The 72089-nt window shown below is 33.6% G+C and overlaps 2 protein-coding genes and 1 pseudogene across 3 annotated transcripts; 2 read left to right on the top strand and 1 right to left on the bottom strand.

The window, feature by feature from the left end:
• Positions 1–13927: 13927 nt before the first annotated feature.
• On the bottom strand, positions 13928–32375 carry LOC133180704 (centrosomal protein of 57 kDa-like). 2 transcript variants are annotated; one of them, XM_061315172.1, is made up of 9 exons: positions 32253–32375; positions 20309–20489; positions 19961–20137; positions 18675–18937; positions 16404–16481; positions 15712–15903; positions 15256–15461; positions 14786–14930; positions 13928–14257 (listed from the first exon to the last, which is right to left on the bottom strand). In XM_061315172.1, the coding sequence occupies exons 1-9, from the start codon at positions 32271–32273 to the stop codon at positions 14015–14017; spliced, it is 1506 nt and encodes a 501-aa protein (XP_061171156.1). In that variant the 5' UTR covers positions 32274–32375; the 3' UTR covers positions 13928–14014. The 2 variants fall into 2 exon arrangements, with proteins under 2 accessions (XP_061171156.1, XP_061171155.1); XM_061315171.1 differs by lacking the exon at positions 32253–32375 and adding an exon at positions 27260–27349.
• A 238-nt stretch (positions 32376–32613) lies between these two features.
• LOC133180703 (protein FAM76B-like) lies at positions 32614–40845 on the top strand. Its single transcript, XM_061315169.1, has 9 exons — positions 32614–32723; positions 33276–33340; positions 34275–34335; positions 34783–34938; positions 35973–36367; positions 37039–37134; positions 37391–37568; positions 37955–38056; positions 38662–40845. Exons 1-9 carry the CDS (start codon positions 32643–32645, stop codon positions 38752–38754), a joined length of 1227 nt encoding a protein of 408 aa, XP_061171153.1. The 5' UTR covers positions 32614–32642; the 3' UTR covers positions 38755–40845.
• A 14674-nt stretch (positions 40846–55519) lies between these two features.
• On the top strand, positions 55520–58717 carry LOC133180808 (uncharacterized; annotated as a pseudogene).
• Positions 58718–72089: the final 13372 nt, after the last annotated feature.

Below are 72089 nucleotides of genomic sequence, written 5' to 3'. Positions count from 1 at the left end.
TTTTTACTTTTGCATACTTGTTAAGAATGTCATTAAATAAATCATAAAAACTGTTCAATATTTCGTTTGGATCATCAAGTTGGAGAAGAGTGCTTAAATTTGCGTTTGCTAAATCTGTAAGAAAATTATTTTCATTAAAATTTTTAAAGTCTCGGTATTGACACTTTTTTAGTAATATCTAAAAATTTAGATCATAGACCCCCACTTTTGTTTTTCTTTTCTGAATATATATGATAACTTTGATCAATCTGCTTAAATTCAGCAAAAGTTTAAGACTTTAAAATAATTTTCTTGCTTTTTAAATTTTTAATGCCAGAAAAATCACATTTTGTGAGTGCAGAAAGGTCAAATAATTCATTATGCAAAGCAATTTGAAACTTTTTTTTCGTCACAATTTTAATGCGTCTTTTTTAAATAGACTAATAGTTTATTTTGTCCCCTGATTTATTTGGATAAAAACTTTGGAGGGAAAACGTCGAAGATGTGATTTTTGATTAAGACACAAATATCAGTGCAAAAAGGTCAAATTAAATGTATTGTAGCGCCGAAAGAAGCATATTGACCCCCATTTTTTGTTTTGATTTTTAATTAAGCTATTTGTGTAGAAACTAAAAATATACTTGACAAAGAAAGTTTAAGACTTTAAATATCAGGATCCAACCTCGTTAAAACGTGAACCCAATCTAATTGTGGCAAAGTTGTTTCATGATATTCAGGTGAAATATAAGGCCCCTGGGCCTCTTGTATACATGTAAAGCAGAATTATATATTTCAGACGCCAAAATTTCTCTGAAATCGATATATCATTACAGAGAAAAAAAATCAAAGCATGAGGAACATTATATATTATTATTGCACGTTTTCAAAGTTTTCAATTTCGTTCAAAAACGAAATTGAAAACTTTATAAGTTTTTATATGATTTATATGGCATAAATCATATAAAAAACTTTATATGATTTATGCCAGAAATAACTTCGCCTTTTTTGTATTCAACTCGCAGTTTATATATATATATATATATATATATATATATATATATATATATATATATATATATATATATATATATATATATATATATACCAGGAGAGCCACAGGGTATGCTTACTCCCGGGTACCTGATCCCACCTCTGGAATTTGCAGGGTAGATCGTATTTTATTTCCTCTTTATATATTTTTTATAGATTTTAGACTTTTGAGATAGATCACTGTTCATGATATTCAACTTTTTTATTATCTGTCCACATAAATCTAAAAGTTCTTATCTGGCCATTCATAAAGACGCTTTGGTTGATTTTATTATACGTGTATTTTTTCGGTTTTCCGTGGAAGTACATGTAGAAATTTAAACATAGGAAATATACATGCCAATGTTAATTACAATTTTATTTAAAAAAAACAACAACTCCATTTTCGCTTTATGTTAGTAATTTAAATGTATATGTACTTAAATGTAATTAGTTAGGCCTGACTACCGCAAATTTTATTTTTAAAAAAACCCTTCCGTCATCTATAACTGTTTTATACACTGTGTAAAATAAACGTATGTTGACATATTGTTTAAATTGATGATTTCCCTCACTTTTAAGGGGAATAAAAAAAAATTACGTACTAAAATGATTATTAGCATTAGTATGCAATGAACAAAATCGTTACTCAGTGTTTAGCATATGTTAAAAATTCTTCATTAAACAAACCTTACCTTGAATTGTTTGGGATTTTAGGTTTTGCAAGGATCCATGTTAAATCTGATATATTGTTAAATTCAACACAACATGCAATGTAACAAACGAGCACGTAATTGTAATGAATGTTAACATTGTGTATCATTTTCTGACATTTTAGATGTTTGTACTTGATATAAATTAACCCCCTCCCCAACACCATGATTATTGTAGAAGTATTTCAGTAAATGGTGATTTGTGGCTCAGAAACAGAGAGAGACACAGAGAGAGAGAAAGTCGGACAAACAGAGGAATAACGAGAGCTGAGAACATTAAAATGTACGGTTACCAGGCTTTTTTATTTTTCAGTTTAGGCAAATTTCGTTGCATGTATACAAACAGGGAACTTTTAAGCACAAGCGCTTACAATTCAACGTTGATGTTTCAAAAGTACTTTTTACTATAGATCTCTAGTGTATAATTTTACATCATTCAGTACTTTTGTGTAATTTATTTTCCTTTTTACATTCACATTAAAAATGTTTCGGTCCTCCTGTATTCCACATCTTACTTTCAGCAAATAAATATGAGTGTACTTGTAAACACTGATTCAGTTTTGTGTATCCAGAAACCCACTTCTTACATCATTGACTTTTACTTCCTTTAAGAGATGTAAATTGTTAATACTCAAACGAATAGAAGTTCTATATCAAAATGATTTTAGGGGGTAAAATTCATTGCTCATCCTTATTGGCAAAACTAACTGATTAGAAAGATTAAACATTGTGTTCCGCTAATTAGAGTGCAGAAAAACACAGATTTATATACTAGGTTTAATGAATTACAAAAACAATCTTGAAATCAATTTAAACTCATCTCGTCTAAAACAACCTAGAAAAAAAAGAAAAGAACTATGATATCACAAAAACAATGGACTTTGTAAGAAAAAATCATTTACAGTTTCAGTACACAGACATGCATTCCATATAATTATACATTCGAGATCCTACATTTATAGAATGGTTTTCTTTCATTTATATGCAAGTTCTCAGTCTGTTCATACATTAAAAACTTTATTCTTCATAGTAGAGTCCTGATATTAGGACTCAGTGAGTACTAAATAATGACACTCGGTGGTGTACCAAAACGATTAATAGTGATTTCAAAACCTCATACATGTAACACATTTTTAAATGAAACGTTAATTTAAACGATTTTCACAAATAAGTTACCTATCTAGCATGAAAGCACATAGAACGGCAAGCAAAGAAATAACACGAAGTTCTATCTTAGTTCATTAAATTGTCTTAGTAGACAACATAACTGCGCAATTTGTGCAACTCTTTTCCTCCTATAGAATCAAACTCCGAAATATAAATATATAATGGCGATAAAATCAGCATTTTTGGGGATCATGATTCTCAGAGGTAGATAAATGATTGATGTGAAACTTTAAATCTTCATTATTGGATTTGGTTTTTAATCTTGCTACGCCTAAATCAACATATCCTTTCTCTGAGTATCGGCACATTTTATCCCCGGGTATATGCAATCTGAAATTTGCAAGAATTGGTTTCACATTCAAATCTATAAGTTCATCCATATTTAATCGACATGTGTAGTAACCTGTGATGGGAACAATCTTTTTCCCATTTGGACATGTTTTTTGTATTGTCTTCCTGGGTTTCAGATCAGCTTCACATTTTCCTTCTCTTATCTTGAGCAAAACAACTTGATTAATCTTGAGTACGAGTCTCGTCTTACTGAATTCTAAATTCTGGATATTTTCAGCTCGTGCAATAAGAAAAGTATGCCTTTTTCTGTAGAAGTTTTCTTCTATGTCCTTGTGAAGGAGAGCGTTTAGGGATTGATATGTTATGTTTTCGTTAGCCAGTACTGCTGTTACATGTTTGGCTACGAAATACTCTTCAACGGACCGTTTCCTTCTCTGCAGCAAATTAGGAAAACGTCTCTGTAAGCCATTAAAAGTTGTTACTTCTGCAAAAAGTATCCATGTACAAATGCAGATTTTCCAGAATAACACCATTTTCCGCTTCTTGAGTTTTGTTACAGTCATATGTGAGTCCACTTACTGAAACTGAATGTATTATATATTATAGACAACCGAAGGTCATGTGATCATTTCAGTAAGTGTATATGTCATGAATCACTTTCAATTAAAGTGTTTTTGCTGCATATATACAAACAAGGAAATTTTATTCGACCTCTGATTTTCCTAGCAGGAAAGAGAATTAATGTATCACGTGACGGCGTCGGTACTTTTGGGTTGCGTCCAGAAAACTAGTTTACGAAGATTGTTTAGTATACAATTGACTTTGTCATTAATGGAATAATTTTTTTCTTTATAATTGTTATTTCCAGAGCAACCTGTATTAATCATTTATTAACATATATCTTGATTTCATCATTGCACACAAAGAACAAAATTATCTCATCTTTCTTAATTTCACGCATTAATGTTGTGCTTAGAGTAAGCTATTGAAAAACAAGTTGATGAAACAAGAATATCAACAGTCATTTTTAAAGTCGTCATTTCGCAAGTTCTATGGTGGATACAATGGCCTTTTCAGCAATTTCAATTTATCATTAAGTGGAATGCTGACTGCCGTTTTCCGTTCTAATTTTTTAGGTTATCATTAACATACTGAATTTTCTACGGATTTTTCTGTTCTCCCGATCTTATCAACAACAATTCATATCAACAACAAGAATATCAAGACACATTACAAAGTCATCATTTTGCAAGTTCTATTGTCGATACAATCAAGTGCACAGTAGTCAGAACATCTGCTTTAGAACCGCACAGTAAGGAACTGATATATACGTCGGAGTACGAATCCCACTGTGGGATATGGAGACCTGTCTTTCGGAAGAAAGCGTATGAACCAGGATCCCGTTTCGCAGTAGGTGCTAGCACGAAAAAGATCCCTCACTGTTAAATGGTCCTGAGTACCGAGTATAGGTCTACAGTTACAGTCCTCTACGGGCAAGTGTTGGCATTTCCATATAAGTGAAAAATTCTCGAGAGTGGCGTTTAACAACAAACAAACAAAACACTTCTTTAATCATTATTCATGAAAAAGGAGAATTCTTAATTGTATTTCTACTAATTATAAATAAAGGTATTTTTTAAGGAAAGTTTTATTTCTCGTTACACATATGTTTGTCAAATTATTTAATTTTTCCACATTAAAAATAAGATTGTGTATAGCATAATAAAAATAACTATAAAAGGATATGGAAGCATGTATAAAGCATATTTAAACAATGACATATATCTCTAATGTATTCACTTTTATAAGATCAGTAACTGATATCTTTTCTAGAACATGAAATTTTATTTTGGAATGCAGCCTATAGATGAAAAATAATATATGAGACAAGAACTTTAAAAAATGCAGGGAGGAAAAAATAATTCTTTTCTTCCTCTTCTACTTACGTCATAAAGAGATTTGATAAAAAATTCTTTAACTAATTTAATCATTGCACAATCTCCTCTTACATTTATCTTCAGTACATTTCATATGCAAGTATATAATTATAAGACTTTTTTCAACCAACATAATTTCAGTGAAGTGAAATATCAATATATCATCTATTAACTCTTAAGCTGAAAAAGTTAACAACATTAATAAGCTACACATACAACAATGTAGCTAGAAGTTCATGATCAATTTGAACATATAAGTGTAAAATGTTCTGTGTGAGTAAATATATGTTGTGAATTTATGCAAATAAAAACAACATGGCAATAGGCTGCAATTATTTTTTTTATTAAATGTACATGATGTATGTAAAATGATATTATTGTGAAAATGCTGTTATGAATTAATTGAGAATCATATACAACCTGTGCAATGGTTTGCCAACAATCAGTATGTAAACATTGTACAACTTTGTGACAATTTCGAAGCAAGGACGAACTTTTTGATATAACAGTGCATATATTTTATCCCCAGGATCGGATAAGTATTTCAGCAAAAGGAGAGAGAGAGAGAGAGAGAGAGAGAGAGAGAGAGATGAAAACATTAAAGGAAAGGTTGGCATGCCTTTTAAATTTTGTTGAATACATACAAACAGTGAAATTTTATTTAGCACAAACGCTCACATTTCAAGACTACTATAGTTCTTAAGTATGTTTTTCCTATAGATTCATTGTGTATACGTTTCCATAATCCAAAATGTTCAACACTTTCTTGTTTATTTATATTGTACACGTATTCTGCAACGGTGAGTGGAAATGATCGTCTACTTGTTAACCCTAATTCTGTTTCCGGTATCCAGCGATCAACTTTTACGTCCTTAAGGAGATATCACTTTGTTCACATTCACAAGATTAAAAGTTTTATTAAAGGATGATTTGAGGATGTAAACTCAATTGCTTATTCCGTTCCTCGTCACTTTTTAACTGTTCCATAATTAAAGTACAGACAAACATTGAATTTTACAAGCGTTTCGAGGTATACAGTACAAAAAAGAAGAGAAACATTATCAGATCGAAAATAAATGCTCTTTTTTTTTTTTTTTTTTAAAATCATTTATCTTATTCTATAAAAAAAAAAAAAAATATTAGGAAATTTGAAGACCTACGTTTAAAGTTTATTTAAGTCATTTGAATGCACTTTCACAGATCTTTTTTTTTTTTTTTTATTTTTCTCTTTAGCAATTTTTCTTCAACATATCTTCGACCCCTTGGTCATTTTTTTCCCTTTTTGTATCACATTTTAATTTTTGTTCCATGAAATATGAAGATAACGAACAGTATTCAATCTCGAACGTCCAATGAAACGATACAAATTTGGAGCAGAGCAAACACGGACCTCAAAATTTAGAGGTGTGATCAGGTACCATGGAGGAGTGAGCATCCCCTGCCGTCTGCTCCTTGTCATGATTGGGGAAAAACAGGAAAAATTCGTGGACAGTTCAGTGTATAATAATGGCTTCACAATTAGTCTGAAAAACGTCAGTCAGCGTTTGACTCAGTGATAGGTTGTATGTGCTGACAAGGTCATTGTATCGACCGTAAAACTTGCGAAAAGGTGATTTCAAACGAGACTGTTGATATTCTTGTTTCATCAACTTGTTTGTCAGTAGTTTGCCTCGTTCTAGAAACTGTTCATACGCAGAGCATGCTCTAGAGTATCGAATCAACTGAGAGACACAAATCCCATATGCAGGTGAAAAGGGTGTATTGCTACATAAGTAAGGGAAGTTGACGATTGAAAAGTTGAAGTAATCACGTTTATGATAAAGCTTTGATTTTAAATTACCATTAACGTCTTTTTCTAGTAAAATATCTAAATATGAAACAGATGTGTCAAAATCTGGGTGTGGTATCTTTTATTTCAAGCTTACTGGGATATATCGAGTCGACGTATGAATGAAAGTAATTATTGTTAATTGATAATACGTCGTCGAATTATCGAAATGTCGAGTTGAAGGCCACAGCAAGTGTTTTCTTCTTCTCATGTAGAAGGTTTTGAATACATTCTGCTTCATATGAATACAAAAATAGGTCTGCTTATTGCGCAATTGATTACCCATGGGAATTCCAGCAGATTGTTGGAAGACCTGATCTCCAAAAACTACTTAGATATTGTCAATCAGAAACTCAAGCATTTTTTTAATATCAACTTCAGAGTACTTGTGTGTACAATCAGATTGCTTTTTTTTAAAATAATTTTGTAAATGACCAATGACAAGGTAAGTATATTTACGAGTTCCATTTTTATTGAAAAAGTAGCTGTCTATGATGTCCTCGAACAAAGGGTTTTTGCTGCTACCAAATCACTTGGTACACTCCAAGCTCAAGCTTCATGGTTGGATGACTATGCCATTATGTGCATAATTATTAAACTATCATTATCAATGATAAGTTAAATCATGGACATAGGGCAAGGTCACTAAACAATGAATGTTGGACCCGATGTGCTAAATAGTCAATAAATCCTACAGATTTAATAATTGAAAGAAATCTTTTTCTTCCATTGTCTTTCTTTCTGAATTAACCAACTTTAGCCAAAATTATAACATTAAATATTTAAATCAAAAAATCAAAATCAAAATTAAAACAGAATCTTAAGAAAGATTTAGTAATTGTTTGCATATTTAGGATATACCCAGAATTATATCTCATCAAAAAGTGCAAAAAAGTTTACTCACCATCTTGTCTTCGGTTATAATTAACAGATTAACAGGTTGGGACCAATCGCCCAAATGGGATATAATAGCCTGTTTGGGATGTAATATCCCAAATGGGATATACATTTACAATGCAAAAAATGAAAATTTTTATCTTGGCTTTAGATATCATAAATCCGCATCAAGATACTTATAAAGGAATAACTTTTGGTTAACAAGTTTTTCTGTATGACCATGGTTTAAGAGATTGAGAGTTCGTAAACTTCTTGGGGATCAATCTCACAACCCGTAGGGTTGCAGAAAAACTTGCTTCCCGAAAAATATTCCTTTTAAAGTATTTTGATGCGGATTTATGATATTTATAGCCAAAATAAATTTTTTTCATTTTTTTTTGCACTGTACATTTATATTCCATATGGGATATTATATCCCAAACAGGCTATTATATCCCATTTGGGCGATTGTTCCCAACCTGATTAAGAGGACAAAGCAAGAAGTCAAAATTGGATTCTTTACAATGGTCAAATACCAAGGGACAGCCATATATTGCTCGGGTAGTGTGTAAACTTCTCTTCTAATTGTTGTAAGCCGAAACAATCCAACCTACCGTATACCGATTTTTTTTCCTTTTTTTCTGTTTTCGTTTTCTGTGGAAATCTGTGCTTTTCAAGAATAATCTGTCCATTTTACCTCTAAAACAAATCTTTACTAATGTCCACAAGACTCCATAAAAAATGACATGAATATCTTCATACAGAGATTTTGAATCTACAGAAATGAACCTTATTGTTATTGAATACTACTCACTGTAGACCGTCACCTGACCTGTTGCAGACAGGTAGATATACCTCCTGAGGGTATAATTATCACATCTGGGCCTGTACAAAATGGCAACAGTCAGGATCAAATCATCGTTATCTTGATTGAATAACAAGAAACACACAAAGACTTGTAATGAAATAGATAGAGACACAAAGAGTTTAATTTCTCGTGTGAAACATGTACTAAGTATGTTGCTTCGCTCGGCACCAAATCTCATGGTACTCGGGAAAAGTTTACCAACATATACTTACAGTAAATATTTTAGTGAGGAGTAAAGGAAGAGGCTTGGTAGAAAATTTACTGGAACCCACTATGTATCTTTGTGTGTAAGGATTTTTACGAAGTTTAGGATTCCAGTAAAGGTATGGTAATTCAAATTCATTTTGATTATTGGGAATATTAAAAATATCTAAAACGGACATATGATTTTGAAGAATTTCCTCCTTAGAAAGGGAGGTATGGGTGTAAGTTGGATTTCCACAAGTAGAATTAAATCCTAATTCCTCTAAACATGCTAAAATACAGTACAAATAATGAGCCTTACAAACAAAGACTATGTTAATTGTTACCAGCTTTGTCAGCTGGGACCAGTGCATACTGATCGTGTAATCTATCTAATTCCTTTTTCACTTCTGAATCATTTAAAACAGAAGGATAAATACTTTTCATACAGATCCTCAATCGCTTAATGCGAGATTTCAACATCCATCTGATGCTCTTAATCCATTCTGATAAAGTGTCAAGGTCTTCTTTTTCATGGTTGGCCCATCGCCTGGCGTAATCTTCCACAGAATTCATAATATTTATAAAATTATGACGCCAGATGAAAGAACGGCATTCCATTGAAATTATTATGTTAATATGTTTGTAAGATTTAAATAAATAAATACATTTTCGTCAATTATTTAGCTCAAACAGTAGCAGATTTATGAGTGTATCTGCATTTCCGAGCTATTTATGGTCTTTTCCTAAGTCATAGTTTAATGAAATACATGCACAATGGTTTCATATATTTTACTGAATTTTAGTTACAGCTAACAGCTATTTTTACCTTAACAGCATCACACATATTTATTGTAAATCAAGAGTAATTTTCAAACAGTACATTTAAAAATTGAAGAAATTTTAAAAGATTCAAGAAGACAATATCACTAAGTGATAGTATGAATAAGGTTCCATTTGATCTTTTTTAGAAGCAAGACCAGGTCAAGATCAATATATTTTTTTTATTGATATTAAGCATAAATAAATTAGTATCCAGTAAAGATGTTTTGAGGTATGTCAAACATTGGCATTTGGAAAACTATGGATATTTCTAGGTAAGTTGGAACAACCACTTTTAGTTTGTGTGTTCTAACATCAATATATCAAATCCCTTGATATTTCATTTTGACCACATAAAATTTGAGATAACAAGATATGACTGTACATTTGTAAACAGCTTCGAATTGTTCTATAATTTCACGAAAAAGATAGATGATTGATGTGAGAAATAGAATCTTCACCAAAAAAAAGAAGAAAAAAAAAGAAAAAAAGAAATGTGCATAATTGACTGACTTCTTTTTTCTTATTTTTGTAAGAAATCAATATAATAATGAGTATGTATTTAAATTGTATATGTACAAATCAAACATATGCATTATATATATTTTTGTATTAAGTAGAACATTTTATTTTTTCGTAGAATTGTCTACTGTTTGAGGAAATACGGTTGATGTATAGGATAACAAAGCCGTAACATATTTTGTATATAGAACAACTTCCGGGAAGAAGGTCCTAAAAGGGGAAGCTTTCCTCTGTGTATGTTTTGACTTTGTATGCATATTACGTTTTCATAGCAAGTTTAACTCGAATTAAACGTACTTATAAGTGACATTATAAAGGTATTCCGAGAAGAATTGCTTGCTGAAGGGGAGAAACAATTAAAAAAAAAAAAAAAAAGAGGTTGTCACAGTAAATTCCTACTTCCCATTTGTAATTTCTTTGATAAAACATAAACATATCCTTTGTAGAGTGGACATAGGTGTATAATATAATAACGATGCTATCAGTAATCACCATTAGGTCTAGAGTAGGGCAAAGAATCCATTTTGTTCAAAAGCACCTTATTTATTCTTCACTCTAGTATCAGTAGTGAATTGGAGTAAAATTATATTAAAAGAGTAATTTGCATACCTGTAAGATTAGTTACTGTTTTAATTTTATGAAATGATAAAAAATACTGTTTTAATTTTATGAAATGATAAAAAAAAATATATAATGTCTTTCCTATGGAAAGCCATAGGCTACCCCCACATTATCATTATTATTTTCCTCTATAAGTATACCAAAATAATTATCTCATCCAAAAATAAAAATCTTGGTTTTTCTTTACAACATTATTATTTTCCTGTAACAATTATAATCTTGTCTGTCAAACGTGTACACACATTATTTTTATTTTGTCCTAAAATTATAACTATTCACACTTCACAATTATAATCTTGCCATAGACGCTACGGCTTTCCATACATGTCACCACCATTTATCAAAATTAACAACCATATATATCAAATTATGCATTTTAGTGTAGTCTACTTGTGTGCCAATTTATTTAGAAATCAGACCAAAACTGTAGGAGGAGGAGCATTTTGAAAGTATTTCAAAGAAATTTCTATTTTCAGTAACCATGGCAACACCGTTCATCAAAATCAAAAATCGATAGACAGAATTATGTATCTTAGTGTGGTCTAATTGTGTGCCAAGTTATATTGAAATCAGACCAAAATTGTAGGAGTAGCGTTTTGAAAATATTTCAAAGAAATTTCTATTTTTAGTAATCATGGCAACACCGTTCATCGAAATAAAAAACCGATCTACAGAATTATGTATCTTAGTGTGGTCTAATTGTGTGCCAAGTTATATTGAAATCGGACCAAAACTGTAGGAGGAGTAGCATTTTGAAAAATGGTTTACAGACAGACGCAGCTAGACAGACAGATGGACATTTCTATCGTATGAGCTCTTCTGGTCTTCGACTTTAAATTTAAATTCCTCGGTAGCGTTTCTAGATGATACCGTTGATTCAAAAATCTGGTCGTTATTCTGTTTTTCCTCCGTTGTAGTTGACAAAAAATACGCTTTCTGTTTCACAGCTTTATTTTACATCTTTTATTAAGATAATAAAATAAGATATTATAAAATATTTTATTTATTCACTAACAGAACACTAATTTCTCTCTATTTCAAAACATAACAACTCCTTTAGCGTAGCAGGAGAAAAAAATCAAAATTCACAAAAAAAAAATCGCACAGAAAATAATTTATAGAATATGAAATTTATCTAAAGGAAATATTGCTGCATGGCAGCGTGAGTTACAGGATGGTAAATGACAGGAAAGTGGTATACAAGTATTTACAAATGTAGCATCACCAGCACATTAAGATTTTTTTCTAGCAGTTAAATTGCCAAAACAATGTAAAAAGTAATATCTCACTTTATTTACAATAATAAATCAAGTAACCGGTATTTTCTCTTCTTTCTAAATTTTGGGCAACCAAATTCTGCATTCGGACAAGTCAAAGTTTGAGTTTGCTTGCCCGAAGGGCAAGTGAATCTGAAAATTAAAGTCAATTAATCCCTGCAGATTCGATTGAATTGACTACATAATGGTCCTCATCATTAAACTCTTATTGAACACTTCATTAGATTGCTAGGAATAATTTCCTTGGAAAGTTATTTCTCTTATCAGAGGGACATTTCACCTTAAGGACAAGATCTAGTAAATGACTTTCGACTGTCTTTTTCGTGCTAGATCCATTATGACGTCATAATCAATTAAAACTTTCTTTTTCCCGTACTTAACGGCTCTGATAGAATTATGTAGAAAATAAAGTTTTTTCATGGAATTCAATTTGAAATAATGTGAAAATGAATCCCGAAACCTATATTCAATTTGATATTAATATAAAGAAGAGGATAAGAACAAACAATTTACCGTTTTCTGAGAGACTGTAGGCAATCTGGATACATTTCCTTTGTCCGATAAGGAAAAAACTCCCATATTCATGACTTATTTTATTAATTTTTCATCAAAAAAGACTGTTTAAAATACGATTTTTGATCTTGTTTACCTAGAAAATATGCCGCGATACACCTTATTTGACCAAGCTATACTTAAAAAACATCTTTAAAGGAATTTATTTCTCAAATTTGAGAAATCTGTAGGCTCCTTTCATTTACTAGATCTTGACCTTAAGAATCCATATCACAGTAAATGATAACCTCGATATATGCAAACAATTCTCTAGGGACATTAAGAATTTAAAATTAATCGCACTGAATAAAAGAAAATTATTCCATCCTTTTTCTGCTTCACACAGAATTTTTATACATAAAAGAGTCAATGAATAATATAATTTCAAACCTTTTATTGAGGTAAAAATTTTTTTAAATGTATATAAATATATAATTTATGTACAAATAATATTTTACAACTGAGTTTAAAAAATGAATAAGAAAATCTAATACCATGTAAAAAGCTAAATTATATTTGGATATGACAGCTAAGTCAGAGGAATATTTTAACTTGTATCATTTTGCTTTACTGTCTTCAACAAAAAGACAAATTTTTTTTTGATCTCACTAGAATTTTTCAACAATGAAGTCACATTTTACGGGCTCAAATTAGCTGTTTCTTTCTTTATTTCAATGATATTACAGTGTATCTCTCGTTTTTTTGCATATAAAACTGAATGAAGAAAGCTTTTAACAGTCTGAAAGCATTCAGGATTTACTCATGATTTTGAAAAATGAGTTTGTTTCACACATCCATAAAACTCTGATTAATGAATGATACAATATAAATGCTGCTGTCTTTAATCAGTGGACTTCTGAATCAGTAAAATGTACATTAAAAAAATAAAACACATATTATTTTGATTTTAGGAAAAAATTTTCTGACAAATTAAAAAAAAAAAACACTTTGTTGTATTTGTTTCAAATTTGCTATGAATTTGCAATTTGTTATAAAGAAAATTATAGAAAATACTTGGAAGAAAGTTTTGAAGAGTTCATATTGCAGAATTCTAAATTTTTGGAGGGAAAAAATATTAGAAAAAAAAAATCCTTTGCACATATTTAAAAAATGTGTTTGGCAGTAAAAAGTATATTTTGTTATCATTCACTCCACAACAGCTGACGGTCATTATCAACAGACAGGTGATCCATGACTACAACAATAAACACGCGGGAACAATATGAGCGAACGAATATTGATGGGAATTTTAACCCCCCCCCCCCCCCCCCCCAAAAAAGAGCACAGGCCATGCAGTATCACAGTCGCAAATGGAAAAACAAAGATAAAATCCATAATATCAAATCTGGCTACTCCCAGGCTAAATCATCTTTTCGTAACGTGGTTTGTAATTTTTTCATGTCTTTTAACACATTCAATGACACCTCCCTGGCATTCGTAGGTTGTACATGAACGACTCCCGCTGAGCGGCCACGAGTTTTTATTGTTGTGGTCACTTCCACTTCACCGTTCTGGTGGCTGTATGCATTCGCCGAGGCTGACCGTCGCTTAGACGGGTCTACTGTTTTCTTTTTCTTCTTCTTTTGATCTATCTAAATAAAGAACATGAATATGCTTGATAGAGTTGTTTGAATGCAATTTGAGGATTGTAAATACATATGGGGTATATTTTATTGCCACAAAAATAATGTAAAATCATGGGAAAAATTGTTTACAAACATGAGTGTGATGTAGGAATTTAGGCTGGATTGTGGACATCGGCCTGGATAGCTCAGTGGTTAGAGCACCAGACTAGTAATGCAGGGGTCCCGGGTTCGATTCCCGGTCCAGCCATATGTTTTTCATTATATATATATTTATGAATTTTCAATGTATATTAACTCATTCCTCCTTTCCATACTACAGTGACAACTGCATTCAGTGTGGTGAACTTAATGACACTGAAAGTTAGACATTCTTAACACAGAAGGATTTTGTACAATTTTACTAAAGTTATAATATCCAAATCAATGTGTGTAAGAGCATTTCTTTCTGGAGATTCTTTTGGATAATTGGAAAAGTTTTGCCATATCTTGGCTTCTCTCCTGTCAGACTGTTGTTATTCTTAAGACTGTGCTTACTTTATTTTGATGTCGTCGTATTTTAGAAATTTGCTGACTCTTGCTCTCCATTCGCGTCACAAGCGCATCAAGTTCCCTTTCCAGGTCCTCCCTGATCTGGGGATCCGTGGCCTCGCTGATCTCGTGGGACAGCTCCTGGTGCTCGCTGAAACACAAAACGTTAAACTCACAAGTCTTCCTTAACTATAGCATGTAAACACCCAAAAGACACAGAAATAGTTCTTGAATACAGAGGTCCTATTATTAATTTTTGTTTAATTTTTGGAAATGTATAATGTAAAGGGAGAGAGGATAGCATGTTTTATTGCTACGATATTATTGGGATAAATAAGATACCTATATACATGTTCATCATCATGATCATGGGATTGATACAGTGTACTTCTAACATGTAAAAAGTTGTACATAAAATCATGTTTTAAATCTTCTTTAATAGTAACTTTCAACCAAGTTGAATAAAACCAACTTACCAGCTCATCTGACCAAACTCGTCCTGTAGCTGTAGTAGGAGCTCAGCTAGGTCTGTGTCGATGCTACCCGAGCTGGAGGATCCAGAGGAAGGGCTGGAGGATCTAGAGTGGTGGTCCATTCCATTACACAGGGCCATGTTGTGGGACTTCATCAAGGAGAGCACACGCTGTACATTGGCTCCTACTGAGTGACTAGCTGTCAGGGACTGTGAACAGATATTTCAGTTTTATTCTCAATAGTGATTTTCTAGGATTTACATTACATGTCATTTTGCTAATGAGTATGATTATTAAAATTGTAAAGCACAACTCCAGGGTAAAATTTTGTCATTTTAATTGAAACTTGATTTCTTACAATAAGACATTTATATACAGTACTGGATATAATATTTTTACTCTTCCGAGTCCTGCTTCCATAAAACATTTAGAAGACATGAAGTTTCCACTGTGACTTACTTTTCCTGCTACAAATGGGATGTCGGCAAGATTGAGTCTGTAATGCTTGCTGTGGTCTGTGGGTGGCGCCTGTTTCTGTTTCTTGTTTGCTGATGCTTTGCGCCGTTTTTTCGTTTTCTTTGCTTTCTGTGTTAATCTATCGATGCTTTCTGCATTCCTTAATATTCGAGCTGACTCTGCTAGGGATTCTTGCTGTAATAAACACAATGTCATGAAAAATGTCAGTAATCGTGCAACTGAGACAACATTAAAACATATTATATGCATGAAAGTTTGTAATTATAACAAGAAAATGTTTAGATACAAGGGGCTTGTGAAAGTTTGCTAACATACAAGTAATTTCTCATCCCTATAAAGACCAGTAACTTTGCAATTTATACAGACACTGCAATCCATGAAAAACAATAACTTAATCTTCCGCTTCTGCGTAAATACAGACCAGATGATATCTTTTTTACAGTGTATACTATAACTGAGCAATTTCTACAATTATGATACAAAAATAGGAATAAGGTGAGTCTCCTGCTTTGATGTTGGTAACAACCAAGCCTGATTTCTCTTTGTTAATGTCTTATAATTTCTTTCTAGGTTTTATCCCTATACATATCAATATATAGTGACACTTTGATAGTACAGGACCTCCTCCTCTGTAGATCATACTCTCATTTCTCTCTCAGACAATGTAAACTTACTTCTACGGTTTTATCCTCCATTAACCTACGGCGATGTCTCTCTTCCTGGAGTTTTTCCTCCAACTCTCGGATTTTGTTCTACAAATATTTAAAAAACACTATTCACTTAAACTGGTAAAAGTTGACAGTTTATGTGGAAACAACAGCAGATAAAAGTTTTAAGTTCATTTTGGTATGCATTAGTTTTTCATAATTGTTAATACATGAATTGATCTAAGAATGCATTTAATTCAACAGTTATTTATTCCTTGTCTTTGTTTATTATGTTTTTTTTTTTGTTATTACCAATTCTAACATTAACTGTATTGCTCACACTTTCCTTTTTCAAGCCCCTTACTTCTAATACATGTATAAGAAAACAAATTTTTGATGTATGCATGTATATATTGAATTTGAAAAGCTCACAGAATATCCAGACCAGTTTGTACTACATAGCTATTTTGGGCAAGTCATGTAATATCACTTTTGTTTACCCAGATAAGCCCAACAAATTCAATTGTGTAAAGTCAAACATGCTTGATAAGAAATGCCATGAAGAACAGCTGCTTAAAATGGGTATTGTATCAAAATTCAAAGACCAAACAAGGCGGGATTTAAATGTAATAATTAGACACAAACTTCACAGCTATTTAAACTCCAAGTATGCAAGTGAGAGTGAATTAAACATAAAAATACTCAAAATTCGTTTTTTAAAATCTTCTACGGTAATTAGCGCTGACAGATAAGGGCCCTTGACATTTAAATGGAAAAGGAAATTTTCTGCTCAATCAAAATCCTGTATAACATGTGTGGCCCCCTTTTTTTTTCTTTTTAAATATTTATTTATTTTCACAATTATTTGTTTTCCTTTTTAAAAATAAATTCAAGAACTTTTAAGCTTCTTGCAGGGTATCAAACAATGCCTAATTAGTATGCATTTGAACACTTGAGAAAATGACACATGTGAAATGAAGTTTTCCAAGTTCTTATGTGCTGATTAAACATCAAAAAGGTTGCCCTAAAAAATCCACCTAGATTTATAATCAATGCTCATTTTTTTTCTTCAAATTTTAAAATGATAATAATAAATTTATTCTACTTAAAATGTGTACACAGCAAACATTTAAACACTATTTAAATGTACATTTTGTATTAATTTTCAATTACATAAGTTTCCGTCATTCAGAATAACTGCTAAATCACTCCACAACTGAGAAAAATTATTATGTTCAGTAAGGGTTTATTTGCAATGCATACACAGGATGAGACAGGATTCTCCATTGCCATTACAATCTACAATGCCATACCATTCATTGTACAGAATAATAGCTTCCTAACACAGTGAAAAGCTGGCAATAGGCTTTCATTCTTGCACTGAGAGTATTCATTTGTATTCATTTGTTTTCCTGTCAGACAAATTATGGAATTTTAAAATGACTCTCCGAGGCTTGCCCTATTATGAATATTTTATAACGCCCATAAAAAATAAAATAACCCATTGATTTTTATTTGGTTTGGAATTTCAATGCTTTTCTGTATTTTCAAATTGTTTGGTGCTGCTCATAAACTTTCCAATAAAGTTTTATATTATTTTTATTATAGTGAAATTTATTATCTGGAAGTTTATTCTATACTTTTGGTGAAAGAACAGTTTAAAAGGAAATTGGCAGTAATAAAAAAAATGGCATGCAGGCATGTTAAGACATGCAAACTATTCATCTCAATTTGTGAAGATAAAATTAGAATGGCTTTATAAATCATGTTGAACATTTGTTAATTGTAATCAAATCATCTTTATACACCAGACACTTTGTAATTTGATGTCAATCAGTAAAAGAAAAACTAACCATGGTAACACAAATGCTTAACTTCTTTTTCTTTTAAATGTTCATCTCAAATTTTATCTCCATCTTGTCACAGAGAATTTGAGATACTCAATTTTGACATTTTATTTCAGAATGAGTATATAACTTCAAATTTTTACTCATGGCAGTGATTGAGATATCTCGATCTCTCAATCTCATCTCTACAAGAGTTTAAGATGCCCATAGACCTTACCTCTGCCAGAGATTGAGATGTCTTGACTTTAGATCTCACCTCTGCCAGAGATTGAGATGTCTCGACTCTAGATCTTACCTCTGACAGAGATTGAGATGTCTCGACTCTAGATCTTACCTCTGACAGAGATTGAGATGTCTTGACTCTAGATCTTACCTCTGACAGAGATTGAGATGTCTTGACTCTAGATCTTACCTCTGACAGAGATTGAGATGTCTCGACTCTAGTTCTTACCTCTGACAGTGTCTGAGATGCTGTGAGTCTGAGATGCTCCCTCTCGAGTTCCATTAGTTTTTCTCGCTGCCTGAGATATTCGGGGGAGGGGCCGGGTTGTGGTGAGGGTTGTATGACCTTGTCTACTCGGTCAGTTACAGCGGCCTTGATGACCGCCTCCTGTCGGTCATTTTCTGCCGTTTGTACCATCCTCCTCATGTAATCCAGCTGTTTCTCCAACAGCTGACTCCTAGTTTCAGCAGCTGTTAACTGTGTCTCAAGTTCTGTAGAAATCAGAACAATAACAATTTAAACTAAACACTTAATTTTCATAGAAATTTGTGTATTCAAGTACAACTGTATACATATATATATATATAAGCTCAGTGAGTAGATTACCAAATTACAATAAAGTCTGGAACACTGAATCTCAAGGACAGTTTAATCCAGTAAAAGTGACATTATTTGGTACAATGAAATTTGACTTGGTAACAGAAGCAGATATTCACTAACAAGCAAGCTAGATATACAAATGATTCACAGTTAAATCTATGCCAACATCATCAGGGTGCCATTTATTCATTGAACAATAAAATTAAACTAAAGCCTAATCATTTTATTTGTACAGTAAAGTACAACATCTACTGTGTAGACTCAAATTATTCCACATAAATCAGAGCTACTAGATCTCGAAGCATATCAGACATGGACTAATGCCCTGTTCACACGGAGAGTTTCATTCGAATTAAACGTAAGTTACTGCGAATTAAATTTGATCTGCGTTCACACGGAGAATTTAATGCGAATTAGTTTAATTCGAATTAGTTTACTGCGCATTAAATTACTTCGCATGAGCTCCGTGTGAACGCTAAATGAAGCTAATTCGAATTAAATTTTGACGCATGCGTAAGTGCAGAATTAAGTCACAGGCCACATGTCGGTGGTCAGATATAGGTATTTGTGCTATTTTTGAGTGGAAAACAATGGGAAATTATGATAATTACTAAAATGTGTACAGACACTATGGCATTATGTCAAATCAGTGGTCAAATGTATCTGCTCAGCACAATGTGACGTGATTCGCAAAATGACGTCATAATAGCCTTACTGAATAGCTTTATTGTAGAAATAAAACTTTAATTCGCATTAGTTTACTTCGCCTTAGTTTTCGTGTGAACGCAATTTAACTCGCATTAATTAAATTCGCATTAGTTTACTTCGCATTAATTTACTGCGAATTAAACTCTCCGTGTGAACAGGGCATAAGAAATCCTATAGTAACTTTCAATCATGTGTGCAGGTGGTACCTTGAGTATTTTTGGACACAGTTGACTGGCCGGGTGTATTTTGTGGTTCCTTCTGTAGGATGTTTTTGTATTTTGTTGTCTCCGCAGCGAGAGATTTCAGATTATTTTCTGCTGTCCCTCGCTCCACCTCCAGTTTCCGAATTTTTTCTTGGAGATTCTTTAGCGCTGATATAACAGCTGTAACAAGAATAATAAACATTAACCACTTCAACCTCTGAATCAGTTACATTAAGCTATCTTTATACAGATAAACTCCAGGTTTACATGATTATTTCAAAGCACACCTCATACAGTCCAGCAGAAAGCACAGAATATTACAGCAACAGTAATTCTTCCCAAAAACTTTACCTGTTCTATTGTTTTCTGGGAATGGTTTGACGGGTTTGGCCGGATCAAAGCGATAATCATCATTGATGAAAGGCTTTGTTGGATAGTCATGGTAGGCTGTCAAGTTCACGGATTCCTCCTGGTTCCTGTATAGAGGGCGCTTTGTAGGGCTCTTCCCTCCCAAAATGTGTGGCGAAAAAGTCTGTCAAAAAAAAAGTCCAATCATAAATTAATTAACTAGAAATATGTCCATAGGACATGAATGCCCCGCCGAGGGTATATTAGTAATGCAACATTTTAACACAAATTGAGAAAAGTGAGGTCAAGGTCAAAGGAAAGGTAAAGGTCAAAAAACATTGATGCAGTTGAATAGCTCTCATCGGTATGTATCAGCATATGAAGTTTGACACTAATTTAAGAAAAGTGAGGTCAAGGTCAGCGGAAAGGTCAAGGTCAAAAAATGTTGATGCAGTTGAAAAGGTTACATCAGTATGTATAAGCATATGAAGTTTGATGAAAATATTATGAATGGTTTCTTTAAAAATGAGCTAAACACTAATTTAAGAAAAGTGAGGTCAAGGTCAAAGAAAAGGTCAAGGTCAAAATATATTGATGCAGTTGAATAGCTCTTATCGGTATGTATCAGCATATGAAGTTTGACACTAATTTAAGAAAAGTGAGGTCAAGGTCAGAGAAAGGTCAAGGTCAAAAAATGTTGATGCAGTTGAAAAGGTTACATCAGTATGTATCAGGATATGAAGTTTGTTAAAAATATCTTGAATGGTTTCATTAAAACTGAGCTTAACACTAATTTAAGGAAAGTGAGGTCAAGGTCAAAAGAAAGGTCAAGGTCAAAAAAATGTTGATGCAATTGAATAGCATACATCAGTATGTATCAACATATGAAGTTTGATTACACTATCTTGAATGGTATCTTTAAAACTGAGCTAAACACCAATTTAAGAAAAGTGAGGTCAAGGTCAAAAGTAAGGTCAAGGTCAAAAAATGTTGATGCAGTTGAATAGCTTACATCAGTATGTATCAACATATGAAGTTTGATTACACTTTCTTGAATGGTATCTTTAAAACTGAGCTAAACACCAATTTAAGAAAAGTGAGGTCAAGGTCAAAAGAAAGGTCAAGGTCAAAAAATGTTGATGCAGTTGAATAGCTTACGTCAGTAGGTATCAACATATGAAGTTTCATTACACTATCTTGAATGGTATCTTTAAAACTGAGCTAAACACTAATTTAAGAAAAGTGAGGTCAACAGTCTATGCGAAAGTCACCGGACCGTCGGTTTTTACCGGTAAAATTTGGTTCGGGTCGGTAAAAAAATTCAGGATACAGGACCAAATGGCCGATGAAAAAATAAGGCCTAAAAATCTGAATTTACATGTTCATATGGTCTTATTTTCCACACATATCCTTTATTCGATCCATTTAGCAGTAATACATGATTAATTTTAATCTATATCAACCCTGTCATGAGCGGTTATTTCTAATTCGAATTTCCTCTGTGATGGAATATAGATCTATAGATAGCTCATACGTAGATTCGGTTGGGTAGATTATTTTTATTATAAAACAAGAGTAACCGTAATGAGTTACTTCAGGAAATAAATAAATATATTTTAAAGTGCATTTTAAGTTTTAGAAAAAAAATCTTTGACACTGTATATTTCGTTTATATGTGTCAAATAACCAGAAAAAGAGAAAATTGTATGCATTTGTCATATGTACTACCTTTTAAAAAGGAAACAATAATAAGTTTGTTTATTTCAATAAAATCATTTTGTTTAAAATAATCTCAACTCTGGATCTATTTAAGGTTCAATTTAACAGTGAGAATACCCCCCCCCCCTTTCAATCCCTGTATCATAATGATGTATGAATTTGAAGAAAAAGGTCGGTCTGGTAAGTAAATTCTTGGTCTGGTAAAATATATATTTTTACCAGACCGTATGTCCTGTAAAAATTTTTGACTTTCGCATAGACTGGGTCAAGGTCAAAGGAAAGGTCAAGGTCAAAAATGTTGATGCAGTTGCATAGCCCTCATCAATATCTATCAGCATATGAAGTTTGATAAAAATATCTTGGATAGTTTCTTTGAAACTGAGCTTTGAACAGAGCTAAACACAAAGTGTGACGGAAGGACAGATGGAAGGACGGAAGGACAGAAGGACGGAAGACGGACATGACAAACACTATATGCCCCGGCCATATTCATGGCGGGGCATAAAAATGTAAAATTTCTGATCACATGTATGCACTGTATTCTTCATCCATCTGCACATATACAAAAGTGCATTCCAGTCAACTCTACTACCAAATACTTACAGAACTTTCTACTTTAAACAAGATGTTATCAATCCTATGAAGAACCTTGTATAAATTACTCATTGCGATATAATTTTGTCACTCAAGCATGTCAAAGACTAAACTGAAATTCCTGTTTCTCCAAAATTTTAAGAATCCATATATCATAAATAAAATACTCTCAGAGTCATATTACTTTGACTTTTAGAGAGAGTCTCCAAGTTCATATCTACAGGTGTACACATACAACATGTACAATGTTCACTGCTCTGTCAAATACAAAGGCACGTGTCTCTATCCTATCTAAATGTATTCAACAAACTAAAGAAGTTTTATCTAACAAGTGTTGATTTTCTGTTGACTTGTCAACTTGAACAAAAGATAATATTATTGATTTGACCCTCCGAGTTTATATAATACACATCTGGTGGATTCAAGCCATATATCTCTATAGAATTAGAATTATTTCAGACTGAAGCTACTGAAAATGCCATGAGGATCATACCTTAATCATATTGTATCCACATTCAATGGAACTTATTTCAGAGAATAGATGGTATAAGCCAATACATTCTTCACAAATTTTTTAGATAATCTGCTAAAAAGGCCCAATATGATGCAGATGGCTCCATTTCAATGAAGTCTGTTTAGATCATCCACAAACAAATATTTATGAAATCCAAAGCACAAATGTTTGCCACATGTCAATATCAAACATCATCCCAGAAAATAGATAAAGGTGTGATCTCTAAAGCCCTGTTATTGGTAAACATAAAACATCAAACAATCAGGGTGTACAGCACTGAACAATTAGGTCACCTACTTAGTTTACAAATCTAATGACAATATAAAGGCATGTCGACTGATTCCAACTCAACAAGTTTTTGCATGTCTTGACTATTGAAAAAAAAGGGATTGTGGGTGTTTATTGATATATATATATACCCAATATGGTTCTTGCTATAATACCCATACACAACAAATTCAGATGGGGATTATAGTGAACATAGGGAATCCGTTTTTCCAATCAAGTGTAAAATATTCATGTCCAGACCATTATGATAAAAGAGGGTCTTTATCCCAGTTTAAAGGGATATAGAAATATTGTTATTAAAAGGTTTGAATTTCACTATCGTAAATGATTGCCTATCATGCATTAAAAATGGGAAATGAAATGGCACTCTTGAAGAAGTGAAAATCAGATGAGATTTTATAGATTGAATATCCTTCAGGTGAATTCTTTAATCTATTAATGAAATGGAAATGTTCATAGACATGTCAGTTCTAAAGTGTCTAAAGTGTGTGTGCACTGTCGTGCATAATAGGATCAAAATTTAATCTTTTTTACAGCTAGAAGGAATTAAAGGAAAATCAAACCAAACCAAATCTGTCAAAACATCAGCATAATGTACCAGGATTTCTGAACTTTTAAATTCAAGACAATCTCTGTCTTTTTCTTAAAGATTTTTACATGCCTACAGAAATGAAAAAAATGACCAATATCTAGGCTACACTGGTTACTTATATGCAACTTCAGCTTTGCCAATCATTGGACATGTAGGAATTAAAATATATGATATAATGAAAATAATGTGTGTTAGAAATGTTTTCATGCAGTTATTATATTTAATGCAAGAATTTCAGAGAAGAAGTTTTACCAGTTTTGATACTGGCAAAGTTACATGTATACTTGAACACCCAGTATCACATCCTAACTTCCTCTACTCTCATAAATTAAAAATTTTAAACATGAGTCTTAAATTATTTGTGCATTAACATTCATAATAATTATAACATCTTGAATCTTATGTTTAACAAATCATTGACAAGTGGTTTCATATTTGCAATAAAAAAAAATTAAGGGCCACAATGGAAGAGTAATGAATAAAAGATACCACACACATTACCATGATGATGTAAACTTTCTGTTTCCAATGGTTCCAGGAATATTGACTCAATTCTCCGAAATGAACATAATACGGATTTCATGCCTTTAGCCGAGGTACACGCAAACAACTTGCCACTGACTGGGGATCATTGAAATCACACAATTACTTTCTCTATTGATGCCCCTCATTTACAGAAGAGAAATATTAAGTGGTCTATACAGACAAGCATGAGAGTAAAAATGTCACTTAAGTCTTCTCTGTTCTTTAAAAATTGTCACCTACTTCTACACAGTACACAATACATGAAGGTATTTGAAAGGCAGAGTAAAAATACTATTCATAATAACATGGCTTTGATCTTTTTTTTAAACACAGAGGTTTATAGAATTAATTAAAGATATGTACACACAGGGTATTAAAAAAAGAAAAGCATATTAAGATTTATTATATGCATTCCGAATGCATTTAAACCTGTTCTAGAACTCTGAGAGGGCCTAGATTACTTGTATATCACTGCAAGATATGTTGTAAAAGTTGTGGAATACTCAAGCACTACCTGCAGGGGTTAACTGTTTTGATGCAAAAAATTCATTTCCTCTGAAGGAAAACACTTCACCTCAGTTATAAAAACCATCTTCCAGCTAGGACTACATCATTTCTCTATATTAAAGGAGTTTAATTGGCATAAAGGGGGTGGCCTTTAAATTTGAACTTTTTTTCCTAAAGGGAGTGTGTCATGTATAATTAAGAAGAGGGGTTCTTTTAGTTTGGAATCCCCAGGGCTATTTCAGTGTAATACAACCTGGCGCTAGCTGTACTGCACTATGTATGTATTCCTAACCTTCCCATTCAAGCAAACTGTTTTAATAACTATTGCTATTAATCCACACAAAAAAACTACCCTTTTTAAACTACCCTATTCCAACACATTAATGTATTAACAACTTGACAATTTGACAACTGCCAATACCTAAAATCAATTACATTACCTAAAGCTTACATATAAATTACACTGAATAAACAACCACCCCTCACTGTCTAAACAGAACTGCACAGCCCTGCCTTATCTGAACTATGTCAGAGTGCAGCACTCGATCAACACCCCACAACGGCCTAGAGATTTCACTGGCCCCAAATGTTGCCCATGTAGCTATTGTCTGACTAAGATTTATATTTCTGTGGATAAAGACAGGTGATAAGGGGGGCTAAATATCAAGGAGGGATTGTGTAAGTTACACACACTCAGAATTCACTAGAGACGCACAGAAAACAAGTCATGGTTGCATGTACGAGGGTTAAGGACAGTGGAGTTAGTCTAAAAATTGATCAGGATAACATTATGTTCAAATCTAATTGAAAATGTAATTAAAAGCAGAAATTGAACAAGCAATGCTCTACAAGCTAAGGACACTTATAAGATGTTCCATAACTAATTGTCCTATATTCATGATTAGCATGAATCTGCTTGCTCTGAAATACCTTATGTCATTTGTGACACTGTGATACTTATTTTTTTTTTGCAATAGACATGAAAAAGAGAGAAGTCCAAGAAGAGAATATTACAAAAATACTTCTCAGTTAAATAGAATTTCAGATGCAGTGTTCATGTTGTGGTTTATGTTTTAGACTTTTTTCTTTCAATGAAAAATTTTCATAGACTAAAGTTACTCATGTGAGTGGTATGGCCAATGGGCCTTTCCTTCCCCCCTACCTTTTTCCAAATAGTTCTAAGACTTCTTTCTCAGTATTTCTGTATTTATTATGTTCTGAATCACTATATATGGTCACTGGAGTCTGGATAATCAGCCATTATAATACAATGTATATAAATGCAACAATGTTCTAACTTTCAATGAACTGCTTTAAAATTTAAGCAGCACAAAAGTATTCTTGAAACATTGCTTTGAATACATCAGCCAGAGGGGATAGAACTCTAATATATATAACATGACAGTCAGCATAGATCTAGCTAGCACATAATTGTAGTTATTGAATTATAAATGCCTCTTTCCTCTATTACAATGAGGTTTTATTTTTCCGTAAGCATAGTAAGAACAAATGCTTGATGGGATTGCACTTGAATCGAATTCAAAGACAGTTAAATATTTTAAACAGATGTACAATCTGATAGCGGACTTCATTAACAATTAATTTGACATGGCTGAGTGTATGGTTTACACTAAATGATGGCATTCTTGAATGCTGGAATTTAAAATAAGCAAATTACTTCACCATTGTCTGAACTGTGCTGGTATTAAGGACATATGCAACGTAGTTTGAACTTTATTGTCTTTTCCCCTGAAGTTGAAGAGTTCCAATACTTAAAGGAACTGTGTGCTACATTTTAATGTCTTTATATTCTGTTGTACACTTCTTCTAAAACAAGTTTGGATAAACAATGCATCTAGAATATATGTTTAGTAATTTTTGTATATTTTTCTTTGAATTATACAAGAATTTTCATCAATTGATATCTCTTCAAAACCCCTGGTAATGCATGCTGATTTTTTGTCTACGAACATCTGATGGCACAATAATTTTAAATTAAGAATATCTTGAAAAATTATCAGTAGGTAAGGTACATTGCGTATGTCCTTAATGTGGCTAATTTTTTCTTCAATTTCTGGCTTTAGTGTGCAAGTTACAAGCACTGTGCAAAATAGGTGATGAACATAGAACATTAAGTGAAAGACTAGCATTTAATGCATGCAGACCTCTCAACATTATTTTTTTAGGGGAAAAATTTCCACAATTTAAGAATTACCTGAACTTGTGTTGCCTCAACAAGATCCTTAATGGTGAAAACTGGCATTGCAATCCTTAATATTACTCAGAGCACTCAAAATAATTTTTAATTAAGTGAATTTCCTTTCAGTAAATCAATCACATTCAGCATTTGTTCAGTGCAAAGAACAGGAAGAAAAAAATGCTATCAAAAATCAACTTAATCCAATAAATGCATAAAAAAATAAATTCATGAATGTTTTTTTTTTCTTTCTGTAATTAACACTCCTTAGGCAATGCACAAGCCAATTATACTTTCCAATATGCCAGTTTTAGCTCCAGTAGATAACAGCTGTACCCGCCGATACTCCCTGCTCAGTGTATCGACAGTCACAGCATTACCTGTGGACCTCCAGATTAACCATTTACCTGTCGATTTTCTTACCTTACCAGCTCTCTGTCTATTAGGTGACACAGTGATTTCAAATTTCTGTTGCCCGGCCCCTTTCACCTGGGATATTAAGTAATCCATTAGCTCTGCCATGATGGGTCTTTAATGTTCAATCTTATGGTGTTTATTAAAAATTTTGCTAATGCCTTTTAAAGTTCCAACTTGTAATATAAACTGTATATTAACACTTTATTGATCTGATAATTGAAGAGTCTTGTTGTTGTTGGGGGTAAAGAAATGAATTCTGTGAAATGCTGAATAAATGGAAAACACCTGAAGTTCTCGGTATCAGTGTGGTGTGAATGTCAAATAATAACCGAAAGTTCAAGTCCAAAAATAATCACATCTGGAATCACAATAGTCCTGGGCATTAAGTTGAATTTAATAAAAATCCAATATTAAAATGGTATTCAGTAATTATAAAAAAAAAAACCCACTTCATATCACCTCTAAGGTTGAAAACACTTGGACTGGACTGGAAAATATCTTCAAAATCAGTCTTTAACTTTCAGACATGCATACAAGATATTCAGACCAGTTACACAGAAATCCACAAGAGAGCAACAGCACAGACAAATTATGGCAATAAAATGTGCATATATCCAGACAGGTATTATGGAGCTATACTATGTGTGCAGTCAGATACACACATCTTAAAGTCATATTCGGTGTTTGCCGATATTGCTTTGAACCTGTAACCCATGATCCTTTTGTTTCCACGTTATTAAAAAACGTCAGATAAATCTAATCTACAAGCCGTGAATCAATAGTCAGTATTCTTGTTGTAGGGCGTTAAACAAATTCAGCCTTATATCACCAAATCTTTCCTCTATACAATTCCTTATACACACCAAGTCATCAACTTTGATCCCGGTGCCAGATAAACATTTTGGAATTGCTAATCTAATTTTTATACCGGCCCACTAATTACAATAAATATTAATCCAGGCAGTACCCCTGTTGTTTAACTTTAGATTATATTCTTGGTTTTATATGATTGGTCAGTACTGCTAAGATTACTAGCTTTTTAACCTGGGTACAAGTCCTAAACAAACTGTGGTGGAAATTAACATGAAAGAATTAGGTGCAGTTGGTCATGCCTATATTTTTAACATGTTCAACATGTTCAAGGATAATTAGTCTTATTGTCTTATTGTTTACAGGTCTGCATTTACTACATGCATTCAAGTTTCTGCATGTCATTAGTCAATCACACAAAACTGAATGAGACAACCAGGTAATCAATGATTAACTAAGAATATAGTGGTATACTGTTGCCCTCAAGACTTCCTCAAGCTCCCAATTCTCCAAAACTGAACATTATATATCTTAAGTATGTTTTAATTTGTATATTCATGCTCATGCTAGTGTGTACATGTGTGTGTGTGTGTGTGGGGGGGGGGGGGATGTTAGGTTACTTTGATCTGTCAGAATAGACCTGAAAATATGTTTCTTAAATAGCAAAACATTACCATCAAATCCTTTAATTTACAGCATTCTTTTTTTCAATCAAAAAGTAATCTTAGAAGTTACTACAAGGTAGTATATGTTTTAAGACTACATGTATTTCCAATGATGAACGAAAATGTCAAATGTCCCAATTAAGTAAGAACTCTGCACAAATCCATAATTGTGAAGTGTGAACAGAATGCATGTTTTTTTTTTTTAATATATTTTGAGTGACAATAAACAATTTGACAACTCTTGCCTCTTGCAAATTATCCATGCACAGACAAGCTAATCACCAGTGTTTGACTCTTCTTTCATTTTCCACCAGGCTTTAACACAGAGGAAGATTTATGACACTTTTACATAACTACTGTCTCCTATCCCTTGTCTCGTATCAGTTATACTGTATGACAGAACAACAAAGAATCTCCCGTCATAAAGTGGACTCAAGAGATTTGTCCACCAAACTCTAACCAACAAATTAAACAGTTTTCATTTTAATTTCTGATAAGACCCTGGGCTGTTTTCTTGCTGGTTTGTTCAAATGTTTGCAGTGGGTTTACCATAATATTAATTTTCAAGGGTGTCATAAATTAAAAATTTGGATTCAGACCTATCAAATCTCTACCCCACAGTTGTTTTATGAGAAATTATTTGTGAATATTATGAAGCACCTAGGGAGTTTCTCACTAGATTGCTCCTTATCTCATGTATCAGCTTACTATGCTAGCTTCTTTGTTTTCAATTTATTTTTTTTAATTGAGATTTTGGTTTTTGGGAAAGGGGATTGGGGGTCAAAGCTTACAAAATACTGGAAAATGAGACCTGCTCCAAAACTTTTACCTCAACATTTATACAAAAATGTCACCTACAGCATTAGATTAGATACAGCATCCAAAGAAAATATAGGTCAGTTACAGCATCCAAAGAAATTATAGGTCAGCTACAGCAGCCAAAGAAAATATAGGTCAGATACAGCATCCAAAGAATATATAGGTCAGCCTATGTAAAACTTTGATCGCAGACTGTTGGGGGGGGGGGGGGGATCTGAATCTACATTATCTGAGGATGCTTTCATATAAATTTGACTAATCATGGCTTTGCTGTTCTTGAGAAGAAGACTTTTAAAGATTTTTTTCAATGTGAAACTTTGATCGCCCATTGTGGCCCAACCCTACCCTCAAGGGTCATGATTTGAACAAATTTGAATCTACACTACCAGAGGATGCTTCCATATAAATATGGAAATATAAATATGATCACCCACTGTGGCTCCACCCTACCCAGGAGGTCATGATTTGAACAAACTTGAATTTACACTACCCAAGGATGCTTCCATATGAATATGACCAATAATGGCTTTGCTGTTCTTGAGAAGAAGATTTTTAAAGATTTTTCCTATGTATACCTATGTAAAACTTTGATCACCCATTGTGGCCCCACCCTACTCCTGGGGATCATGATTTGAACAAATCTGAATCTATACTTTCTCACAATGATTCCACATAAGTTTCATATTTTCTTGCACAATGGTTCCTGAGAAGAAGATTTTTAAATGATGCCATTAATTTTTCACAAATTCGTAATTATCTCCCCTTGGAAGAAGACATTGTCCTTCATTTGAACAATTTTAAATTCCCTTTACCCAAGGATACTTTGTGGCAAGTTTGGTAAAATTGGCCCAGTGGTTCTTGAGAAAAAGATGAAAATGTGAAAAAGATGAAAATGTAAAAAAAAGTTTACAACAACAATGGCGAAGACAACAGACAACGGACAAATTTTGATCAGAAAAGCTCACTTGAGCCTTCTGCTAAGGTGAGCTAAAAACCTTGCAAATTGCAAATCTAATAGTTTGAAATACCTTTTTTAAGCATACATGATAATTATAGCAAGCACAACGAGTAGTGCGAAGTGCTGCTCGCAAAGCGAGCTCAATAGACTATCATGTAAAAACAGAGGAAATTTGGAATGGAATCTGTACATACGTCAGGCAAATTTTCTTGTAAAACATTCCCAGAACTCCATTGCTACCAGGGTTCCATGCAAAATTATTACAAAACATACAAAAGACCAAGAATAATTGTTCCTGACCAAGACATATGTTTACATTTATTTCTTTGCAGATAGCTTAAACATGTTAAAAGAAACAAAAAAAAACTGCATCTACTCTACAAGGTATTTCATTTATTTTTGCACAAGAACTGTAGTCTCGTTCAACCAGCCGGACATTCGGCTATCTCCGTTTATTCTGATGTCATGTGACGTCACAGTCTAGACTGTGTCTCGTCGATTTGAAGTTTGAAGAGGTGGATCGACGTTACAAGTGTAAACTGTGTATATAGGTTTTTGATGGTACAAATGCACTTGGCGCTTGCCCTAACAGTCACATCGTAAAACATATTAATTTCTACAACCTTAGAACTGTAATGTCTGTTGAAAGCAAGCGCAGTGATCAGCGCTGCTCAATACTGCGAGCTTTTACCACAATGCCTGGGTAAAACAGAAATTTGAACCGTGCACATTGATCATGTTGATCGAAATGATTTTTTTCCCACAGTAACCTTGAGACCCATGATGCAATCCAAATGCATCTTGCAGCTAACTACATTCTTGAAGTAAGAACAAAGAGTCATCCAAAAATAAACTGATTTAATGGATATTGCAGTAAAATAGTAGGTTAAAAACATTCTTTGTGAAAATTTTGAACTTTTCAGATTTTGTTATGGAAATGCAACTATAAAATACAATGTTATGTGACGTCATAGTCTTAGACATTCCAAATGCCCCGTGTGGTTTTTAAGAGGTGGAAGTAATAATTTAAAAGTGAAAAAGTTGGCTAACCAGTAGGCCTACTACACAACTGCGCTCGCCCCAACAGTCGCACTGTCAAAAAACATAGCACATACTATATTTCAAATGTGCTGTGGACAATTTCTTCTTAAAATGAACAAAACTAAATAACTTATTAATCTATTTTAAAAGCTAAACTAATGTGAGGGAAACTGAAGAGGGAATTCGGAATAGGACTTTTAAAAAGATCGACATGAATGGACCTGACATGTTTGTGATTTGCATCCTCAAAAACATAAAGGAGGTAGACAATGTTATTATTTCCTTATCGTTAAGCACTCACTGTATTGTATGAGTCTTCCATTCTGTTCTTTTGAAGAAATGATCTATTCTCAAGAGAAACAGAGCACACAACTTTGGATGTAAACAAATCAAACGGCCATCACAACATCCGGGAAACTCCCGCCGAACATTCAAAGAAAGAGGGCTTTTCATTGGTTGATAGAAATAAATTTCAATTTCTTTGATTTTTTAAAAGTTTAATATACATTTACTAATGATTTCTTTGGAAGGTGCACAATTTGTTTAAGGCTTGATTTAAAATAATTATATTTTAAAATATCCCAACTTCCGGTCAAGACCGATACTTCCGGTGTATAATTATCTCAAGTTCAGATACAGAAGACCGTGAAGTAGCTGTTAAGATTCTTTTGCTGGGCGACTGGTTGTTGTTATGGCTGCATTGTTCGCCTGCACAAAATGTCATAAAAGACATCCTTTCGAGGAACTGTCTTCAAGTGAACAATTATGTAAAGTAGGTTTACTAATCAACCCTAAAGCATGTGAAGTCATTTTGTTCAGATTACAAGAGCTTAAAACGAAGAAAAAATGAATGAATGAATAAACGAAAAAGAAATAAGTGAGATACAACAAACAAAATTGTTCAGATTCAATATTGTTAAGTTAATAATTTTAGGGTACACAGTTTGTTTTTAAGCTTTTTTAATATTCATACATGCAAAAAGGCATTTGTGTATTGACGATACATAGAATTCTTATTTTCTTTACCAACAGAACTAACCTTGCTTAAAATAATATCCTATATTAGTTGTAATATCTTGTTGACATGGATTGACCTGAACTGTTAACTATTTAAAAGAAAAAAACTGGTATACAAACCCCACATTTTCATGTGTAATGGTTTGGGCCGTGGATATCAGCTTGGGTAGCTCAGTCAGGAGAGGGCCTGAATAATGATGCAGGGGTCCTGGGTTCAATTTCTGACCCAGCCATACATTTTCTCTTTGCCTTTTACACATGTAAAATATTATTTTCATATAATTGACACTAATTCTGTGTTTTGTAGGATTGCAGAAACCATTACCCTGTCGTGAAGTGTACCTACTGTAGAGGAGAATTTCAACAGGAAGAGTAAGATTAAAGATTGCTATTAAGTTAACTTTGTAGTTTGTACATTCAACTCAATCACTTGTAATGGTAAAAGTGTTGAAGTGAGCAAAATTTTCCCTGTGTAATAATTGGTGAATTCTATATGTCTGAATGATGGATCTGCCATTTCCATTTGCATACTGCATTTCAATTAATCTCTTGTAGGCAGTGGCCTGCCTAACTGATAGCATTTTTTTTCACTTGATTCAATTTTATGCCTAATTAAAAGAGTATTTTATTATGGTGAATTTTTTTTTAACACATCCCATCCCTTGGGACAAAGATAATGAACTTCTCAGACAATGCTGACAAAACTGGGAAAAGCTGTAGAAATGTGTTAATGATGAAAAAATGACATCTTGTACAAAGTCATTTTTTCATGTTTATTGAGGATGCATACATAAGTTTTTGATAGAGAATCCTTATAATTCTTTTTTGTAAGTCTTTTAAAGTAAGTAATTGATACGCTTTAGCCACCATATTGCTATGCATGCAAAAAGGGTTGGGAGTTTTAGAATTTGTTCACATGGACTCGTAAAAATTTCTTTGAACACTTTATTAAGTTTATTGTATAGATTTCAACCTGAATTTCCTCTCTCTGTATATGTTACCCTTATAGCTCGCTGCACTCACTATAATTTATTTTTGATACCAGTAGTGACATTTACATGAAAGGAATGGGTGTAATCTTTTTCAATAAAGATATTCTTTGAAGAAGTTAATCATGATAGGTCTCAGCTTAAGCAAAGTGTTTTTATTCTTAAAGTTTATGTCTATTAGATTTTCTAGCTTGTCTTCAACAGCAAATGTTTACAAGTCAGATAAAAGAGTGTAATTTATTACACAATGATTTCATTGGTAAACTTTTCAATTGACTGCATGCAGTATTAATGTGTCATTGCTTTATGCATTTCAGGAAAGGAAGCATAAATTCTATATGCAAGAAATGTGCACAAAATGTTAAGCTTTACGGAAAGGTAAGGATTGTGTAAATTAGATTTAATTCAAAAGTTTTAAATATATTTAAGCCATTAACTTCTGGCTCCAGGGCCATAAAACTTAGACGAGCTCACCTTTGATTCTCAGTCTCACTTGTTAAATTGTGTCTGAAATCAAAAGTGAGATTGTCTCTGTTTTATGACACAGGAGTCTGAATGGTTAGTGCTAGGGCTTACATATATATTTAACATAGTTGTATATTCATTGGGACAAAACTTTTCTTTGGGTACCGTCATTTTTGACTTGGGACTTGAAACCCAAAATTCTGATATTTTTTATTTTTTTTTTTTATAATGTTATATCAACAATTTTTTATGTTACACATATTGAAGTTTAAAAACTGTTGAAATATTGTTGTTAAGAAGTACATGTACTGTTGAATTATTGTCGTTAAGAAGTACATGGACTCCTTTTGTGTTTTACAGCCCACTGTGTGTGAATATTGTAACATAGTAGCAGCGTTTATAGGAAACAGATGTCAGCGGTGTACTAACGCAGAAAGAAAGTGGGGGCCACCCTCAACATGTGAACAGTGCAAACAGAAATGTGCATTCGATAGAAATGATGGAAGCAGGAAAAAGGTTGGCATTTCACGTCCATGTTGTTGATAACAAATCTACAAGTTTGAATTATCTTGACACTTCAGTGTTTAAGCAAGTTACGAAATCAGGCATGGATTAGGCCTCATTGTCTTTAATTTATTTATATTAAGTAGATAATGAGCTAATAGTGCTATGCAGTATTGCCGATAATTTTTGGTGAATAACAGTTCAGGTTCGATATTCTGTAAAATGTAACAAAAAGAGTTACTTGCCCTTGTTCAGATAAAATATGCAGCAAACGAAAGTGGAATTGATTAGAAACAAAAAGAGAAAAGCTGCTACATAAAACAACTTCCAAGTTAAAGCTTATGTGACAACTGCAGTGAGGCTTTAAATATATCTGTGGTACAACAAACTCAGCTAGACACATGTGCCAACACCATGCAGCCTAGCAATGTTGATATTAACTCCTAAATACCATATTTGCGTTTGTGTTTAATAAAAGAAAAAAAAGTGAATATGAAATTCATATTGTGACGTATTGCAATACAATATTAAATATTGCATTATATCACAATACAATTTTTCAGTCGTAATATCCAGTACTATAAGCTAGCTGTTTAATGTGATGCACAAAGAAGTTATTTTTACACACATGCTGAGATCTGACTGTAGTATGTATTTAAACAATAGAATGCTTTCTTTAGTTATTAACTGGTTATGTAAATTTTTTTCTGCAATAGCTGCGACGTTAATTCTCGTACTGACAACCAAAGAAAGACATTGTTTGTATTTACATCTGTATAAATAATCATTTAAAGTAGGATTAAAAAGATTAATTATTGTATTATTGATATGTACGTCATAGTCATAGTAGGTTTCATTGATGGAACAGCCACTGATCAAGAAATCTGTACAGGTGATATGCCTGGTGTTGTTCATGAACTGAGAAACAGCATTGGTTTTCTATAGAAATAAAGGAGAAAATATACAGTGGATGTAAATATGCTTAAATCTATAAATGTCAAGAAATTTGATAAAAATCTACCTTTTCCTTGAAATTTTTCTGACAGGTTGATGGAAAGCTTCTCTGCTGGTTGTGTACTTTAGCGTATAAACGGGTACTAGCCAAAGCAAGATTACGAGAGGAGGAAGCTAGAAAAAGTATGGGATCAACACAACAGAAGCCTGTAGAAGAAAAAGTTGACAAAATTGACAAGTTTGATAGCATAATGAATATTAAACCAGAAGACTCAAAATATGAAAATGTTGGAAGTGTCAGTAGTCGTCATAGTAACGGTAGTCAAGGAGACCAGGAAAAATCTGATTTTCCAGAGGAAGGTGTAGATTTGCCAAACAGCAGTAGTGGTGGTAGCCATAGCCACAGTCATCGCCACAAACATCATAAACACCACAGAGACCACCACAGAAGGTCTCATAGTCGCCACAAACACCACCATAAACACAAGTAAGTATAGTTGTAAACACCACATAGACCACCACGTCACATAGTTACCACACACAAGTAAGTATAGTTATGTACACCACAGAGACCACCACAGAAGGTCTCATAGTCACCATAAACATCACCATAAACATAAGTAAGTATAATTATAAACAGCACATAGACCATCACAAGTGGTCACATATTCTCCACAAACACCACTATAATAAACACAAGTAATTATAGTTAACAATTTAAGGAAATACGCAACGTACCTTACCTACTGATAATTTTTCAAGATATTCTTAATTTAAGGCAATACTGTCATCAGATGTTCGTAGACAAAAAATCAGCCTTCATTACCAGAGGTTTTGAAAAGATATCAATTGATGAAAATTCTTGTATAATTCAAAGAAAAATATACAAAAATTACTAAACATATATTCTAGATGTTTTGTTTATCCAAACTTGTTTCAGAAGAAGTGTACAACAGCATATATAGAAATTAAAATGTAGCACACAGTTCCTTTAAGTATTGGAACTCTTCAACTCCAGGGAAAAAGACAATAAAGTTCAAACTACGTTGCGTATGTCCTTAAGTAGATACATGTACACTGTAATTCCTAAACATCTTTGTCTTTGTCTGTGATATTGATTATAGAGTTTAAGTAGTGATAACCATTTGTGTGTTCCAGATCTAGTGAACCCAATACTCCATCTGATACCCCACCAAACAAAGTATCTCGACTGGACTCTAAAAATAATGCCAACGGATTAACACCCACAAAGAGGTAAGACAGAATTAATCTATAATTCAACAGGGGATTGATTTTGTGAGTATGTAAAAAACAAGGCAACTAGTGTCTATTGTTTGTTTTCACAAGTACAAGAAACTAGTGCTTTATGGTAAATTTCTATAGAAAGAATCCTTGGGGGTGCTCTTGTCTAATGGTGCTTAAAACATTGGCTGTCTTCAAATTACAAATCATAAAAAAGGGAGAAAACTGAAAAAAGAAAAATAAGCAGAAAAAATGAATTTATTTTTAGTTCAGGGCTAAGTAGTATGTCCTTGTCCATCCTGAACACAAGCGCAATGGAGAAAACAGTGGAGGATCCCCACAGTTCTGAACACCTGATCGCCCTGCAGCAGTTACAGGAGCAACTGGACGCCGCCAAAAAACAGATACAAAATAGAGACCAGCAACTCCTGGAGAAAGACAAAAAGGTAAATATTGTAATGTAAAGGTAATCTAATATTACAAAGATAAGATATGCAGAATGGAGACCAGTAACTCATGGAGAAAGATAAAAAAGTATAGATTGTAATGTAAAGGTAAACCACATGTAACTTAGTAAAAGTAACAGATACAGAATGTAGACAGCAACAAGGACAAGAAGGTAAAGGTGATATTGTAGAGGTAAACTATCATTGTGAAGGTAACGGATGTAGAAAAGAGACAGCTCCTGGAGAAACTGCTAAAGAAGGGCTACAGACTTGTAGAAAAAATTCTGAAAAAAATGATTACTGGGAGAGTGTGAAGAAGCCAAGCATGAGAGACTGAATGTAATGGGCTTTTTAAGCTCTGTAGAAATATTTTTTTTTTTTTTCAGATCACAGAGTTGAAGGCACAGTCCTATGAGATGGAGAAAGAATACAGAATTAAACAACAGACAATGCAGAAACAACACACTGAGTCCCTGGAAGCTCTTCAAGTAAGTGTTGAGTCTGTTGAAGGGGAGGGATTCAAGGTCATGTTAAATGGAATTCAACGTTTTGTGTCACTGAGTCATTTAAGCATTGAATTGTAAATTTTGGATGTTCGATGTATCATCACACTGACAGCTTTGCAAACAAATTGAATAACGCAAGTAATGAAAATTTGTCTGCACAGCCTGGCTTGTTATGACGTCAACTTTGAATGTCAAAATTAACAGTTGAGTGCCTATATTTACATTCATTGGCTTCTTGGTAGATTCATAAAATATGGCTCCTTTGAATACATTAAACCCTATTAAATGACACAAATTGCATTTGTTTAATTAAGGGAGCAGCCATTGCTGTTCAATGTGATGCCAAAATAAATTCATTACTTTAACCTTTTGACCTCCTCATCCATGTTATGGTGTTTTGAATACCAGAGCTTTCAACATACTTTAGGAATATACATATGGAATGTAAATATAAGATTTTAATCATTTCTCTTTCACTTCTTTGAACAATAATCGGTAACTTGTTACATGTATATTGTTAACTATTATTGAGCATGACAGACTATAGGTACCTATTGCTTTAGATCTATGTACATTTTTATTTGCAGACAAAGAATCGAGAACTGATGAAGCAGTTGGCCAGTGTGAAGACAAAAGGAAAGAGTAGGAGCTCCACTGCCAGTCCCAATGTGGTGACTTAATGTGGCATGTGGTGGGTACAGGTGGAGAGAGAGTAAGGAGAGATAAAACATGTTACCACAAGCCCCAGAATAGATTGCTGAAAGTGTGAGGAGGATCTGAAGGGGTGGAGAGTAATTCAGTTTAAGATGTGTGTTGAGAAATGATAGATGTTTAAATGTACATCCACACTGAAACTAACTGAAACTGGCATTTTAGGTCTTTTTGTAACAATTTCTGTATTGTTTTTGAAAATTCCAGCTGGAAAACTTTCAGTAAGGTTCCTGACTTAAGAACCTATGATTTGGCAAGGAAACCTTAAACATGTTTAAATCTTTTTTTTTCAAGGATTTATATAGCTGATATTACTCAAACATAAATATTTAGATCCCTGTCTTCAAATAAGATATCAATAGTATTGGTACATGTATGGTGCCTGTATCAAGTCCTCAGTTTATTGATGGTTGACATAAAGATCTGACTTCTGTTTTCTAATACTTGTACAGAATGTGTTGTGGAATTAAGCTTGGTGTTGCTTTGTCAGAGGTTGTAAAGTAAAATTTTTAGCAGTAAAAGAAATTCAGTCGTGCTTTCTCAAAGCTTATTATGATTGACTTCCAGTTAATGAACACAGGTTCAGAGACTTGTAATCAAACAATTTTTATTAAACCTTATTGCAATTCTTTGTTCGTTATACGAAAGTTTTATCATCATCAACATTGTATAAATGGATCATTTTATCTCTAAAGCCAATCCTGACAACTGTTCCTATTCTTGTGACATGTCTTTTAGAGTTAGTACTTGTCCGTAACCTAAACCCTACCTCCTGTAACAGCCTGTCGTTTTTACATGTTTGAGTACAATTCATAGTTACACATTTACATATTTAGCTCTTCTGGGCCAAAGGCTCAAAGAGCTTATGCTATGGCCATTTGTGCAGTGTGCGTAAACTTTTTAGAATAGAGGCCATAACTCAAGAACCCCTTGGCCAATTATTGTCAAATTTGTCACAGGGTATCCTTGGCCCAAGGGCTCCCTTTTACACTAAAACTAGGGTTGTGACCCTTAAAGAAGGGGAGATAATTAGGAAAATAGAAACAAATGTTGCTAAAAAAATCTTCTCAAGAACCACTAGGCAGATTATCACTAAACTTACACAAAAGGATGAGGATATGTTGTAGATTAAAATTTGCATGAGGATTTACCCTGGAGCAAAGGGTGTGGTCTCAAGGTCACTTCAAAGTTGACCAAAAATTACATTTTATTAAAATGTTGATATTTTGCTTACTATAAGGACTAGGATCATCAAATCTTTTCAGTTGATGCATCTAAGGACCTCATATCATGTTGACTCAAAAGTAGGTCACGGCGACCTACTTTTTAAATTTTGCGGCCATTCTTTTCAAAATGATTTAGAGGCATATTTTGAACAATTTAAGGCTTATGATCATCAAACTTTGTCAGTTGATGTATCTTGGGTCCTCGAAGTACGTCAACTAAAAAGTAGGTCACCTTGACCTACTTTTTGAACTTTATGGCTAATCTTTTTCAAAACAATTAAGGTCATTAATTTGAATACCGAAAGGTTTAGAATCATTAAATCTTGTAAGATGATGCATCTTGGGGCCATAAAACATATTTATTAAAAAGTAGGTCACAGTGACCTACTTTTTGAACTTTGCAGGCATTCGATTTCAAAGCGTTTTAGAGGCATAATTTGAACATTTTCAGGCCTATGATCATAAAACTTTGTAAGTTGATGCATCTTGGGTCCTCAAAAAAGGTCAACTGAAAAGTAGGTCACCATGACCTACTTTTCAATTTATATGACTATAATTAATTATTTCAGGTACTAATTGGCTTAGAATCATCAAACTTTGTCAGTTGATGCATCTTGTGTCTTCGGAGTAGGTCGACTGAAAAGTAGGTCACCATGACCCACTTTTGAAAATCTATGGCTTTAACTAAATATTTCAGGTACTTACTGGCTTAGAATCATCAAACTTTGTCAGTTGATGCATCTTGGGTCTTCGGAGTAGGTTGACTAAAAAGTAGGTCACCTTGACCTACTTTTGAAAATTTATGGCTTTAATTAAATATTTCGGGTACTAATTGGCTTACAATCTTCAAACTTTGTCAGTTGATGCATCTTGGGTCCTCAAAGTACAACAACTGAAATGTAGGTCACCGTGACCTACTTTTGAAAATTTATGGCTTTAATTTAATATTTTGGGTACTTATTGGCTTAGAATCATCAAACTTTGTCAGTTGATGCATCTTGGGACCTTGGAGTACAACAACTGAAAAATAGGTCACTTTGACCTACTTTTGAAATTTTATGGCTGTATTTAATATTTTCAGGTAATATTTGATTAGAATCATCAAAATTTGTCAGTTGATGCATCTTGGGTCCTCAGAGTAGGTTGACTGGAAAATAGGTCACCATGACCTACTTATGAAAATTTATGGCTTTAATTAAATATTTTGGGTACTAATTGGCTTAGAATCATCAAACTTTGTCAGTCGATGTATCTTGGGTCCTTGAGTACAACAGCTAAAAAGTAGGTCACCGTGACCTACTTTTGAAGATTTATGGCTTTAATTAAATATTTCAGGTACTAATTGGCTTAGAATCATCAAACTTTGTCAGTTGATGCATCTTGGGTCCTTGGAGTACAACAACTGAAATGTAGGTCACTTTGACCTACTTATAAGATTTTATGGTTATAATTTCAAAAAATATTTTAGGTATTTATTGGCTTAGAATCATCAAACTTAGTTGATGGGTCCTCAGAGAATGACAAGTGATAAGTAGGTCACCATGACCAACTCTCAGGTACTAGTTGGCTTAGAATCATCTTGGGATCTCAGAGTGTGAATTGGAATTTCAAGGGTTTATATAAATATACAGGATACTTTGAGGCTTCAAACAGAAGTGATAGGTTGTACAGTTTATCAGAAGAGCGATTAAAGGCCCTTGGGCCTCTTGTTTACATGTGTGAGTACAATTCATAGTTACATCTAGAATTTGTTACATGTGTGAGTACAGTTCATAGTCACATCTACATTTTTTACATGTATGAGTACAATTCATAGTTACATCTACATGTATTTATGTGATCCTAAAATCATTATTTTAAATCTGCTTTCGATGACACATGTAGTTTAAAAATGCTTTAGAATGTTTTCTGAACTATGAATGTTGCCAGTTAGTTATTTATCAGGTAACACAACTTTATGCAGCATAGTCCTGATTTCTTCTGACAAGCCAGGCAGGGTACTGTATTAAATGATGCTCGGATGACTTCCAGTATATGTGTAAATCAGTTAATATGTTTGTGTATAAATCAGTGTTACATACATCACTGTATATATAGAATTTAATGATGTCACCAAACTTTGAAGTTGAAATCAAAGTATATGTGAGTGTAAATGTTTGCCATCATTAATTGCTGTTGCCTCAGAGATCACTTTAAAAAATAGCATGGTTTTCAAACTAGTTGTATACCTGTGCCAACATGACATTTTATATGCATGGCCCAGCCTTTGTATTTACCTTTGCTTGTTTTTACAAATCTGTCTCAAGCAGGAACTTTATGTAAATGTGAACACTTGCGTGTATACTTGTTACATACCAGAATTTTCACAGATTTAAACAATAATATCCTGTGCACATCTGTATGTTTATCAATATGTTTCAAATTTAGATTTAGCAAGAAGAAAACTTTACAAAATATGTACATTCAATTTGTATGTATTTAAAGGAGTAACTTATTTTAAATATTGCAGAGATCTATAAAGGTTAACCATGCACATTGCAAATGCATTATATCATAATGTATTTTAAAAAAATAGAATATTTGTGTAAGTGAAATAATTTTTTCATTACAGTAAGTTTCCTAGAGCTGTATTCAAAATATTCAGGTGTGCTGATAGTGTTCATTTCATAGATCACATTTGAAGTGTTTATGCCTTTTCTGAAAATAAATTTTCAGGCAAGTGCTTTGTAAGATAGTAAATACATGTATGTGCAATTCTGTAAAATACTGTTATTACTTATTTTATGTGTATGACTTTTATTATGTCTTACAGTTTTATGAAAAACACCTTAGTTTTAAAGCCCTTTTTAGCTCACCTCGACGAAGTCGAGATGAGCTTATGCTATACCCCCGGCGTCGGCGTCGGCGTCGGTGTCGGCGTCGGCGTTAGCGTCGGCGTCCCAGGTTAAAGTTTTAGGAGCAAGTCCCATTCCCAAGTAACTATAAGCCCTACCTGGACCAAACTTACATGGATGATGCATCTAGGGATGGACATGGCCACACTTGCTTCGGATGCTGGATCTGACCTAGATTTTCCAGATGAGTGACCAGGTTAAAGTTTTAGGAGCAGGTCCATTCCTAAGTAACTATAAGCCCTACCTGGATCAAACTTGCATGGATGATGCATCTAGGGATGGACACTACCAAACTTGCTTCGGATGCTGGATCTGACCTAGATTTTCCAGATGAGTGACCAGGTTAAAGTTTTAGGAGCAGATCCATTCCCAAGTACCTATAAGCCCTACCTGGACCAAACTTTCATGGATGATGCATCTAGGGATGGACATGGCCACACTTGCTTCGGATGCTGGATCTGACCTAGATTTTCCAGATGAGTGACCAGGTTAAAGTTTTAGGAGCAGGTCCATTCCCAAGTAACTATAAGCCCTACCTTGACCAAACTTTCATGGATGATGCATCTAGGGTTGGACACTACCACACTTGCTTCGGATGCTGGATCTGACCTAGATTTTCCAGATGAGTGACCAGGTTTAGATTTAGGAGTACTCTCGTTCCCAAGTAACTATAAGCCGTACCTTGACCAATCTTGCATGGATGATGCATCTAGAGATGGACATGGCCACACTTGCTTCGGATGCTGGATCTGACCTAGATTTTCCTGATGAGTGACCAGGTTAAAGTTTTAGGAGTAGGTCCATTCCCAAGTACCTTTAAGCCCTACCTGGACCAAACTTGCATGGATGATGCATCTAGGGATGGACATGGCCACACTTGCTTTGGATGCTGGATCTGACCTAGATTTTCCAGATGAGTGACCAGGTTAAAGTTTTAGGAGCAGGTCCATTCCCAAGTAACTATAAGCCCTACCTGGACCAAACTTGTATGGATGATGCATCTAGGGATGGACACTACCACACTTGCTTCGGATGCTGGATCTGACCTAGATTTTCCAGATGAGTGACCAGGTTAAAGTTTTGGAGCAGGTCCATTCCCAAGTAACTATAAGTCCTACCCGGACCAAACTTGCATGGATGATGCATCCAGGGATGGACACTACCACACTTGCTTCGGATGCTGGATCTGACCTAGATTTTCCACATGTGAGACCAGGTTTAGATTTAGGAGTAGTCTCGTTCCCAAGTAACTATAAGCCCTACCTGGACCAAACTTTCATGGATGATGCATCTAGGGATGTACACTAACCAACCTGCTTTGAATGCTGGATCTGACCTAGATTTTCCACATGAGTGAATTTTAGCCATATTTTAACCAAATTAGCATGGATGATGTATCTAGGGATGGACACTTCCAGACTTGCCTTGGATTCTGAATCTGACATACATTTTCCAGATGAGTGACCAGGGTAATATTTTTGAAGTAGCTATATAATATTATGGCCTGTTATGATTAAACTTGCATAGATGGTGCATCTAAGGATGAAAACTTCCAGACTTGCTTTGGATGTTGGAACTGACCAAAATTTTCTTGATTACTAAACAGGTCAAAAGTTTTTTGAGCAGGTCTATAATTAAATCAAACTTGCATGGATATTGATCTTGGGATGTACCCTAACTAGAAAAAAAATATGTGAAATTTGCCTTACATGTAGATAACATTCGTCGAGGTGAGCTTCGTAATCTTTGATTACCTATGTTTTTTGTTTAAGGGCTTCCCTATAGCATTGTATAAACCTAGATCACTCGAAAAATATGGGTGGGTGGATGTGTTTATGTACATAGATAAAGGTGTAAAAATGGGCATTGCTGTTTTTGCTGAAAGTGTGTATCATATTTTTGATAATGAAATTGAATAATTATGATGACCGTTGGATGGTTTTATGTCTATGTAAGTAGGTTTGTATGCTGGAAAAAAAATCCTATCTAGAGCTGCAATCTTTTGACTTGATCGCAATTTTGCATAATTTTAAATCTTTGGTTTCATGTCTAAATGAAGAAAAGTATTTATTCGTTTTATTTTTAATATTAAGACAAGCCTATGTTCTGATAATTTATCTCATTTACAATCAAGTCATATACTGATTGATGTTTGGCCACTGTCATCAAAGACTTAGGGTCAAGGAATGGATAGGACATGCAGTAATAAGATATTAAAAATTATTTTGTATAAAGTGACATTTTTTTATATGGACTAATTGTTGTTTAATTAGTCTTGTACATAGTGTAAATAAAAGTATTTATTTATTACAAATCAGCTGTTTCAGATTGTTTGAAATTTGTAAATGTCACAATTTAAGCTTGATTTATACAGGAATTTTTTGACAGTAATGTGTTTAAGTACATGTATATCTGAATTCTTAGAAACAACAGGACTCCATTTAGATTTTAGGATTATTTTTTATTTATTGTATTAGAATTTTAAGATTGTTGCATTTTAACTCTGTTATGGCCAATTCTATTATTTTCTGAACATATTTTACTAGACATTTTAATTGCAACATGCACAGAACAAGTCTTAAAATCATTTATTCTTCATTATAAATTGTACATTTTACATGTATATCATTAAAACTCATAACAATGATTTTACATGCCCTGAAATATATGTAATACAATATTATCATAGCTACATATCTTTTTGTATGTATGAAGTATTTCTTAGATTTATTATGTTTTTCATGAATTTGTATCTGACATTTTCAATTTTTTATTTTATTTGCCAGGTCCATGTGTTTATTATGAATATTAACTTGTATATGTGATGTTCTTTCTAGAAGTAATAAAAATTTTAGACTTCAGAGGCATTAAGAGTTGCCTCCCTTAAAAATGGTGTTCTTTTTTTCCCCTTGTTCAATTGATTTAAAATTACTTGGTTTATATCCATAAAAAAAAAATTGGTAGAATTCTATGTCTTGCAAGTTAAAAGGTCATTTCAGATTATTAAGAGCGTTTAGAATATCTTTTTTTCCCCTAAAGATGATAAAATCTATGAAGGAGAGGGGTGAACAAGGCATGCAGAATGCCTATAGCTTCACATATGTAAAAATCATTCAATTCGCGAATTTAGTAAACAGAATAAAGTTTTCTATTGAAATTATGAAATTAGGATAAACAAGCACCTTTTCTGAGGAAAATGTTCCCAGCAAAAATTATTCTGCTTTTAAAAAATAATGTGGGATTCGAACCCTAGCAAAAAAAATCCTGAGTATCATTTTCCTTTGAAACTAACATGCTAACCACTACGCTACTCCACTCCTGATGAATAGTGGCATTTAAATCATGTTTGTAATAAGACCCTTGACTTAATGGACTTATAAGATGCACATGTGTCATAAAAGTGTATTTTTAGCTCACCTGAGCCGAAGGCTCAAGTGAGCTTTTCTGATCACATTTTGTCTATAGTCCGTCTGTCCGTCCGTCTGTCTGTTAACTTTTCACATTTTCGACTTCTTCTCAAGAACCACTGGGCCAATTTTAACCAAACTTGCCACAAAGTATCCTTGGATGAAGGGGATTCAAGTTTGTTCAAATGAAGGGCCACACCCTTTTTCAAGGGGAGATAATAACGAATTAGTGAAAAATTAATAGCATCTTTTAAAAATCTTCTTCTCAAGAACCACAAAGCCAGGGAAGATGAAACTCATGTGGAAGCATCCTCAGGTAGTGTAGATTCAAATTTGTTCAAATCATGACCCCCAGGGGTAGGGCGGGGCCACAAAGGAGGATCAAAGTTTTACATAGAAATATGTAGGAAAAATCTTAAAAATCTTCTCAATAACAGCAAAGCCATAATTGGTCATATTTATATGGAAGCATCCTCAGGTAGTGTAGATTCAAGTTTTTTTCAAATCATGACCCCCGGGGGTAGGGCGGGGACACAATGGAGGATCAAAGTTTTACATAGAAATATACAGGAAAAATCTTTAAAAATCTTCTTCTCAATAACAGCAAAGCCCTAATTGGTCATATTGATATGGAAGCATCCTCAGGTAGTGTAGATTCAAGTTTGTCCAAATCATGACCCCTGGGGGTAGGGTGGGACCCCAAAGGAGGATCAAAGTTTTACATAGAAATATATAAGAAAAATCTTTAAAAATATTCTTCTCAAGAACAGCAAAGGCCTGATTGATCATATTTATGTGGAAGTATCCTCAGGTAGTGTAGATTCAAGTTTGTTCAAATGTTGACCCCCTGGGGTTGGGTGGAGCCACAATGGAGGATCAAAGTCTGACATAGAAATATACATGTATAGGAAGATTTCTTCTGATGAAGAACTGCAAAGCCATGATTAGTCATTTTGATATGGAAGCATCCTCAGGTAGTGTAAATTCAATTTTGTTCAAATGATGACCCCCGAGGGTAGGGTGGGGCCACAATGGAGGATAGAAAGTTTTACATAAGAACACATAGAAAAAATATTTCTTCTCAAAAACAGAAAAACTGTGTTTAGTCATATTGATATGGAAGCATCTTCAGGTAGTGTAGATTCCAGTTTGTTCAAATGATGACCCCTGGGATAGGGAGGAGCCACGAGGGGGGATCAAATTTTTACAAAGAAATATATCGGAAAATTTTTTAAAAATCTTCTCAAGTACAACAAAGCCATTTGTTATTTTGACATGGAAGCATCATCAGGTAGTTTAAAATTCAAGCCCCCCCCCCCCCCGTAATCTTTTCAATACTGAACTGATTTGTGCTTTTGCCTATCCAGTGTGCTCAGGTGAGCGATGTGGCCCATGGGCCTCTTGTTAAGGTATAGTGGGACTTTGATCCATGTTTTTGTTAACCAAAAAAAATGTGTATTTTACGCAAATTTTGAGGATAAAATTTCCAAAAAAAAAAAAAAAAATGGAGCGAAGACCCACTCATATCGAAAATTTGTTATAGTATGAGAAAATGATCCTTTTTGCCCTCTTAGGTGTGTGTATGCTATTTCATAGGCAAATAATTTCAATTTTTGTGAGATTTTGGTAGATTGTGGAGATGATACATAAGTATACAAACATGAAAAAGAAGACCTTAACACCTCAGAATGGATTAAAATTATCAGAAGTATGTTAAAATCTCGCATTAAGCGATGAGGGGCAAAATGAAAACCAACTATCCTTCTGTGTTCAATAATTCAGAAGTGAAAAAAGAATTAGATTACACGGTATGTACTGGTCCCTGCTGACAAAGCAGGTAACAACATTGTCTTTATTTGTATGGCTCATTATTTAAGTTGTATTTTAGAGGAATTGGGATTTAATTCTACAGGTGGTAATCCAACTTATACTCATAACTCCCTTTCTAGGGAGGAAATTCTTCAAAATCATATGTCAGTTTTGAATAATTTTGATATTCCCAACAACCAAAATGAATATGAATTACCATATCTGTATTGGATTCCGAAACTTCATAAAAATCCTCACAAAGATACATAGCGGGTTCCAGTAAATGTTTTACCAAGCCTCTTTCTTTACGCCTCACTAAAATATTAACAGCAGTGAAGAGAAACTTCGGGTGTACTGTGCAACAATATATTTGCGAAGTGGTGTAAATCAGATGTGGATTACTTAAAAAATTCCAAGGAACTTTTAGAACATTTGAAATCACATAATTTTACCAAAACCAACAGCATAAAAACTCACGACTTTTCAACTTTATATACAACCATTCCCCACGGATTATAAGTGAAAAGAAGAAAACACTTGCTGTGGCCTTCAACTCGGCATTTAGACATATTGTCAATTAACAATGGTTATTTCCATTCTTATGTCGATACGATATATCCCGGTGAGCTTGAAATAAATGATACCACAGAGTCTGACGCATCTGTTTCATATTTGGATATTTTACTTGAAAAAGACGTTAAACATGTTAAATGGCAATCTAACAAGAAAGCTTTATGATAACTTTATGATGACTTAACTTTTCAATCGTCAACTTCCCTTACTTATGCAGCAATGTACCTTTATCACCTGCATATGGGGTTTATATCTCTTAGTTAATTCAATACAAAAGAGCATGCTCTACGTATGACCAATTTCTAAAACGAGGTAGGGTTGACAAAAAAGTTGATGAAAGAAAAATGTCAGCGGTTTAGTTAAAAGTCATCATTTCGTAAGTTCTGTGGTCGATACATATAGGTACGATGACATTGTCAGCAAATACAATCTATAAGTCAAATGCTGACTGACGTTTTTCATACTAATTGTTAGGCCATTATTTACACATTGAATTGTCGATGGATTTTTCTGTTATTTCCCGATCATAATAAGGAGTACACGGCGTATGTGATCGGTCGGCAGGGGATGCTTACTCCTACATGACACCTGATCCCAACTCTGATGTTTTTGGAGGTTCGTGTTTGCTGTGCTCCCGATTTGTATTGTTTTAATGGACTTTGAGCTTGAATACTGTTCGTTTTCTCCATATTTCATTAAAATATGTTTTTAGCGTGGACATGTACGTGTAATATAAAAACGAACAACATAAAACACAAAAATATTGAGCATATCCTCATAAATGTGTTAATTATAACTTTCCTAACTGAATATTTCAGCTTATTTTAGATGTTTTGAAAGTAATGGAAAACATGTGACCTAGAGGTCCTATATTTGACATACATGTATGTTGAAATATGATAAAACATACATGTACATTTTGATCGTCTTATATGATAAGCATAAAAAATGTAAAAATACGGAACAAGGACAAGCTCTAAATTAAGGTTCATAAACCCTCTGCTCACTCATATAAAATGTTTCTTTAACTCTTATGATTTTCCGAAAGAAATGCATTTGTTAAGTAAAATACAAACTTATTGCATAGCTTGCGGGGGAAAATTGGACAAAAAAGACACTTCAACTTGACAAATTCATAAAGGAATAATAGATATTTATCTCATTAAGAGTTATCTCTCTTATCAGAGTATCAATGAACCTTAAATGCAGAGCAAAATTGAGAGATTGGCAAATACAGATTCCCGGAAAAATTAGAGGTGCGATCAGGTTCCATCAGATGTGAGCATCCCCTGTCGACCGGTTACACCTGTCATGGGCATTTTTTCTTGATCAGTATCGTATGAAAAATTTCAGTCAACATTCGACCCCACGGCAGGATGCATTTGCAACCAAGATCATTGGTACAGTTTTGATGTTTTGTCTTTGAGAAATTGTTTATTTTCTAGTAACATTAACTTATTTGTCACTAGTTTGCTTCACTTTAAAAATTTTGCGTTTGCGAAACATATTTTTTTTTATCTGTCGTTGAGGAGATATAAACACCAGATGGCATTCTTACATGAATAAGGAACATTTCCAGAAGAAAGGTAATAGTCATCTCAATTACTAGTATCATAATTTGGTTGTTAATTTATCATTACTGTCTATTTGTGCAGAATTATCTAGTGTCCAGGGGGATTTCAACAGATTGGTAGATCTGGTCTCCTAATAGTAAATATTAGGAATTACAACGGAAAAACGATTTACTGACTAATCGTTCGGAAAGATTGTAACCGGTTACAATTTTCATAATCTGTTAGTCGATATTTTTTGCAGTATATGTATTTTGTACATAACTAAAATGGTGCAATCGACCAATTAAATAATTCAATTTAAAATAACTGTGAAGACAAGTAATCGTACTTTAGTCATAGTAGACCATACCCCTGTATAGAAGAATCTAACTGTTTCTATTCCAATACAACAACTAATCATCTACTCAGCAATGTTGTAAATGGTATTTTCTCGTATAAAGTAAATCATATACGGTACCAATTTTGATGCACAGATGAACAATAAACAAATGCAAAACTTTGAAATGCAACAACAACAATTGACAGCTGGAGCCCGGTGCCAGCAAAAAATTACATCCAAGAGTAAAGAAATCTAAACTTTTTTTTATATCCGATGATTAAAAACAAAACAAAACAAAAAACAAACAAACAAACAAAAAAAAAACAAAAACAAAAACAAACAAAAAAAAAAACAGCTTTCGAGGACAATTAGCGTGTAGAAGCTAGAACTCCTTTTTTTTTGGTGACCTGATTTTCGCGCAAAATTCCCATTTTAAGTAAACGTCCATGTTAAGTTAGTACATGTAGCTATTTAATCTACTTTGATAAAAAGACGAATGAAATATATGGAGATAACGAACAGTATTCAAGCTCAAACTTAACAATACAAAATAGGAGCAGAGCAAACACGGACCTCCAAACATCAGAGGTGGGATCAGGTGCCATGTAGGAGTGAGCATCCCCTGCCGACCGATCACACTCGCCGTGTGCTCCTTGTCATGATCGGGAAATAACGGAAAAATCCGTCGACAATTCAGTGTGTAAATAATGGCCTAACAATTAGTATGAAAAACGTCAGTCAGCATTTGACTAAAAAAAAAAAAAGAATTCTGATTATCATGGTTATCTTTTTTCTTAGCAAACTTTGGGAGAATTTAATTTGAATATTAAAAACAATTATCTCTTCGATTTACCGTTTACTCGGAAGGAAAAGATCATCATCAGATTAACCAGTTACAAAAAATTATCCGTTACCCCCATTAAATATAAATGTTCTCAATCTGAAACTCCAGCACCTTTACACATACTTCAGAATATTTAAATCACGCAAAGAGGAAAAAAAAACTTTTATTTTTCTGGATGACAAGATTTTGCGTAACTGAACGAAAACGTTTTAAGAAAAATATATTTTCCTGTTATAAGTATACAAGGCAGGTCAGTTTTGAAAAAAAAATTCTAAGAGCAACACGTTGAGCACAATACTATACATGACAAAAGTCGTGACTTTGATGCGAACGTATAAACATGCCATGGATATACTCGTGTAATTATCATAAATTATGATTATTAGAGCATGGAAGGAATCGATACTTTAATGTCAAAAATGTTAGGAAGAATTAAGGGAATTCCCATATCAAAATTTCCTCTCAGTAAAATTCATGTCCTTAATTTTGAAAAGAACGATTAAACTCAGGTAAGAAAATTTTACATTATCAATGTTTTGATTTGTCGTTTTCTTTTATTTAGATATTCAGATATATCGACGATCTTTTATTAAATAACAATAGTTACTTCCATTCGTTTGTCGACTCGATATATCCCACTGAGCTAAAGAAAAAAGAGTAACCTGTCGTATCTATTTCATATTTGGATGTTTTACTGACTATAGACAATAAGGGCCAACTAATGACTAAACTGTATGACAAACGAGGTGCATATGACTTTAGCTTTTCCATCGTCGACTATCCTTATTATTCCTTTGTAATAATCCGCTATCACCTGCATACACATATTGTCTTTCTCAACTTATTCGATACCCAAGAGCGTTCTCCCAGTACGATCAATTTTTAAACCGTGACAGGCTACTAACAGATACATGTAAGCTGATGTTATAGGGATTTCAACAACCTCATTTAAAGTCAGTATTACGTTTATTCTATGGTCGTTAAAATGACCTTGTTAGCAAATATATATCATTGTACCATATTTTGACTCACATATTTTTACTCATAAAATATTAGGCCTTTGTTTGTATTCTAAACTTGCCCTCGGAATATTCCGTCTACCTGATCAATACAAAGAGCTAACAGCGGGCGTGACTCATGAACAGATTTTACTCCTCCTTGGCACCCGATACCACCTCTGCATTTTCCGGAGATCCGTGTTTTATGGCCTGTTTACAGATCTGTGTTGCTTTTAACCTTTTTATTGAGGTCCTTCTCTGTTCGTTATCTTCACCTTTTTCACTATATGTAATATAAATATGTCAGGTACAGGATCTTTGTTCTGGTCAAAACAGCTAAACATGAATTTCAGAAATAATTCATCCCGAGAACATTTTTTGAATTTCTGCAGCAGACGAAAAACAAAGAACCAAATTTTTTTTTCATGAAAATTGTTTAAAAAATACAATTTTTTGTAAACAATTGTATTTATCAAGAAAATACAAACACTACCTTCATGTCGCTGCTGGAAAAGAGCATGCTATTAATGGTTTTTGGAACGACGTGACGCTTAAGAAAATGTACGACTATAGAAACGCCTCTTTAATTTACTGCATCTTTAATTATCTAAATAATTGATAGTATTTTGCTCGATATGACAGATGCATAAACAAAATATGTACAATATAAACAAAACTGTGTTTTATTTTTTTGAAAAACGGTTTTAATTATATTCACGTAACATATATTTTTAACGATCTGTGGCTAGCATTCACGAAAACTAAAGAAATATCTAGAAGTTGCAGTTTACGAAACAATGGAACTATATTACATTGTAAATTACTTTATAGCGGCCCATAAATATCCATTAACATGTGAAACTTTTTTTAAAATCTACAATTCCCACCCTCTATAAGTATATAAAAAATTATAATGGACTATTCACCTTGAAATGTGTGTTTATGTGTAAATGGTGTCAACGTTAAACCGACAGCGTAAAAAGTTGTAAATATTTTTATCTGAAATGAGGATAACACTTCATTCTTGGCCATATCATAAATCAAGAACATGATACTTTTCAAAAACATCAAGAACATGGTTTGTATTTGTTCAAACGTGGCTTTCAGGGGTAGTTGAGACAAAATATGGGATCAAATATTTACATTGCAATATAAAGAAAAATAAATACCTTATACATTGCAGTTCTACAATTAAAACTATTTTAACATATTGTTTAAAATCGTGATTTTTTTTTTTCAATTATAAGGAAATATTTTTTTTCAAATGTAATATTTCCCATAAAACAGGATCCCATCTTATACAGCTGTAACAAACAGTGCTTCGTAGAAATCTATTTCCCCCTAACCCCCGCCCCGCCCCTTTGTTAAGGTGTTAGACCACAATGTGACGGATCGCTTGAATACTAGTATTCTCAAGAGATACATGTATGTAGTTAACAATTCTCTAACAATCTTATTTGAAAAAAAGACAGCAGAGCTACAATACTTATAATTATATTATATGGAAAGGTGTGTCTTGAGTAGATATTCGAAATTTTATTTGGAAAACAAAAGGATCTATTTGAAAAAAAAAAATATGGTAACATAAAATTTGACTTTCCATTTTTATACACTGCATCGACCAGTACTAGGTGAAGGTGGTTGAAATAGAGTTACCTTACATTTTAGATAGTTTATGGTTAGTTCTGTAATGAAGTGACAGTCCAAAACTAAGGCTTTAATTTAAAGGCCAAGAATGTAAACGTGACAGAAATATACCCGTGTACATGATTATCAGAGCATAAAGTAATTTAAAAATAATGTGTGGAAGAATTTAGGGAATTCCCATGTTAAAATTTAAATGGACAAATTGTCCAAACAGTTGAAGTGAACGATTGAGGTAAGAAATGGTTATTTTCTTGATATTTTAACTTGTAGGTTTTTTTTAAAACTGTTCCAACGTCCGTTGAATTATGTTTTGACATGCATGCACGATATATTTGAGATGGTAGTTAATTTTTAAAAGGGGTATAAATATATTTCTTTCTTAACTGAAATATAACAATCATTTTGTTATAGTCGGTACAGCTATTCATTTCAAGATAAATATTGACGTTTTCCAGCCGCTGAAAATCAAAACAAATAACTCTATACTACAGTCTTGTAGGCCTATAAACGATACAGCAGATTACATCCTCAAGAAGATATCAACACCAACAAGGAAGAGGAATTTCATTCTAGATCCCATCTTCAGCAGGAAAGTGGAATTTTCAGATATCAACAACTACAGGAAAGTGGAATATCATTTTACATATCAACACCTACAGAAAAGAGGAATATCATTCCAGATATCAACACCTTCAGGAAAGTGGAATATCATTTCAGATATCCACACCTACAGGAAAGAGGAATATCATTTCAGATATCCACACCTTCAGGAAAGTGGAATATCATTTCAGGTATCACAAATAATTGGAAGGAAGTGATGGCACACAATGCAAGGATTATAAAAGAATAGATAAGGTGGTAAAAACCTCTCTCTCCTACTTTGTTAACTAAAGAAATTGATATTTTAGTCGAATGCAAATGCTACAAACTGTGAGGGAACTTGCTATGTAAATAAATTAATATAACATATGTGGAAAAAATGGTTTGAAATTCATGCTTCGTTGTTGGTTGTCATTCAGAAATACTAAGTCTTATATGAGTTCTTAGAGATTGCATTTTATGAACTAAGAAAGTATTGTTACATTTTAACTACGGTATATATAACGTGACTCGTAACAACATGAAGAAATAAGAAAAAAAATGAAGGGATTGTTTTAACTCAATGAGTATATTCAATAAGAAGCTATATTTTCTGGCAAAAATAAAAAGCTGCTTCGATTTTAAAAGTATGTTTTCAATATACTTTATCATCCTCAGACTATTTCTTATCATTCCAACACGGTGTATTTTCTATTTTTTCTTTTTGTTGATTTACAGTTGTTTTGTTTCTTTTTCATTGTTAACGTTTTTCCTTGCAGGTTTTGAATCCGTACTAGAAAATTGGATGATACTAAATTACCTTTTTTTTCAATTTCCTACACGTATGCATGAAACTAATCCTTAATTATCATGACTGAATATATAAAAAAGAAGATACTGCGGTTCCCTAGGGAGGAATGTAGTGGTATCTACATATCCTGTGGTGACAGTGACGCTGATTGCAACTTTGTTCGCCAGCTTCTTTCTGTGCTGGAAAGAGCTGGTCATGACTGCTTTTTCAGACAACGTGATGGTGATGTTGAACTTCGAATAGAAACAGCTAGACGTGCCATTCCAAAACGAAGCTTGCTTCTGGCTTTTGCCTCCCAAAATTCTATAAATGAGGACTGCCAATACTGTCAGTATGAAATAGCATTAGCCATGGACTTTAATAGGCAGATACTAATAGTGACTCTCGATGATGTACAAATTCCGTCGTTATTCAGAAATCTTGACAGATTGCCGGGAATGAATCAGCCTTCTGAGGATTGGACAAAGATGCTTTTAAAATGTCTTCAAAAGAAAATTCATGGCAAGTGTTATATGCTGTTTTCATGGTACTTATCTCTTTCTCGTTTTAATTGAAGCAATTCATCTCCATCTGTAGTTTGGCGATCATTATCATATGTTAAAATACAATGTACTTCAAATAAAAGAAATTTTTAATTATTAAATGAAACACATACATCTTTGTAGCGCTAATATTAAAGTTTTTTCTCACATTTATATTTTTTAATGAAAAATAGAATACCGAAAACCTTGTTATGAAATCAACATGATCAAAGAATTCCTGTGGAATATAGAGGGAAGGGCTCTGTTTGAATTGATGGAATCTCACACAAAAACTGTAAACAGCTACATGCGTGAAAATGCTTGGCTGAGAAAAAGAAACAATGAGGTCATCCACATCCGAATGCAAGAATGTGAGGACTTGGAGGATGCTAACCTTAGACTTGAGGAAAAAGTCAGAGAAATGCAAGACAAACTTTCCAACAAAAATGAATGCCCTTATTCATACGTCTCTGAAATTGCCTTGCAGTGTGTAGAATATCAAAAGGAAAATGAACGAGTAAGAATTTTGTTTAAGTCAAATCAGAGATTCTTTCTCTAGGAATCCATCCAGTCTACAAAATGGTTGCTTTTAAATCTAAAAGTACTTAAACACGATATCCTTTTCTGAAACATTTCTTACTTAACACGTTCTTCACAATGTTTGAAGCAGAAGACAATATGCTTTACCACATCATTTTGAAAATCGGAATATTGTTTTCTATAAGTAGTCCTTTTGTCATATTTAGATGCTAAAAAGAGATCATTTAAATATCAAAAAAAATATCAATTTTCAAATGCAATTTTTCCAATATAATAACACCCTGTCAACTACTTAGCACGCCAATTTGCTTCAAAATTTCGAATATACAACTTATCTTATACAGTAGAAAAACAATACTACAAATACATGTGTGAAAAGTTTTGATATAATTGCACGAGTTGAATAATAAAAATAATACTCAAAAAGAAATTTTCGATGGAAGTAACTTTGCTTCATTCTCTATTTTATTCGATAGTTGATGGCAGAGGTAAAAACTCTACGAAAAGCCCTTCAACAGAGTAATGACAGGAAAATTTCCGAGAGCGAGAGTATAACAGATGCTAAAATGATTGATTGTTTGTATAAAGTGTTGGCTCGAGATGACAACAGGGTTAGACCTAACAGAACCTCCCCGGGGGTCGGGATCAGGAGAGTACCATCCGAAGTCGCAGCCTTCTGTCGGCGGTACCAAGGTCTGATAGGTCAGCATTTTTTCTCTACTTTTTACATAATAAAATTTCTTTACCACTCTAAATAAGTTTTTATAGGGACAGTTTTATCAAGAAGTTACTGAAATGTTTATTTGCATCATAAATGTACTCTCGTGTGTTAGATCCGAAATGATATTGATTTATTAAATCATGAAATTAAATTTAAATCAATTAAAAATCAAATTAACTTGTGGTTTGTTAATGTCCATTTATTTCAAAACTCCATTAGGATACTTCATTTACAATCAATTATGATTTCTTTCCTAGGTTACGAAGAAATTCCCTCTCTGGGCCGTGAGTTAGGACTAACCTGCTCTCAGTTAGATGACGTACAAAGCTACGTCACTTCCGGTCCTTCAGAGATGTTCTGGCAGATGTGTAGACAATATTCCACAGACCAGTCAGAATCTTGTAGCGTCAGTCACATGGTAGAGGCACTTATGAGGATTGGAATTAATATTGAAAGTAAGTGGTTTTTATTTAACTTTTATAACTCTTGAATGATAGACATACCAATATGATAACGAAACTGAAAAAAAATTTCCGCCATGTTTTTTTGTGTACAAATTATTATCCATTTTATCATGCAAAAATGGTTGTTGTAAATGATATCATTGTTAGATGTATCTTTTTATTTACTATGTGACAATGTTTTAGGTCGGCCTATGAATGACTTGCATAAAAAACTACTGGAAGAAAACATGGACCACATCTACAAAAATATGAAGGATGTTATAATTCTTCTTCCTTTGTTTCTTGAAAAAGAGACCATAAGTTCAGCCCAAGCTTTATACATAGAGTCGCCAAAGTCCTGCAGGCAGCGAGTAGAGAGACTGATTGAAGTTTTAATCACGAAGGAAAATGGCTTTGATTCTTTCTGCGAGGCTCTAGAACTGAGTGGTCAGACCTCCCTAGCAAAGTTCGTCTCCGAACTCAGAGGTTTGATTTGAAAGTCTAAATTAAGTAATAGTAACAGAGTCTGAACTTAACATTCATTATGATATGTATTTGAATATTAAATTCATGATGTTAACCATATCTTGTTATAAACTTTTGCATGTAACAGGCATCATCCAATAATTTGACTTGTTACATGTACATGTATAAGACAATACCTAGACTACAAGACATAGCTTAGTGAAATTTTTTTTTTGACATAGCTTATAATAATTTTGCAGTAAAGTGTCTTCCTAAGTTTAATCTAATAATCATTGAGATAATCCTCTAATAAATTAAATGTTTCTGGATGGAGACTATAAATCCAAAGTTTTTTGCTATATGCGAAAATACGAAAAAGTTGTATGTATGTTTTTTTTAGATGAACGTTTACAGACTACTTCGGTGAAGAGGCCTGGTGAGCACGAAGATGAAGGAACAAGTTCTTGTTTTCCTGAGAACAGATGCAGAGACACAAGTGGTGAAACAGATGTGAAGGTTCCAGCTGAATTTTTCTAAAACTTATTCAATTTGGTTGCTTTAGTGTTGCGCGATTCATTATATATAGAAGATTAGAAATTAACTTTATATAGATTTTATTAAACAACTTTCGCAAAATTTAATACAAAAAATAAGTGTGAATAATTCCACAGGGTAAATTGTTGGGTATTGATACGAGAAAAAATGTGGCATTTTCCCTATTATTTTTAATATAAAACGAAGAAATATTATTGCTTCGCTGATACATTATTTTTTACATTTCAAGTTCTTTTTTTTCATCGTTTTATTTTTAATCATATCAATTGCATGTTTATTGTATAGTTATGCATTGTCGTAATCACTGCTGTGAAAGCATTGAGATAGCATTTATGCTACAAAAAACACAGAACCATATTTCCTAAAAGTTCTTAAACATAACAAACTATATTACACATAGATAGTTTCAGAAACGGGCATACGCACACTGTACAAATATGCGAGACGGGCAACTTTTTTCTTAGTGGTTGTAATTTTAGATTATGTTGCTGACATTTTGAATTGATATTTTAATTTTCAAAAGTTGTAACATCAATGTTTCGATCTGGGAAATGTTTTCATGGTTATTAATTATAAAAAGTGTTGCCTCTAAAATGATCGGATGGTTTCATATATTAATGACGGTAATGAATATTTTATATTGTACAATAAAAAAGTACTTTTTGAATTACTAATAACATTTTACTGTGTAAACGTCATCGGTAAAATATTAATGTAACAAACTAAAATGTAAGTACACATTTGTATTAATGTTTTGGGTCAAAAATTTTACGCCTATATTCAATAGATATGAGTACAAAACATAGTAAATCAACGAGAATAACAAACTTGCACTTGTCCATATTAACGCTAAATAGTTGTCGTGTTAAACACAATCCAAACGAACGTATATTAAAAACCCATAGACAAAGTCATTAAGTCTAGACAGTTTTCTTCACCATTGCTGAATGTTGCAGCGGCTGCATCTGTTGGTCCTAACAAAATATATATTTTGATTTACATAGAAAGGTTGGTGGTATAACAATCTAATTAAAATTAGATCTTTGATCCGCTCCAACGAGATCGTAGCGGATCAAGGATCTAATTTTAATTAGATTGGTGGTATAATGAGATGAAATATAAAAATAATGAACAGTATTCAATCTTGAAAGTCCAATGAAACGATACAAATGTGAAGCAGAGCAGACACGGACCTCAAATTTAGAGGTGGGATCAGGTGCCATGGAGGAGTGAGCATCCCCTGCCGACCAGTCACACCCGCCATGTGCTCCTTGTCATGATCTGGTAATAACTGAGAAATCTTTAGACAGGTCAGTGTATAAATAATGGCCTAACAATTAGTATGAAAAACGTCAGTAAGCATTTGAATCAATGATAGGTTGTATGTGCTGACAAGGCCATTGTATCGACCGTAAAACTTGCGAAAAGATGACTTCAAACGAGACCGTTGATATCCTTGTTTCTTCAACTTGTTTGTCAATAGCTTGCCTCCTTTTAGAAATTGTTCATACATAGAACATGCTCTTGCGTATCGAATCAACGGAAAGACACAGACCCAATATGCAGGTGATAAGGGTATACTGCTACATAAGTAAGGGAAGTTGACGATTAAGAAGTTGAAGCCATCACGTTTGTCGTAAAGCTTTGTTGTTAGGTAACCATTAACGTCTTTTTTTTAAGTAAAATAACTAAATATGAAACAGATGTATCAGAATCCGCGGTATCTTTTATTTCAAGCTCACTAGGATATATCGAGTCTATATATGAATGAAAGTAACTATTAACTATTGCTACTGGTAATTGAAAATAAATATATGTTTATAAAAAATCAACTAAATTTCCCAAATTCTCAATCATATTGATGCCAAGTAGCAGGAATAATACTGATACTCTTAGCATAGAGATCAATGCAAAAAAGAAACAATAAATGTAATGATCGACTACGGAATCATTTTGATTCGGGGGGATGGGGGTATGTTCGTGGGTAAGCAAAATTTTGTCGGTTCGAGGGTACATAAATTCATGGGAAACTTGTAAATATATGATTCAACAAATAAATATGTTGACAAAGTAATTGTTCCTGGGAATATAAATTCGTGTATTAGGGTGACCCACGAAATCCACGAACATTGGTCCCCAACGAACATTGATAATTCCACTTTATTTCTAAAACGTGCCATAGACTGCAAACTATGAGAGTTAACTTTCTTACATTTTGCCGCAAGATCAACATAGAATAATTATTCAGTTTCAAATTTAGTAATCACTGTAATGACAAACTTACTAAAAAGATTTTACTTTATCAATGAAGTTTGACCAACAATAGATTATTACATTTTGATATGTAGAATGTAACTCCGCAACGTATTATACTTTACAATTTATTTTACATTTTATATTTTTGTTTAAATAGCAATGCTTTAAATAGGTACACCTTAATGGACAAGGTATTTAATTTTGAAACGAAAATTTCCACCGTGTCCAAATATAGAAATCTAAAATATTTTTTATCTTAAATTTTATCTTTCAATAGAGATTGTGTAGGTGTAAATATAGTACCAAACGAAACTGATAGTGCATGCGTACGAAGAATACGTATTATTAGGCCATATTACGAAACGTACTAAATTAAGATTTTAGTCAGAAAAAACCTTACATCCCCCTTATATATATTGAAGATATGAAAAAGATTTTTATTTATTCTTTGACAGTTCATTTTAAAGTTTATTACCATTGTTTTTTCAGAAAATTTTCTGAACATTTTACTTTTTACATACTCTTTAAATTGAATAAACTTTAAAAAAATAAGTGTTGCTAAATTTCCTTAAACATTTATATATAGCAAAAGATTAATTAAAAAATAAATTCGAATCTTTTTATTTTACTTTTTTTTTTTAAATTTTGGGATTTAAAAAAATTCATTTAATGACAATGTGTTAGATTTAAAATACTTTTTATCAACAACATGTAAAAGGGTAAGTTGGAAAGGAATGCATTTGGATAAATGAGATGAAGGATTAAATTGAACACGTGGCAGGTATGTACATAACTTTAATTTCATTTCGGACATTTATAAGGTTAAATATTTCAATAAGGGTATTGTTTTATATGTTTAAACAGATTGTTTCTTACAGGTAAATTCTTCGATATTTCTCATTACAGATAGAACTTTGTTACATATTTAAATATATACAAGTATTTTGTAAAATCTTCAGTTCATTGGAAGAATTCAACCATTCTCTGGAGTAGGATCCATCATAATAGTATTTTCTTCATGCAAGTCATTCACTTGTTCATTTTCCCTTGGTGATTTTCTCCTCGTCCTCCATGATCTTAATTGTCTCCATATTTTTTTATCATCACGTACACAACAAAATAGCAAAGAAATTGCAGTGAACACAACTAGAAATGGGAATAAAACCAAAACTGTATGTAACTCAGAAAAACTCTTGAACTTAAAATCGGAAAAGGTCTTGTTTTCAACGTGTTTTTCTCCCAGTCCTATTGAAATGTTGACATAACTGACGTTTACTGCATTTTGATCGTCTTCTCTGTTCTGTAATGTACTTGCATTAAAATTCTGTCCGGTACCTTGTGTATTATTCACTTTGCCTAGTATGGATAATTCTCTTCCTTGGGACATCTGTAATTTCAAAAGAGCAAGTATTCAAACTATGTGTATGTAGTATAATTAGCTAAATAAATATACTTTTAGTAAGACGGAGAATTTCTCTTGTAAGTACGCATAATATGCTTAATGTATTGCTTTATAAATCTGGAGCCTTTCTGAGGAAAAAAGTTATGCATTTCGTAAAAATTATATTGTTTAGGCATTTTTGCGCAAAACTCGAGAATCTGATGACTATTTTTTCCCTTTCGCCACCTTTCTCTCTAGCCATTTAACAAAGAAAGCTTGTACGTTTTTGCTATTTTACAAAATTTCACACTTCTAAAGAGATATCAATTCCATTATTTCGTACATCATAGTAATAAATCATAATCCAGAGTGCCAATGTTCACCAAATTAAGATCTATGACTCCTTTACTATATAGCTAAAGTATTTACCATTGATTTTTATTAATTATTTCAATTATATAAATCAAAATTAATGAGAATTTATCAGCATCGGTATTCAGATTAAAACAGTGCAATATCAGCATATTTCCTGTAGGTAATTCCATTGACCGTACTGGTAAGCGGTATGATTTTTTTAGGGTAATAGGTACTAAATTATTAATTATTAATTTCAATTTTGTGTGAAAATTGACACATCTTACCTAGCTGTCACTACTCTTAATAAATATTGCCGTTGGGCAAATGACCAAACGACTTTTTTTGTTTACAATGGGGTGTTCAATATTGAAAGTTCGTATTCGGAATGTTTCGGGACATACTCAAATAAGTAATGCAAATTGAGCGTTCAATAAAACGCCAATGTGCTGTCACAGTTCTTATTTTTTATTTATTTTTGTTTGCTTTTTTGTGTAATTATACGGAGTGAAATATGTGTATTATTCAGGGTCGAGGCTATCTGGTACCGCTTGCAGGGTTGCTAGCAGGAGTTATCTCTCCATAAGTGCGTACGAGTTATCTCGCATTACAACGGTGATAACCATGAATTTATACCCTTATTAAAAAGTTCCACATCAATCGTTCTCTAGAAAGTTAATGTTTATTTAATATGTAAAACGTGATAATTAAGAAAAAGAAAGGGAGATAGACAATTAAAGTCCTCTAATTGTTGATTTGGGAGCATATAGTGCATTCGAACTTGGGGGTGGAGGGTGGGGGGGGGGGGGTATCGTCACAATTTTATAAACATTGGCAACATTATTCTATCAAATATTATATCATATTCAATTGAAAAGAAAGATGTCTTACGGAGCTCTCTCTCTCTCTCCCCTCCCCTCCCCCAATGTATGATTATGTTTATTTTTTAAATTATTTAATTATTTATATATATTTATATTATTTTATGTACATATTTATTTTTATTTATTTATTTATTTTTGTAAATACACACCTTCTGTTTATCACTCGAGACTGCGATGTTTTCAGTTACCTTTTGTTATTATTCTTTTCTTTTGACAAATGTTCACTCGCTTTGTCATTTTCGCAGACATCGCACGATAACTGAACGTCTTTCTTTTTGAAATTGAAACTCATAAATTAAAGAACAAAAAATTAGGGAATTTTGAATCCCCCTCCATGTATCAGCAAATGCCGGTATGCAAAGACTCTACATAGACCTTTTATTACATACTTATTTACAATTTAATCAAGGGTCGAAAGGAAGTGTTTTTGTTTTTGAATGTCTCCAAGTTATTAACAGTTCTCTCTCTCTCTCTCTCTCTCTCTCTCTCTATATATATATATATATATATATATATCTCCATCTCTCTCTCTCTCTCTCTCTCTCTCTCTCTCTCTCTCTGTCTGACGGTAGTGAACCCCTGCCTCAATTTGTGCTTGCTGTGTTCTACATTGAATCTAATTTTCAGACACTCTTTGTTAGCTTTCTAGTCATCATATTCTAATTCACCGAAAAATTTTCTGTTTTTTTAATAACATAGGTCCAACTATTTTTTCAAAACTATCCCAAAAATAAAATTCGGAATCTATATGTATCCCCCCCCCCCCCCCCCGATGAAAAAGCTAAAATTCATAAACCAGTATTTAATAGTTATGTTTATTTTCTTTCATGCATAATATGAATAGAGGAATGTTTTTTTAACGCCGAGAGTCAACATTTAATAGTTCTAAATATGTGTATAAAAGTTAAGACATACTAAAGTCAACTCTACCGACCGCCTAAGTTTTGTTAAGATTGTCAAGTCTTAGCACGCTTTTAGTTACGGTATTAAGTTAAACACTGTACATTAAGCATGGTGTTAGACTTAAGTACCCTTTATGTTACGACCCCCAGAAAATGAAACTGGCCACCTCTAACAGGTACTACATTACGTAGCTTGTAACTGTAGCATGTACAGATATCAAGTTATGATACTTCCTACCTCTAACAGGTATCAGTGTTCATAGTTACCTACCTCTAACAGGTACCAGATTTCAAAGCTACCTACCTCTAACAGGTACCAGATTTCAAAGATTTTAAAGCTACCTACCCCTTACATATACCAGATTTCAAAGATTTTAAAGCTACCGACCTCTAACAGGTACCAGATTTAAAAGCTACCTACCTCTAACAGGTACCAGATTTCAAAGCTACCTACCTCTAATAGGTACCAGATATTAAAGCTACCTACCTCTAACAGGTACCAGATTTCAAAGCTACCTACCTCTAACAGGTACCAGATTTCAAAGCAACCTACCTCTAACAGGTACCAGATTACAAAGCTACCTACCTCTAACAGGTACCAGATTACAGGACAACCTATCTCTAACACGTACCAGATTACAGGACAACCTATCTCTAACACGTACCAGATTACAGGACAATCTACCTCTAACAGGTACCAGATTACAGGACAACCTATCTCTAACAGGTACCAGATTACAGGACAACCTACCTTTAACAGGTACCAGATTACAGGACAACCTATCTCTTACAAGTACCAGATTGCAAAACTATCTTTTATTACTACTGCCACTAATCTTTATTATGTACCAGATAATGAATCTATCTCTAATATTAGATTATGAAGCTACCTACTTGTAAGAGGTATCATATAATGAAGCTCTTTAACTTTAACAGGAAGCAGATTATGAAGCTATACCTACCTGTAAGAGGTACCATATTATGAAGCTCATTACCTTTAACAGGTAGCAGATTATGAAGCTACCTACCTGTAAGAGGTACCAAATTATGAAGCTCATTACCTTTAACAGGTAGCAGATTATGAAGCTACCTACCTGTAAGAGGTACCATATTATGAAGCTCATTACCTTCAACAGGTAGCAAATTATGAAGCTACCTACCTGTAAGAGGTACCATATTATGAAGCTCATTACCTTTAACAGGTAGCAGATTATGAAGCTACCTACCTGTAAGAGGTACCATATTATGAAGCTCTTTAACTTTAACAGGTAGCAGATTATGAAGCTACTTACCTGTAAGAGGTACCAGATTATGAAGCTCATTACCTTTAACAGGTAGCAGATTATGAAGCTACCTACCTGTAAGAGTGTTTTGTAGTTTCTTTTTAATGTAATTGTTGTCTAAATCACACAAGAATATCTGTCAAAGCCTATTTTATGCAGTGCGATTGTCAAGGTACATATTGTCGTCCAGTTAATATTGTCGCCGGCGACACAAACTACTTGTACTAATGTGACGAGTGCAAATAACATGATATTATATAAATTCATCAAAAAAGACCAGGAATCTCTCTCTCTCTCCGAAACTTCAATCAAATACCGCTTTCTGTCAAAAAAGAACTTTCATCACTTTCGCCTCACTGATGTATAAAAGGTGTCGACTCCAAACACCAATAACTTCAGAACATCTATATAAGAATAACGCAAAAAATAATTTCCGGATAAACATTACTAATGAACTTACACTTTATTTCAATTTCCAAGTATATATAACAAGAAAAAAAGAATAGGCTGTTTATCAGATATCTAATATCTCAAGAATTACGGTATCTTGACATATAGTGATGTACATAATGTACATCAATCCTGGACACAATTTTTCTGAACAAAACATTTTCTCCCTACTGTATTGCGAGTTATGAAAATTATTAACTTTTTTAACTTGCGTACATTTAGTCTATCCTTCTGTCTGTGTGTGTTTGTTAATCTCTCTCTCTCTAAAAGCTAAGTAAATATTCCTCAACACAATACATCGGCCACAAAATGTGCAAATGTTCACAACTAGTACATATTGTCGCCGACGACAAAATGTGCCGATGCTCGACTGTACATTTTGTCGTCTATTATGCAGGATGAAAAAAGGCTCGGTAAATATTGTCGCATCAAAACCGGTATGTACCGATGGTCGATAATACGTCAAGTGAGGGTAGGTACATATTGTCGCTGACGACAATATGTACAGAATGACAATTTGTGCCGTCACCAGGCACGTAGCAAAAAGGAGGGACAGAGGGGGCCTGGTCCCCCACTTTTTTCCCAGCATAACTATTGAAATTTTTATGGAAAGGCTGGTTGCCCCCCGCCCTTTTTGTTGTAGTAAAGTCAATTAAGGGTAATGTAGTATTGGTATGAATAAAAATTGGTACGGAAAGAACCTTATCCCCCCCCCCCCCATAGGATTTTAGAGTTTTGTCAATTTAAATTCCTTTTTTTTTTTTTGCTTGTCAAATTTTTTCAGAAAAGTTTTTTTTTTCTTTGGCTCCCCCCCCCCCACTTTTAAAAACGATGCTACGTCCCTGACCATCACAGTCCTGTCTAGCAATATAAAGCTTGACCCAGTGGCCAAGAATTTCACAAATCTTCACAAAACACCGTTACTCATCACAACTTTGTACTTTGTTTGACCCTAGATGCACAGGAGCAGAGAAGGAGATTTACTATAGGTTCACTATACATGTATAATCAATAGAGTCACTTTAAATAATCAACTGAACCAACAAATAATCAATAGAGCCTAACCCAAATACCGGAAGCCCTGATCCAGAGGCCATATATATCACAATTTAGGAAGAGGTACCCTTGCTCATCATAACTAAGCACTTAGTATGTATTATATAGACCCAGGAGTAGACAGAACCCCTGATCCTAGGGACGTGATTTTCACAGTTTTACTAGTCTAAGAGATCTCAAGGCCGTAACTAATGTACCATTTAGGCCAGTGAGCCAAATGCCTCACTAAGACTTTAGAGTTTTCTGAGAAGTGAATAAGCTTACTTTGAACTGTAATAATGTTTGTCTTTGTACTAAATTAATACTTTCAATTTTTGTTTCAATTCCTGTACATCAGGTGCTTCATTATAGTTTAAGAGGAATGTAACAAAAAGAATTCAATGCATCTGAAAACTTTCGAAGATTAAAGTCTTTAATTTGCTAAAATCCTGGTTTGGACCCCCCCCCCCTCCCGGTCAGGACACTACCCTGGACCCGCTTAGGAATCGGGTGTCCCCCCTACCCGAACCATTACCTCACTAAAATTTGAGCCTAGTTACGGCCTTGATCTTATTGCTTGATATAATTATACCAACAGTTTGACTGTTTGATGTTCAAGAGTAAGATTTTAAAGATTGTATTCCTTTTTATTGTTTTGACCCCACCTCTTAAGCCCCAGGGAGAACAAACCATGTATTATTAAAGTTTTGTTTTCATTTGCCCTAGATGTTCTATGCTAAAATTGCAATTCATTCAGCCATTCATGAGAAGAAGCAGCATGAGAATGTTTAAATTTTTGACCGATGCAAGACAGAAGGTAACGGACATAAAACAAATGATGACTCAGGGGACCCAATGATCTAATAAAATCTTTAATTTACAAGGTAATGGATTGTTGGCATATAAATAAGATATAAGTCCTTCTTGCTATTCTTCCAATTACGCTTTTTTGTACAAATTTTCTGTATATTCCCATGAAAATGTTATTCCCCTCTCTTCCCCCCATCCTACACAAAGGGGTGATGATAAATGCGCAGTAATGCCGATTATGTTACTCCTGTTGCTTTTGAGAATATTGAAGATTTTTCAGTTCTATTCTCGTGTAAAAGGACAGGTTTCCATAAGATTATTTTTTGGCCTATAATGAATTTTAAATTAATTTGATTAGTAATGTCTAGTAATGTTTCCTCTGTTATATTTCATAATTTATTTGCAAAACCAACGTCCCAGGGACGACCATTCAGAAAATCTCCCCTGACATCTGAGGTGCTCCTCCAGTCGCAGATCACAAAAGTCTTTGCAACACTCAAGATACGCGTTGGATTGCACATTTATCTTCAATATCCAGGTGTGAAATGTACAGAAAATATTTCTTTCTTGCGAATTCACCACCAGGGAGAGATAAACAGCTTATGGTAGGGGCTTTCAGCAATTCTTTTTTCAAAAATACAACTGACTCAAGCATTGATAAGACCACTGGTCATATGAGCAATAGCTTTTAGACTGATCGAGGTAAAAACTACATCATAAACAACATCTTTTTTATAAAATTCAAATTCACATTAAGTTGAAAAGAGCCGGCTACTGATTGCATTTGGTTTTCGTTACAGAAAAAAGACGTACGTTAAATCTGTGATGCACGTACCCAAATCATGAAACTGGATTTTCATTAAACAATTATTTTGTTTACTGTGAAACAATAAGTCTGAGTTTGATCTTTACATATGGCACCTACCGTCTCTAATGTCAAAGTTGTGGTTTTTCTCACAGACAGACACAGGCATGTTATGATAAAAATGATAAATTTCTCTTCCACGTTTGACATCATAACGCATAACAAGAAGTCTGTAAGCCAATGCTTACTAGTAATACCCCGCTCTGACAGGCTTTCGAATCCCACTACATGACATGCCTAAACAAAGATTGTGCTTAAATTTCAAGCATCTGCAATGACTATTTGCTGAGAAAACTGCAGCGGAAATTTGGTACAGACAGACGCACAGGAAGTTGACATTAGATTCATATAAAAATGAATCCCACCGTATGACATGCCTAAACAAAGAGTGTGCTAAAAGTATCAAACATCTATTATGAGTAGTTGCCGAGAAAACTGCGACGAAAATTTGTTACGGACAGACACACAGCTAGGTAGACTGACAGACAGACAGATACATAAGGGTGAAACAGTTTACCCCCCATGCATTTGTAGCGGGGGTATAATTAATCTGTTTGATTAATTGGACCATGTTATGGATATGTATCAATCACTTTAAATATTTAAATGATTTAACCACAACTCAACAAATTGCAAAATTAGCAGTCATTAGTACATGTATATTAGTGCGTGTTGCATTGCGAACCACAACCATATTCCTGTATAATATTCCTGTACATATAAGTAATCAATTATCAAAATATGGTTTTGTTTCTCAATGCAACACGTGGTGTACTAGAATGTTAAACAACATAACCCCCCAACATTTTCCCTTATACTCAGTGTTAAAGTGGTTGAGGGTAACATGCTTCCATCGGTTATTCCAATATTATCCTAACTTTTTCTCGCAAAAAATATACAGCACAAAATTAGACATGTTGAAAATAATGAAAATATGTAAACTTGTGGACAATCCAATTTCATTTTTGGCAAAAAAACCATGGGCCAAAATACAGCTTTATTGAAACCTTTTCTTTTGGATCTTATTGCAGCCCCATACCTACTCCTGAGGGCAATGCTATGAAGAAGTGGAATATGCACTACTTGAGGATGCTTGCACATTATATGTCTAATCATAGTTCTGCTGCTCTTTTAAGCAAGATTTTGCAAAAAAAAAAATCGTACAAATTCATAGTATAAATTTGATTCTGTATTGGTTTTCAAACCTATCCCTAATTATCAAACTTTAAATAACCTCGAATCAACACTGTCTAACCTTACACATAAGTTTTAACTTTTTTGGCACAATAGCTTTTGAGAAATCCAACCATGTTTCCACTATTTCTGAATTATTTCCCCTTGAAAGATAGCGTAGCCTTTCATTTGAACAAAAAATAATACTTCTAATCATCAGAGATTGGTTTATGACAAGTCTATTTGTTGACTAGCTTTGAAATCTGGTACCTGTTAGAGATAGGTAGCTTTGAAATCTGGTACCTGTTAGCGGTAGGTAGCTTTGAAATCTGGTACCTGTTAGAGGTAGGTAGCTTTGAAATCTGGTACCTGTTAGAGATAGGTAGCTTTGAAATCTGGTACCTATTAGAGGTAGGTAGCTCTGAAATCTGGTACCTGTTAGCGGTAGGTAGCTTTGAAATCTGGTACCTGTTAGAGGTAGGTAGCTTTGAAATCTGGTACCTGTTAGAGGTAGGTAACTTTAAAATCTGGTACCTGTTAGAGGTAGGTAGCTTTGAAATCTGGTACCTGTTAGAGGCAGGTAGCTTTAAAATCTGGTACCTGTTAGAGGTAGGTAGTTTCAAATCTGGTACCTGTTAGCGGTAGGTAGCTTTGAAATCTGGTACCTGTTAGCGATAGGTAACTTTAAAATCTGGTACCTGTTAGCGGTAGGTAGCTTTGAAATCTGGTACCTGTTAGAGGTAGGTGGCTCTGAAATCTGGTACCTGTTAGCGGTAGGTAGCTTTGAAATCTGGTACCTGTTAGAGGTAGGTAGCTTTGAAATCTGGTACCTGTTAGCGGTAGGTAGCTTTGAAATCTGGTACCTGTTAGAGGTAGGTAGCTTTGAAATCTGGTACCTGTTAGAGGTAGGTAACTTTGAAATCTGGTACCTGTTAGAGGTAGGTAGCTTTGAAATCTGGTACCTGTTAGAGGTAGGTAGCTTTGAAATCTGGTACCTGTTAGAGGTAGGTAACTTTGAAATCTGGTACCTGTTAGCGGTAGGTAGCTTTGAAATCTGGTACCTGTTAGCGGTAGGTAGCTTTGAAATCTGGTACCTGTTAGCGGTAGGTAACTTTGAAATCTGGTACCTGTTAGCGGTAGGTAGCTTTGAAATCTGGTACCTGTTAGCGGTAGGTAGCTTTGAAATCTGGTACCTGTTAGAGGTAGTTAGCTTTGAAATCTGGTACCTGTTAGAGGTAGGTAGCTTTGAAATCTGGTACCTGTTAGAGGTAGTTAGCTTTGAAATCTGGTACCTGTTAGAGGTAGGTAGCTTTGAAATCTGGTACCTGTTAGAGGCAGGTAGCTTTAAAATCTGGTACCTGTTAGAGGTAGGTAGTTTCAAATCTGGCACCTGTTAGAGGTAGGTAGCTTTGAAATCTGGTACCTGTTAGCGATAGGTAGCTTTGAAATCTGGTACCTGTTAGCGGTAGGTAGCTTTGAAATCTGGTACCTGTTAGAGGTAGGTAGCTCTGAAATCTGGTACCTGTTAGCGGTAGGTAGCTTTGAAATCTGGTACCTGTTAGAGGTAGGTAGCTTTGAAATCTGGTACCTGTTAGCGGTAGGTAGCTTTGAAATCTGGTACCTGTTAGAGGTAGGTAGCTTTGAAATCTGGTACCTGTTAGAGGTAGGTAACTTTGAAATCTGGTACCTGTTAGCGGTAGGTAGCTTTGAAATCTGGTACCTGTTAGAGGTAGGTAGCTTTGAAATCTGGTACCTGTTAGAGGTAGGTAACTTTGAAATCTGGTACCTGTTAGCGGTAGGTAGCTTTGAAATCTGGTACCTGTTAGAGGTAGGTAGCTTTGAAATCTGGTACCTGTTAGAGGTAGGTAACTTTGAAATCTGGTACCTGTTAGCGGTAGGTAGCTTTGAAATCTGGTACCTGTTAGAGGTAGGTAGCTTTGAAATCTGGTACCTGTTAGAGGTAGGTAGCTTTGAAATCTGGTACC

This window comes from Saccostrea echinata, unplaced genomic scaffold (assembly GCF_033153115.1).
Source record: "Saccostrea echinata isolate AGI-Se365-2 ecotype Australia unplaced genomic scaffold, CSIRO_AGI_Sech_v1 ptg000007l, whole genome shotgun sequence".
Classification (NCBI taxonomy): domain Eukaryota; kingdom Metazoa; phylum Mollusca; class Bivalvia; order Ostreida; family Ostreidae; genus Saccostrea; species Saccostrea echinata.
The sequence above is the reverse complement of the archived record's forward strand: the minus strand, read 5'-3'. Positions and strand labels throughout refer to the sequence as shown.

What these genes read in the sequence shown, in the direction of transcription:
- LOC133180704 (XM_061315171.1), bottom strand. Translation starts at nt 27,307, where the DNA reads ATGCCAGTTTTCACCATTAAGGATCTTGTTGAGGCAACACAAGTTCAG. An exon ending in TCCCATTTGTAGCAGGAAAA is followed by an intron (nt 15,462 to 15,711) that starts GTAAGTCACAGT and finishes ATCTGTTCACAG; the next exon opens with TCCCTGACAGCTAGTCACTC. An exon ending in GAGTTTGGTCAGATGAGCTG is followed by an intron (nt 14,931 to 15,255) that starts GTAAGTTGGTTT and finishes TTTGTGTTTCAG; the next exon opens with CGAGCACCAGGAGCTGTCCC.
- LOC133180703 (XM_061315169.1), top strand. Translation starts at nt 32,643, where the DNA reads ATGGCTGCATTGTTCGCCTGCACAAAATGTCATAAAAGACATCCTTTC. An exon ending in CAAGTGAACAATTATGTAAA is followed by an intron (nt 32,724 to 33,275) that starts GTAGGTTTACTA and finishes TGTGTTTTGTAG; the next exon opens with GATTGCAGAAACCATTACCC. An exon ending in GGATTAACACCCACAAAGAG is followed by an intron (nt 37,135 to 37,390) that starts GTAAGACAGAAT and finishes ATTTATTTTTAG; the next exon opens with TTCAGGGCTAAGTAGTATGT.